This window comes from Urocitellus parryii, chromosome 6 (genome assembly GCF_045843805.1).
Source record: "Urocitellus parryii isolate mUroPar1 chromosome 6, mUroPar1.hap1, whole genome shotgun sequence".
Taxonomy (NCBI): domain Eukaryota; kingdom Metazoa; phylum Chordata; class Mammalia; order Rodentia; family Sciuridae; genus Urocitellus; species Urocitellus parryii.
The window spans coordinates 113,811,099-113,881,662 of NC_135536.1; the positions used below are offsets into that span (position 1 = coordinate 113,811,099).

A 70,564-nucleotide genomic window follows, 5' to 3' on the forward strand; every position below is an offset into this window, starting at 1 on the left:
ATTCATCTTTTTACGTCTTGATATGTATATACATGCTCAATCAAATATAGACTCATCTTGTGGATTTATATTTCACTTAAACAGAATCCTATCATGTATTTCCTTTGCAATTTGCTCTTTTCACATAACATTGTTTTTGAGACTTATCCAAGTAGATACATGAAGATCTGGCTTATGCATTTTAATGCCTATGAGCAATTTCGTTATATTAGAAAATGCATAGATTTAAAATATCCATTCCCCCCATTAATGGACAAGTTGTTTCCATTCATTTTTGCTCAAACAAGAAAAAAAATGAAAGTTCTGTACACATGTCTTTCTGTACTTGCTGAAGAGCTTCTCCAGGGTACATTCCTGGAAGTAGAGTTGCCAGGTCATAAGGTTTTGTCACCTCCACTTTGCTGTTGCTAAGTTGTCCTACAAAGTAGTTGAACCAGTTCAAGTTCCCATAAAGTATCAGACAATACTAGTACTTGTCGTCCTCCCGGAAGTTTCCTGCTGTCAAACTCAAACACTTGCCAATCCAATTGGAATGGGTTGTTCCATCGTTGTTTTTGCGATTTGCATGTCCCTGATCCCTGCAGAGAAGGGACTTTTCACGTGTTCACTAGCCATTCCTGCTTCCTCCCCTGTGAACCAGCTGTCTCTATCTTCTTGGGTTGTTGGCATTCCTGTACTGATTGGGATGTTGCTGGTTGTACAGGTGCTTAAAATTTTAATATAATCAAATTGATCTTTCTTTCTCACTGTACTTTTTGCTTTCTGTGTCTTGTTCAATAATCCTTTTACTCCTCGGAGTTCTGAGGTTGTTCTCCAATATTTTATCCTAAAAGCTTAAGTATACTTTAATCCCTCTGGAATTTATTTTTAAAGTTAATTAGTTAATTTATTTATTTTGGTGCCAGGGACTAAACTTAGGGCCACTGCACCACTGAGCCACATCCCCAGCCCTATTTTAGAGACAGGGTCTCACTGAGTTGCTAAGCACCTCGCCGTAGGTGAGGATGGCTTTGAACTCTCCATCCTCCTGCCTCTGCCTCCTGAGCCACTGGGATTACAGGGGTGCACCACTGCACTCGGCTTGGAATTTATTTTTGTGTGTTGTGTGAGTTAGTGATCAATTTTCCCATTCTAAAGATGGCCTAGCTTCCAGGAATGACTGCGGAATCATGTTTTTCTCCAATGCATGACACCATCGCTATGATAGTCACGTTCTCCTCTGAGTTGGGGTCTCTTTGTGGGCTCTGTATTCTATTTCATTGGTCCACTTGTGTACATGGGCACCTAGATCACAATTCCTACTTACCATAGCTTTTTCATAAGTCCTAGTATCTGGCAGGCCAAGTCCTCTTTTCTATTTCTCTTCAAAATTTGCTAGGCTTGGTCACTTACTCTTCATATGTATTTTAGCATCAACTTACAAAGAACATATGCTATTTGGATTTTGTTTAATACTGCATTTATAATTACTGGGAGTGACAGCATTTAAGTGAAATTCAATTTTCTCGTCAATTACTATGGTAGAGCTTTGATCTACAGAGGTCTTTTTAAAAAAAATCTTCTTCAATAAAATTTTGTGTTTTTCTCCATAAAGATCGTATGCAGCTTTACTTAGATTATTCATAGTTTAGCTTTTATTGCTAGCATAAATGCATTTTGCCTTTACAATGCATTTCTAATTGGTTACTGCTTGTGAATAGGAATGCTATTAATAAATTTGGCCTTGAATCCAGCAACTTAACCAAACTCTCTTATTTGTTTATATATTGTCTGTGTAAACAGACATATCATCTGAAAATAATTACTTTGTTTCTCTCATTTCAATCATTTCATGTTTATTTATTTTTGTCTTATTGCATTGGCTAGAACCTCCAGTACAATATTGAATAAAGGCGCTAATAATGAATATTCTTTTTAAAAGTATTCTGACATATATTGTGAGGCAAGCTTTTATTTCCAAATGATGGATTAGTTACAGAGAAAACAAATGTAGTTTCTAAAACCTTGGAAAATGCATTATCCAGAGTAATATATATTGCCTGAGTTCAATTGAGTCATTAGTGCTCTTTTTTGTGGTGCTGGGGATGGAACCCAGGGCTTTGGGCATGCTAGGCAAGTGTTCTACCTCTGAGCTACATTCCCAGCCCCCTTTTTTTATTTTGAAATAGTGTCTACATTGTGATCCTCCTGCTTTAGCCTCCCAAGTTCCTGGGATTACAGGTGTGTGCCACCGTGCCTAGTTAAATTGTTTGTCCCCTGTTTTAGTATATTTTAGTTATACTGAATAATGGGGTTCACTGTGGCACATTTGTACTTGCAAAACCATACTTTGATCATATCCATCCCTAATACCTTCTCTTGCCCCCATCTCTTCTTCTCTAATAGTCTCCCTGATACTTTCATGTCTTTTTCCCACCTTAGATCCCACAAGGCAAAACGTGATACTTACCTTTGTGTCTAGTTTATTTCACTATATAATGAATAATCTTTTTTTTCTGATTAAATGATGCTTCCCAAACTTTACCATTATCTATTATTTGGCTGCAGGTCCAGTATAGCAATCTATTCTTTGGAGCCTCTTGATGTGGCTCAGTGGTAGAGCCCTTGCATAACATGCACAAGGCCCTGCCTGGGTTTGATCCCCAGTGCACTGCCCCCTTCAATTTTTTTTCTTTTATTCTTACTTTGATATTTTAAGAAAAGTCAGGAATGGTTGTTGACTTTTGTAAAATGCTTTCCCTGATGCCTTTGATTGGTAGAACTAAGTCTCCCAACTGTTCTAGAAAATAATTTCTTCTCTCCAAAAGTTGGTTGTAGGGTTCTATGTCTCTCGTTTGTTAATTATGTGGTTCATATCTGTTATAGCCCTAAGTTTTTCTCTCACAGATGATCTACTAGTTCCTCTTCTGGATATGTTAAACACACCACCTTGCCAGTCTGTCGGGTTGTGCTTTGTGTTGGTTTTAGGTACTGTACTGAGCTCAGGAATACCCAACTCTACCTTTAAAGACCTTATCGCATTAGAGGGTCCCCCCTCCTTCTTTCAGGTAGCCTAGTAAAATTGTTGAATTCTAATTCAAATCCAGCATGTCCGTGTTCACATAAAGGGAATCCTTCTTAGTTTGCTATTTTATTACCAGAATTGGAAATTCCAGACCTGGTCTTTTCAAGTCTCATAACCTATTGTCACCAAACACAAGAGGGACAAGGGTACAGTCCCATCCTCACTGTCATCGGGTTTCAGTAGACTCTGGATTCCAAAGGTTCCACTTCTAAGCCATCAGTCCTGCCTTGTCTGGATTGTCTGGGAGGCGAGTGGATTCCGTGAGCACGCTGGGGAGGTTCTGGGCGCTGACAGAAGTGTCCTGAGGACCTGGATAAGGCCTGATTTAGACAGGGGCTTTGTCTCTCCGGCTCTTACCTCAAGAACGTGGATGATCTCCTCCACCTATGGGGTCAGTTTTTTCTGAGCTTCTGAGCCAATCTTCCTGAGGCAGCCAGTCCTCCATCCATCCTCCCACCACCCACCTCACCGATCCTTTCATCCTTGTATCCATCCACACCATCAAACCAGCCAGCAGCAATGTCACCCAAGCCCTACAATGGATGTGACCTCAGGCAGTAGAAGCTCACTCCCTCATCTGTGAGTCTAGTAATGGCAAGGATCTCACAGGACAGTTGTGAGGGAGATGAGACAACATTTATGGAGCTCCGATACACACCAAGCTCTCTAGGATCATTGGCTCTTATCTTCATCACACACCCACTGATTCAGCTAGCATTTCTTGAGCATCTACTATGTGATGAGTCTTGGCAGGAGGGTCTAGAAAACAGAATATCATTAAACTAAGAGCTGTGACTAACCTGCTTGGTGTGTGCTACATACAGTTGGCACAGGATGCTCTGAGAGCACAAAGGGGCATGGAAGGGGAGAATCTGGGAAGCTTTCCTAGAGAGTGACATGGCAGCTGAGTCCTGAAAATGAGCAGCAGTTCAAACAAGGATGCAAGGTATTCCCAGCTGAAAGAGAAGCACATTCTAGACCTAAAATGAACATCAGAAGTGGCGTTGGACTGAGGTGTGAAGTAAAGCGAGAGCTGTGTCCAGGCCTGGTGATAAGCTTAGACATTGTGCTGTGCTGAGGACCAGTGAGGGGCTCCAATGGGGGAATGAGGAGGCACAGATTTAAAGTGTGTGTGCGTGTGTGGTGGAGAGGACAGGGGGCCACCCCTGCCTACTCATCCAGTGTAGAGAGCCCCAGGGCTTCTAATGCCAGTCGTGCTGGGATGTTGGAGCCCTGGGAACCGCGCAGGCATCCTCGGCCCCTGCACTGCAGAGCCCTCCATCTCCTGCCCCTGCTCTGCCTCTCTTGGCTCAGGCTGGAATCCTGGTCCCTGCCTGGGGTTTGGGTCCCTTCTCCTGTTTCACCAGCCTGCTCCGCCTGGGGCCTAGCCGGGCTTCTGGCCTGGAGGAGACTGTCAGGGGAGAGGCTCCAAGAACTTGAACCTGAGAAAGCTGGACTAGAACAAGAGCAGGGGAGAAGAGCTAGATGGGGTTGGGTCAGGCATGGTATGAAGATGGGGCTTCCCACCCCCGTTCTGGCATGTACTGCCCCTTCTCCCTGGAACGTTCCTCCCCACCTCCTTTAGCATTCCACCTGGATTCTGGAGGCCTGGGTTTAGCTATCTATCACTCCTTTCAGGAGCCCTTGCTCTGCCCTCCTATGCCCAGGTCTGCATCTTTGCAGCCCTCATGGAGTACTAATTGTCTGTTCCTGACTGTAACCCCCAGGCACCTGAGAGCTCTGAGTGCAGAGATTTTCTTATTGATCTTTGCATCTTAGAAAGTAGAATCATGCCTGGCACATGTTAGATTCTCACGACATAAACATTGATTGGATGGATGAGTGAACAGGCTCAGGATGGGTGGAAGGATGGGGGATGGGAGAATAGACAAGATGGGTGAATGGGAGTTCTGAGAGGTGCTTGAGGTAGAACGCTAGTTTCCATCACTGTTTGGGGCCATCTTTCTTCCATGAGGACGTTCCTTGCCAGTCCTGTTGGAGACTCTTCCCTGATATAAATCCTCCAGTCACTGTCCACTGGGCACCTCCCTCCTAGCTTCCTGTCCTTCCTGAGAAGTGTGTGAGGGGATTGGGAGGTGGAGTGCTGAGCCACAATCTTGGCTTGGGCTTTGTGATTCATGGTAAGTGACTTGTTCTTTCTGGGACTTGAATGCCACACTTAGAAAATCAGGAACTCTGTATAAGATGTCCCCTTGAATTCCAAAGATCCAATTTTGGTGTAATGTTTTAAAATGCTTCACAGATATAGAATGTATTTTATATTGTTATCATACTCACACACCCACAAAATCAAATGGTGTCTAATAAAGTTTAATTCTATTATACTTTGTATTTAAAAACTATGCTCATTTCACACACCGTGTCTTTGAAATAAATCATCTTGGAATATTCAGTTGCTGCTTTACAGCATGCAACAGTCTTGCTAGGGAGCTCCTACTCCAGCATCCAGATCTCCCGACCTCAGAAGTGGCCAGGAACGACCTGGATACTTGTACATAACTGGATGGGAATGAAAGCCATTAAGTCCTCTTGACAGCCCTGTCCCCATTCTATTTTTTTAAAATTTTTTTCTGGTACTGAATCCAGGGGTACTCTAGCTCTGAGCTATATCCCAGTCCTTTTATTTATTTTATTTTTTTTTTGAGACCAGGGTCTGGCTAAGTTGTGCAGGCTGGCCTTGAACTTGTGATCCTCCTGCTTCTACCTGCCTCATTTGCTCACAGTGTGCGGCTTTTTTTTTTTTTTTTTTTTTTTTAACATATCTTGCTTTGGGAAAAGCCACACAATAGAACTGACAGAACTGCAGACGTTAATCACTGACGGCACTCCCAGGCTGTTACTCAGAAGGCTAATTCTGGAGCTGGTAGAGCTAGCTTGTACGTTTGCTAGCACTGCCCTGGGCAGATGATGCCTGTGTGCTGCCCTCCAGGGAACTAGTGGAGCTGGGAAGACAAGACAAGCAAACAGGTGCAGGGAAATGCTGCAGATGCTGACTGATGCAAGTCTGGATTTTTTTCAGAGAGCAAATGCAGTTAGAGGTGATTATGAAAAGACTGGAAGGATGGTATCAGGCCTCCTCCACCTGATAAATGTGGTGGTGGTGGTGGTGGGGAGACCTGAGTGGATTAAGCTGCCTTCCTTAGGGGTGGGTCCCTCCTCACAGATTAGACAAGCACTTAGCAGACTTCCACGTGCACAGGGATCAACTGCAAGGTGTGCCAGAGGGCATGGCACAGCCATGGTGGGGGAGAAAGCAGAGGGAGGGAGCCCTCACAGTGTGAGCATCAGTTCAGGTGAGGCTGGGTGCTTGCATTATGGCTGACACAGATGACACTTGGAATGTCTGCTGGAGGCTCTGTGCCCTGCATGGCCCCGCCCCCCACAAACTGCGCTTCTATGGCAACAATCAAGTCTCTTTCCATCCTTGACCAGACCCAGGAAATCTTGATAGAGCAGCCTTTCAGAGGCTGTCTCCTCTTCCTAGGAAATGGGAGTAATCCTGGCCTTCTCTCCTGGGACCAACCTGGAGGTTGTGCATTTACTAAGATATTTCCTCTTCCACCCACCTGGGCCTGTAAGTCCTATCTCCAATCTTATCCTGACTGCAGCAAAGTGGAACTGGACATAGAAGGGGGCGGTGCAGAGGGACCAGGTTTCCTCAAGATGGGGCAACCGTCAGGACTGAGGTGAAGGGGAGACTGCAACCCCTCCGTGGGGTAGGACTGAACCCTCTCCGACTACCTTCTGTAAGCCCAGAGGGCAGCTGTCCTTTCTAGTTGTTGCATAAAGACTATGCTTCATTCTGAGATCACTTCTTTTTTTAAAAAAAATTATTTCCTTTCTTCCATGAAACAGCCAGCAATTGTTTGTGCTGATTTATAAGGAGAAATTAAGGAGCTGGAGTCCCCAGTTCTACCAGATGCTGCCTGAAGTCCAAGCACCCAGGAACTGATCCTAGGACTTCTATGGGCTCCAGTGTGCTTGGCCCTACCATCTGGCCCTATCTCCCTGGGGACACTGACCTGCCTTTCTTGGCCTGCCCCTTCTGAAGATCCTTCCTTCACCACTCAAGACACACCTGTGATCAGACTGAGTGTCTCCCTGTGAACGTTTAAACATGTTAAGCTTTAAAAAGAACAGTTCAGGTTTTCAGGTCTGAATGTTCACAGACACTAAGGTTTCATTTGAAGTTCACTAATCTTTGTTTAATCTCCCCCAAAGTCTTGCACGGACAGTCAGTTCTTTAATGTCACCCTCTGGCCTGCCTTCCCTACAGGGCACTGTCCCACCTATCTGGGGCAGATGCAATCCCAGCTCCCACCCTGCTGCTGCCTTAGATGGGGAGGTGACATAGGCTGGGACCCCCACCTTGGGGGTGGGGGAGAAAAAGTCCCTTAAAATGAGAAAAGCTCATGTTTACGGATGTGTGGCTTGACCAGGGAAGCTGCCCCTGGTCAAGGGGTTTGAGGCCGACGGTGGCCCAGCTCTCCTTGGGAATGACTGGCACGCTGGGGGAAAGGCAATTAAAACGCAACAATCAAACCAACCTTTAAATAGTAACTTTTAAAAATATAAAAACAGCTCATTACAATGACTTTTCATTTTCTTTTTTTTTTCTTCAGGAATAACTTTCTTCTACCCTCACCCTCCCTCCGGGCTAGAGCCTTAACAAGAGGTGGCAGATGAACATCTGAGACTCAGGGAGAGAGACACAGACTCCAGACGCCCCACGTCCCCATCTCAGACAGATACAGGGTGCTGTGCCGGCTCCAAGCCACGACCTCCACGTCACGTCCGGAAGCTGCTCAGCCGCAGGAGCACCTGAAGACGGGCGGTTTTCACAGAAGCCCCTCCTCCTCCTCCTCACCAGACCAACTCACACATTATAAAATAATCCATAAAAATGCAGTATAAAAATTATCTTCCATATGCTACATCCATGGAGAGCCCACCCCCAGGACTCACACTGCCTTTAGCTTCTTCTTTTTTTTTAAAGGAAAAAAAAAAAAAAAAAAAGACCAAAACCCAACATCCTAATACCTCAGAACATTTGGTACCAAAGCTTGGTAACCAACCGCAGGAGACCATATTCTACCTGGAACCTGTGTGGGCCACAAGAGGCTGAGAGCTGTTAGGAATCACCACAGTGCACCAGGACGTCTCCCTGCCCCCGGCCCTCTCTGCCCTGCCCAGGAAGGGAAGAGGGCAAGTCACCGGCTCAGACTTTATAACCCTGTAGGTTAATTTGCTTGTCCCCTCTAGGGAGAGAGGAAGGGGCTGAAGGCAGGAAGGGGGAGAAGCCATTTTATAAAAGGACATCACTTCTAATTCTTTTTATTCAAATTTAAAAAAAAAAAAAAAAAAGCACCCACATCCATTGCTGTTTTTCTCTGGTAGCTCCCTGAGCTGAGTTGCTATGCTTCCCTCGACCGTGGTGTCATTTCCAGGCTGTGTCCATCCATCCATCCAGAAGATTAAGAAAGGCTGGAGAGGGAGTTCCTCTGAACCTCCATTTCTCATCACAATGACCCAGTGTGCACCAAAGAGAAAGAGGAGAAGGAGAGAAAGATGGAGACAGAGGCCTGAGAGAGAGGGAGACTCGAGACAGGGCAAGAGGCAGACAGAGCGGAGGAAACCCAGCTGTCCCCTATGGACATCAACCCAGGTGGGCCAGGTCTCAGCACTGTCCTTCAGTCCGTCTGTCCATCTGGCACTCCCTCAAGGCTTGCCTAGGGTGCCAAACCTGCATGAGGCGTGTTCACCTGGTGTTGGGTGCCCCGTGGCCAGTCTGCTTGGCCGCTGCAGGTCCTTCCCCGATCCCAGGACTCTCCTCCCTATTCCAACCCCTTCTTCCTGTTACTCCCTCCCTGTCCCTTTCCCTGATGGGAACTTCTGTTTAAAAAACAAACAAAAACAAAAACAAAAAGCCACCACCACGAGTGGATCACAAATACAGCAGGCGAAATACACGGCGAGCTCCACTGGGCAGGGGCTTCCTCCCCCACTGACCAGTCCACCACAGGAGTCTGTTATTTACAGTTTTCACAAATCTTGTGCACTGCACAATCAGGAACGAGATCCCCCTCCCCAGCACAACAATGTGGTCCACTCCATTGTCCCCCACCCAAGCAGAGAGGGGACAGGTCAAAAGAATGGGGAGGAAGAGACAGAGATTCATGAGGGTGTCTGTGGGGAACTGGAGCCACAAGCCTCCAAATAAATCTATTTGTAGCATCTGCCAGCATTGTTAAGGGGGAGGAGGAGAAGAGAATCCATCCGAGTCTGTGAGACACATCAATCCATGCCCAGGAGTCCGGGCCATGGCGGGCACGTGCCCTCTCAGCCCGCTGGAGCACAGCCCGGAGCGCGGCTGCTCACGGCCCCTCCTCCGCCATCCTCAGGGGCCTCGACTGGGGTCTCCCTGTCAGAGCCGAGATGGTTTCTCCCAGAGTTGGACAGCCCTGTTAGAGTCCTTGTTTAGTAGATGACCTCATAAACTGTGGCCTTCTTGTCACCAGAGCCTGTTACAATATATTTGTCATCCGCTGAAATGTCACAACTCAAGACAGACGAGGATTCTTTAGACTGGAGGAGGGAGAAGCAGGAAGGCGTGGGGTGTGGGGAGAAAAAAAGACAGGAATTCATTTGGAGCCCTTCAGACCATTTCAACGCTCTCTGCATGAAATCGCCCCGCTGCACTGTCTCAGCTCCCACCCCGAGCCCAGCAGAGGGTGGGTCTGGAGGCGTGTGCAGCTAGGGGGCCTCCCACCCGCCTTGCCACTAGGAAAAGCTCATTAACAGCTCCCACTGGACTTTCAGAATATGTTCTAAGGACGGAAACAGGACAGAGGTGAGCGCCTCTTCAGAGTTCAGACGGGACGCTCCCTCTGAGACTTTCTGAGCTGGAGCAGACGTCAGCCTGCCAGACCCTCAGCCCCACAGGCCAAGAGAAGGACTGGTACCCAGACTTTGAAGCACTCAATTTAACTAGAGACTCCGAAAGGGACATGTGTGACACATGGGATACCAGACATTTCAGCCAAGGGTCAGGAAGTGAGTGGCTTGGTGAGGAAGCTCTAGATCCCAAAGAGCCCTCTGCTTAGAAGCCCTCATCTTCAGGAGTCAGAAGCCATTAGCAACAAAATATGTGTCCCTGTGGTCCCTAAGCCTTTTCCTCTGCAAAACCCAACCTGGGTGCCTATCAGGTAGGAGCAGGAAAAGGGCCAGGAAGGTCTGCTCCTAGCTCCATGCTCTTCCTGTTCTGCCTCCTGCCATTCTCGCCTCCCGCACAGTGGGCACAGTGGTAGTGGATCCTGACTCAGGTCAGATGGAGAGGACGTGTAGGTGGGCATACCTGGAAGATGCTGGCTCCGTAAGGTGTCCTCCAGGCATTGAGAAGGTTATCTTTCCCCGTGCTCACGAACCACTTGCCTGCAGGGAGGAGCCAAAGGAATAGTTAGGATATGGCTTGTTGCCCTCTAAAGCAAGAGCTGCCCCAACATGGCTGGCTACCATGGAAACACCCCAAGGACCGCTAACCAGAGCTTAGTGTGACTCTCCACTCAGGAGTAGCATTTTGCAAATGAACACATGGCAACCCAAAGAACATCTCTCTCTGCCACCTGCAGGAATAGGGGGCTGGGATGGACAGGAAAAGGTAGGATTTGAGGGTAACTGTAATTTTTACACTTCTCCATTGAAAGCACTAAGGCCAACTGGCCCTCCTAAATTTACTACTGGAAGGTGGCAGAAAGTATTGGAAGGAGCAAAGCCCCAACAAACTGGAGACCCAGACGACCTCCTCCAGGTGGGCACATGACCACGGATCCACACTAATACACTAATGCTCCCCCCAAAGCTATGTGGCAGGCACCATGCTCTCTTCTGCCTCAGAGAACCTCATTGAGGTTTACAGCAGGTGAGGTGTGCCCTTGGTCTGTTGGCTTGTGGGGGGGCGGGGGTGGGGGTGGTGTGTGGGGGGGCTACCAGATGGCAAGCCTATGGACGTAGCCACCGGCCACGGGGAGGAGCTACCTGGACTGCTTCATGTCTATTCCTTTGTCCCAGGCTGCTGAGGACAAGTTATATGGCCTTGTCCTGAGAGCTCAGTGCCTCTGAGGAACAGGATGGAGGACAAGATCCCCAAAGGGTGTTGAAGGGACACCAACCCAGGCTGAGCTCTTTCTGTAAGTTCTGGACCACTCAGCACACATGGCTGGGCCAGGATGCCAGCCCTCCCTCAAGCCCCGTCAGGCCGGGACACAGGCTCACCACAGTAGGCAAACTTGAGGGACAGCACGCAGCTCTCGTGCAGGTGCAGCTGGTACTTGTCGGGCTTGGTGTGGTGCAACACCTCCACGTTGCTGCTCTCCATGCCCACAGCCAGCCACTCCCCAGTGGGGCAGTAACCTAGTGAGAAGATCTGCAGGGGCATACACAGGTCAGCACCCTCTCCCTCCAAGGAGGGGGCACTTCCCCAAGGCCCTGCTCAGGTACCCAGGGCCAGGCTCCCCACCCACCCCCGGCCATTCACAGACCAAGCCAAATGACCACCTGCCCACTGACCCAAGGGGATGGGATGTCATTTTATCTAAAGATAAAAAAGCCAGGTTTAGAGAGGAGGCAGTGGAACCCGGGTTCAAACTCAGAGGGGCACAGACACTTCATGTCCAAGGACATCCTCTGCCCCTGAGACTTTGGTCTCTCCTTAAGATAAACATGAATAAATAAAAGACTAAAGTACTAAATATTCAGGGTCAAAATATTAAAACAAGTAATAAAATAACAACAAACAGCAATGCCTAGCACTTACTGATGCTGTCTATGAGCCAGGCTGGTGGTCCTGGCTTTAAGGAGCATGCCAGGAGTCACACTAGGCCTTGCAGGGAACAACTATTATTTGTACCCCATGAATTCCTCGAGGAAACCGGGGTCAGAGTGCTTAACAGGAGTGGAGCTGGGAGCCAAATCCCCAGGCGGGTCAAGTGTGTCTAGGTCCAGGGTCTTGTCCACTCTGTTTCATTGCTGTTTCCTTCAGAAAGCCTTCCCACATGGCCCAGGGTGGTCCCAAGTCCCTTGGCAATGGTGACCCTATGAGGGTCCTTTGTCCCCTGAGCCAGGCACTGGGGCCCTGGAGGGGAAGGGAGCTCACCTGGGAGGTGAAGTCATGCTGCTGCAGCTGCCGGCCCTCCCGCAGATCCCAGGAGCGTACGGTGTTGTCCAGGCCCCCAGTCCACAGCTTGGTGCCATCGTGGGAGATGTCTATGCAGCTGGCCCCATCTGTATGGCCCTGGAACTGCCTATGAAAGCCAAGCAGGGAGGAAGCATGAGCCCCAGGCAATCCCCGACTGGTGGCCATCCAGGGAGTCAGCCAGTTCTTCCTGTGAGCCAGCAGAGGAGGAAACTGAGGCTCAAAGGGGCTGCAACACGTGGCGTGATCCCTTGGTGAGCCAGAAGCCGAGCTGGCCAGGGCCCCCATCTCACTCAGAGGCCTTGCCCAGGGCCAGGTCCTCTGTAAAAGAGAGGCAGCCAGAGGACCTGGCACAGGATCCTGAGATTGGTTCCCTCCAGGTGGGTCCTTCAGTGAGCCCACCCTACTCTGGAGGTGGTGGGACTGGAGGTCCAAAGTCCAAGAAGGCAGAAAGGCCCTGGAGAATTCTGTGAGGCCCTTCACAGAGAGAAGGTAAGCCCCCTGTCTAGGACACAGCTCCTGGGCTTGCACTCTGCATGTCTTGGGCTGTCTTGACCCACTCTCCTTGACCTTTGTGGAATACAGGCTGAGGCCACAAACGTGCCAAACAACCATGAGGAATACAGGCAGCTGGTGGGTACTGAGAGCCAACTCCAGGCCAGGCAGCGCTGTCTGCCATTGCACTGAAGTGCAATCTACACTGTGCCCAGTTAACACAGGGTAAGGTGACCTGCACAGGTCATCACTGCAGAGCTGAGCAGCAGTGCTCCTGAGACCCACGTCACACCACCAAGTGAGGCTGTTTCTCTGCTCTGACCTCTTCCGTCCTCTTGGCTGTGTCCCTCCCAAGTCGATTCCAGCTTCACCAATTCTGCATAGCCTCCTCCAATCTCCCAGGCCCAAGCAGCCCTTTCTCCCCTGTCCCTCGCAGGCCAGTCTGTCTCTCTGCCAGGGTACTCTCATCCAAACTGCCCTGGCTACCCCACTCCGCAGACAGGGCAAAGGCCACAACAGGACGCCGCACCAGGCTGGGTGGGTATAAAACCCGCAGGACGAGGCAGATGCTCCCTCCTGTGACCTCACCTGACTAGGGTCTGGTTGTGCAGGTCCCAGACGGCAATGTTCCCATCGCTGCAGCAGGAAAAGCAGACTTTTGCATCAGGGCTAATGGCCAGAGCGTAACAGGCAGGAGCGGAGGACGTCAGCTCGGCCTTGATGCGGGGTGTGGGTGAGGCCAGATCCCAGATGGTGAGTGTGCTGGCCTCTCCACCCACAATGAGTGTGCGCCCATCAGGGAGTAGCTTGCAGGAGCGAATGTAGTTGTCCCTGTTCTAGAGGGAGAAGGGGCAGGGCTAAGCATTGTCCACACTTCCTTTCCTGGGCACCTTGAAAGTCACAGCTAGTGACCCCTCGCCCCCTTGCCACCTAAGCTCCCAGCACCCCCTAAAAAATAGCAGCTACTAGGCTGCCCCTGGGTTTTCAAATTTACATTCCATTATTCCCTCCCACTCCTTCAAATACTCCAAGAGGTCAGGATCATTTCCACTTGCAAATGGCAAAACGAGGGCCCAGAGCTGCTCAGCCAATCCAGGGCTGAGCCAGGCCAGGACTGGGGCTCTCGCCTCTAGCCCAGGCTGCTCCGCTCTCCCACTCCTGCTGGAGACATCTGCAGCCCCGGAGTGCTCACCAGGCAGTCCAGCTGGGAGATGGGGCTCTTACTGCCCGGCTGGCTGATATCCCAGATCTTCACGCAGCCCTTGCCACCCGTGTAGACGTGCCGCGTGGGGTTGCTGATGGTCACGGCACACACCACCTCCCCGTGGCTGAGTGTGTTGATCTGGCGGGCATGCCTTGGGATTCCAGGGCCTGCCAGAGCATCATGGGGGAAGGGCACGGGCTGCATCTGCCCATCAGCGCTCACGTGGAAAGAGTAGGCTCTGAAAAAGCAAGAAACTTCACTCTAGCCATCCATCTCTGCCTCCCAGGTCCCATCCCAGTCAGTGTGAACCACCCCTGACTGGGTGTCCTGCCCTATCTCCTGAAATCCTTAAATCCAGGAACCCTATGTGACTGGAAGGTGGGTCCACCAGGGTGGGTCTTCTTCACCTTCCAACCTTGAACTTTATTCTCACTTATATTCTCATTCCAAATTGGATCGCAAGCCCCACAGGCACCCTTTCCCAACAATTATAAAGTCCCCTGACATTCTGGTCCTAGTGGGATCCAGCTAAATGCCGCCTATTTTAGGAGTCAGTGGTGGCAGGGAGGGGAATCTGCCTGCCCCTCCAAAACCAAACTGCAGGGATTCATCAGAGCCACAAGCCACAGCTGGATGACCTGCTGTTCTGGGATTCTGAGGGAGCCTTCTCAGTGGGCTGCAAGATCCTCCTTGATGAGGTGAGCTCTGGGAAAGCCTAAGGCAGTATCTCTAATGTCTACTCAGCCTTTTATTTCCCAACAGCCCATGGAGGTGAGGGGCAAAGGGGAAGTGTGCCCTGTGGGGGGGTGGAACACTGGAGACAGGGGAGGGATAAGTCTAGCAAGGCTGGTGGCCTTTCCCTTCCAGCAGGTAGATCCCAAAGGGGTCCCCAAGACCCACAGAAGCCCCATGGCTTTGGTTAGAGGTGCGCCTTCCCTCTCAGAGCCAGATACTGTACTCAGCACCTCTTGGTTTCCTGTTGGAGGAAGCCTCTGGGGCTGGTCACACTTGGTGGTTTCCCAGGGTCACGGGCCTAAATGCCTCTAGAGGGATCCAAACCTTTCCAAGGGGAGACAAAGCCCGGCAAGCTGGTGTGCTCAGGGGACGGGAGGATGGGGTTGTGTACTCTCCCCTGTCAGCCTTGTGAGGCATGCAAGAAACATAGCCATAGCTTACGGTTTCCCTCCGGGAATGGAGGCGAGGCTTGAGGGCAGGCCTGTGGCCCGCATGGGAGGGTGAGGGTCAAAACCAACCTGCAAGAAAAGGCAAGGCAGCCGTTAGTGATGCCACCGTACAGCCCCTCCCTTCTGCCCCCTACCACCCACTGGGTCCTGCCCACTCAGCTCAGCCTCTTCAGGATCAGGGCATCAGCACAGCGCAGGAGGCCAGCTAGAAAGGCCAAGTGCCTTGCCCACGACAGTGCAGTCCAGACCTCTGACTCTGAACCAGTGCCACAAGGCACAGCCAGCTGACCCTGTCCCTCCTGCTGCCCCAGTAAGCCTGTTACTAGGATGGAAAGGAGACCACCCTAGGTATACGAAGTAAGGACAGAATTGTCCCGAAAAGGGGCCTTTCTCCACCAACCCAGATCCTAACTGATCCTCTATTATGACAGCTGTTAACAACCAGCTCCACCTCCCAAACCTGCCCGGTGGACGTCATTTCCCATCCCGCCCTGAGCCCAGGAAGCAGCTGTCAGCCCATGTCCCAGAGTGGCCAGGAGCAATGCCTGCAGGAAGGCTGTCCTGTGGGAGGTTACACAACGGGCAATGGGGATGGAACCAAACCCAGGCCAACCCCACAGTGGATCCTCACAGCTCTTTCCCATAAATGTTCTCCTTAGGGCAGCTGTATGATTTCCAGACCCCTGTTTCCCTTTAGCATGCAGGGAGCACCACTGCAACCTCCACCAGCTCTCTACTCCCTGCCCAGTCCCCAAAAAAGGAGCCAAAAGGTCTACGTACAGCTCCAAAGCTCACCATTGGCGATCGGCCATAGGCAGCAGCTGCAGCGGCGGCGGCGGCGCTCATCTGGGGCGGGATGTTGTGGAGGCCAGCGTAGGCGCTTGGGCTGGTGAGGGAGCCGTTCATCTCGTGGTGGCTCATCATGGCAAAGGGTGTGGCATAGGAGCTGGTGATGGAGATGGGCGTGCGCAGGGCTGAGGCTACGAGAAGGTGGGTGTCAGTGGGGAGGTGGGCATCAAGGGGAGTGAGCCCCACCCTCTTGCCCAACCACACTGCAGCCACCTCCTTGCGCAGCAGCAATCCTTCCTGCATACTGAAGCTGCCTGCTCTTGGGAGTCCTCCAGCACTGAACCCACCCACAGGGGACCCTTGACTTCAGAGCCTGAGCAAGCTATAGCTGGGACACATCTACCTCTTTCTACACAACAGGACATGGAGGCCCAGAGAAGGCTCGTTGAGAGCCTTACAAAACTAATGGCAGGGGCAGAAACAGGTCTGGGGTGCCCTGACCTACTTGATGCTCCTTCCACACATGCAGCCTAGTAGTGGCCCAGGAATCCCTGACCTGAGTGTTGAAGGCGCACCCAAGTCCTCCTCAAACCTAACTGTGAAGCCAAGGGCAGATCCTAGGAGAACCCCAGCTTGGACACTCTTTGTGCTCTGGCCCAGACACGCGGCTCCAACCCTGGCCTGAGGCCAACCCTCCCCCCACACCATCAGATCAACCGAGCCCCATGGTGCCTACCCATTATACCTATCGGGTCCATGCCTGGAGGTTTGCCTGGCATTGAGCGGAGCCCTGGGGTTGTGCTGGTGCCTGGGGTCGGGGCATCATTCCTTGGAGTTGGTGTGTTGGACTTGAGGCCAGGCGTTGAGGATTTGTCATTCTGGGAAGGGAAGAGGTAGAGACCAAGGGAAGTCCTGAGGACCCCTCTCTCCAGAGAGCTAGCACAGCACCTAATACCATCCCCACAAGAAGCTCGGCCCCAACCCCAGTTCTGGACCCTCTGCTGAACAGAAAGACATGGTTCCATTTTACAGATGCAGCAAACAAGGCTCAAAAAGGTTCCTTGACTAGTGCAGGACCAGCCAGCAGGTGGTAGGGTCAGGCGTGGACCTGAACAAGCCCATAGCTGGGTCCTTTCCACTCTCTCCCCTCCCCAGTCAACACCACTCCAGCTGTAGCCTCTGTGCACCCCCATTCCCCATCCCTTTCTGCCCCACCTCCTTGGAGGCACCAAGCAGACCCTACATACATGACCAAGGTCTTTGGTCTTGGAAGAAGGTGTACTGCTGGAGGAGGCCACCGAGGCGGGGCTGGTGGGGGCGTCCTTTTTCAGGCCCCGGGCCTTGTCCAGTCCATTTTCAGGAGGGGAGTGTGCAGGGCTGACCCGGGGCGTTGCTGGGTCCTAAAAACACAAGATACACAGAAATGCTCTGAAAGCCATGCCTAGGCTAGAGTCTTCTCTCCCTAAGAATGGGCTCAGAAAGGGCATGAGTGATGGGGAGAGTCTGGCTAAGAGTCTGGGGGCCCCAAGGAGGGGCGACTAGCTATTAATTTAGTCTGACCCTTCTATGTCACAAGCAAGCAGACTGAGGCCTAGGATAGGGTGGGGAGAGTGAGCTGTCCACGATCAAACACAAGTTCAGGACTCAAATTGGTGAGGCTGGGCTTGGCATCGGGTAGCTTCTCTTCAGCAGCTGCTGTTCTGCAGAGGACTCACAACTCTCCCTCAACATGAGGATGGAGCAGAGCCGACCTGAGAGACTACAAGGAACAAGGTGGCCCCTCTCTGGGCTCTTTCAGGGTCTCTCTGGAGATCCATCACAGGAAGTTCTCAGGGTCTACGAACACCCCGCCACCATGCAGGAAAGCCCTGCCCCGCTCCTCCTGACCCACCGGATGTGCCAAGACTAGAGGCCTCACTGCTCTGCTCAGGCAACAAAACAGATGCCACTCTAAGAAGAAACAATCCTAAACCACCCCAAACCCTACAATGGGGGCCTGCCCTTACCTCGTTAGAAACATCCACCACCAGATCATCACTCTTGTCCCCATCACTGTCCTGCAACCAAGAGAAGCCAGCAGACCAGTAAGAGACCACACCCTCTCCTCTCCAACCCAGCCTGAGCCAGCCCCTGCTCTCCACCCCTGCCAAATGCCAAAGTCCTCACTGTATCTACTGTGCCTGTGCCCGGTGCCAGCAGCATTCCAGGTCAAAGTCGGCCTTCCTCCTGGGCTCCGGGGCCTCTCTGCTGCTGTGCCCACTGGGTAGATTCCTGCCCCCTGACCATACTTCCCATCCCCTCCCTACAGCCTGCCCTTTCACTCAGCTCTCGGAAGCTGGAGCCTCCTTCCCAGCTGGCTTTACAGTGGCTATCACGAAGCCGTGTGTCACTCTCATCTTGGTGTCCTCACCACTCTGGGGTGGGCCACTGGCCTCATTTCACAGAAATACAGCTGAGCTCCGAGTGCACAACACATCCAAAGCCGCAGAGCGGCCAAGCACTGAGGTGGGTTGCTGCGGGTCCTCCGAGGCTCAGCACGGCACTGTTCCCATGCCCAGCCCAGCCCAGTCCTGCTCAGCCTGGCAATGGAAGCTACGATGGCCACATTTCCACAGGGTCTCACATTATAAAGCTACTAGAAGTCACGGCTGAGAGGCTGAATGCCTGGGACAGACTATGAGGACTGCAGGGCCAACCTTTGGGGACCATCTCTAGCAGCGACTGGGATTCCGTGAGTACCATTAATGGCAGCACGGGAATAATGGCCCACTGACGGAGGAGCCCACCACCTCCCCAGACCCCAGGAAGGCCAGGATGACAGTCCTGTCCACTCCACTCAGTGACTCGCATGCCAGGGTGTATGACTTTCCCCCGAAGGCCTCCTGTCCCACCTGTAACTCTGACTCACTAACCGACCTCCAGGGGGCTCAGGCCACAGCTCAGTCACAGCCTGGGACCTGTCCTGCCCAACCAGTCCAGTGGTACCCGCTGCTCTCAGACGTACGTATCGGCTCAGGCTGTCCTTCTCCTCGGCCTTGCGCTTCTTGGCTTCCATGCTGTAGTCTGCAGAGCCTCGGTGCTTCTCGCTGGCCCTGAGGCTTTCTGAGGGTGACACTGAGTTATTCTAGAAGCAAGAAGATGATTCGGGGTCAAAGCCTTGTACCCAAGCCTAACCTCTCACACAGCCTCCAACACAGCTAAACACAAGCTACACAGGAGGCCCGAGGAGGGAAAGAGCCTCTTCCACCCTGTGTCTGTGTCTCTGCTCACTCGGAGCCTAGACAGGGAGCTGAGCCCTTCCCTAACCCCTAGGTCGATTCCCTGGGAGCTACTCTGGCCCATCCTTATTTTTTTGTTTTTGGTGGTACCCAAGATCCAACCCCAGGGCCTCCTGCATGCCATGCCAGGTAAGCGCTCTAAGTCTGAGCCACACCCCCAGCACATCTGGGTCAGGGTCTGACTATGTTGCCTAGGCTGGCCTCAACTTTTGATCTTCCCTTCTACCTCCAGAGTAGCTGGGTAACAGATGTGCACCGCCAGGCCCAGCTCCCCGTTGACTTTTGTAGCAAGACACTACTATTAAATACTTAGTCTTTCAATATTGAGTTCTTCGCATTCTAGCCTGAGAGCCCCCTCCCTATAGGGTGAGAGTCACCTGTGTGGCTCACTACCCACCCCTCTCATGTCCGCCACATTTATTTGCCCCAAGGAAGGATGAGGGACAGCTGCCCTGAGTCTTGAAAGATGGATCTGAGGCGACAGACAGGAATGTGACAGTACTTCATCATCATCCCATAGGAATGGGGAAATAGGTAGGGAAAGAGTGTCAGCCTATCAACAGTGTTCTTAATTGTGGACAAGCAACTGGGACCATCTTACTCCTCTCCACAGCCAGGCTGCCAGCAACCTAGAGAGACATCAGGGTCACAGACAAATAAAAACCCCAATGTTACAAAGCATCTCCCTCTGCAAGGCAGGAAACACAAAGGCAGGGAGAAATGTCCCCCTCTGTCAGAAAGCAAGGGCCCTGTGAGGTTGCCAGCCTGGAAATAGCTGGAGATCTCTCTCAACTACAGAAAGAGGGAGCATGGGGACCCTTGAGCATCAAAGACTTGGGAATAGGGTAGACTGGCAGGCCGGTCTGGAAATGGAGCTGTCCTGGAAGGGGACAGGAACAACTTCTGTCCATGGCTGTCAGCTATTGGCAAGGGCACCCGACAGCAACCTTTTGAGGATCAATGCCCCTCCAGGATGCTGCTGAGGCTCACCCCTCTCCAAGAAGAGCACTATACTGTTACTCCCTTCGCCTACCCAGCCAGCATTTTCAAAGCACCTGCCGTGGGTCGGGCTTGGCACTGGGTGGCAGAATGAGCAAGACCAGTCCCTGCCCTCCACGAGTTCAAGTCTAGCCAGAGGAGAGAAAAAGACTAGCTGATCCACAGCTTGAGGCAGTGAGAAATGTGTGATGGGGTCATGGCAGGACAGAGAGACATCTGTTCAGAAGAGAAGGGGCATCCGGGACAAGTAGGAGAAGCCTCACTTCTCATCCCCTCATCGTCCTGGAGGCCAATGCTGGTGCAAGGGCAAAGGTTGCTGAGAGGGGATGGGCCGGTGTTTGGGGGCCGGTGCGGGAGCCAGCCGCAGAACTTAATTTCCGTTCCTAAGCCGGTTTCTGAGCAGCCCGTCCCTGCCAAGTTTCTGCCTGAAGCAAATTAAAATGGCAGAGTTATCAAGCCTTGAAGAAAAAATGGAGGCTATAATGGAACTGCAGCTCAACCTTCCCACAGCCGTGCAGAGCGGCGGCGATGCGCGCACAGCCGCAATTCAATTAGCTGCTGCAAGCGCCGGCAGAAAAATCACCGTCATTTCGTTTCATTTCCTCCGACGGTGGCGGCCACCCCGTGCTAAGCAGAAATGCTTCCAGCCCCTCGGGCTGGCTGCCCCTCGCAGGCGGGAGGGCGGGTGGAGAGGAGGGGGGCGCGCGGCTGCTTGTGTTTCTCCCTGCGACCCGGTGCGCGGCTCGGGAGAACAGCGAGCTCTTTCTTCTCATGCAGTCAGGCTGAAAACCCTCGCCGCTACCGGAGAGTCATGTCAGGCATTTAGCGGCATCGATCCAGCCCGCCTCTGGCTGGCAGGCGGCCAAAAAACTAAGTATTTTTTATTGCTTCGGCTAGGCAAGGAAATATGAATGAAGCTACCTCTAATTGGACTCCAGACTAACCCCTCTGGGACAGTTTCCAGCCCGTCCACCCGTCCCCCTCCCGCTCTGACACAGCCCTGTCCTTCCTGCCGTAGGCCTCATCTGTTGACAACCTGGCTTCCAAAGGCTCATTACTTCAGTCTACACCCTCTGACACCATCGCCACATGCCCACAGCCCCAGTGCCCTGACTCTGAGCTGCCAGGCCTAGCCTTCCCTCCCACCTCAGCCCGGGGATGGCATCTGATTCACTCCCACTCCATTCTCCTGCAGCCTAGGTGTGCCCCCTCTGCTCTGAGAGTCTGGCCCGAGCGGAAGTTGGCAAATGCTGTGGAGTGAAGAGCTCGGGCTCCTGAGAGGTGCCTGTGGGCTTCTTCTAGCAGAAACTTTCATCAACAGGGCACAAAGCCAAAAGCAAATAGAAATGAGGGTGAGGAGGCAGATGAGGTGAGGACCCAAGGGTGCTAGGCTCAAACACTGTTTCCCTGCAAGAGATTACTGTTCCCCGGGAAATCTGGACTTGTTATAAGCAGTCCTTTCGATGGTACCGAGGAGCTGGCTGGAAGGCTGGCTTATTATTCCTGTGTTACGCAAAAGGAAACTGAGGCTCTGAGAGGCCATGAGTGCTATCCTATGTCTCATAAAGCTGGGACCAGAGCCAAGCCTGAATGTGTCCACTGCAGCCTTCCTTCTATCTAGGCAAACAGCTTCTTCAAAAATGCCACTGTTCGAGGATCAACAGTGAAGCAATCAAAATGGATTTTCAGCTTCAATTATTCCTTTCTTCTGTACCTAGCCATTCCCTGGCCCAAAATGGGACCTGGATTTCTGAGCACGTGGGCATGGGGAGAGAAGACAGCAGCACCCTATCTGGGTAAAGGGAGGGCTAGGGAGGGAAGATGGGTCTGGACAGAGGGAGGTGCCCGCCGAGGCTGCTGTCTAGATGGTTAGTTAACTGCCTGACCTTCCAAGTCCTACTTAACACGAGGTAATAACCAAAGCCATCCTAACAGATTAGATGGCCCCAGATACAAGGATGGCGATGAGGAATAAAATAGCTCCACTAATCGCTGGAGGATTTTTTTTATCCAGACTCCACTGTGCTTATTCAGAAGGCTTATTCACTTGAAACAGAACCTCGGAGCCTCAGTGTGATCAGAAAGATTTACAACAAATCTCAGAGCTGGCAGACACGCAGGCGGCCTGGCCTTAATGCTTGCTTGCTAGCACTTTCTTAAACCAAGTGAAAGCTCAGAACAGGGAGAAGCCTCAGGCATTTGAAGCAGTGGAGGATTCAGGATGTGCAGGAGGCATCCAGCCTGCAGGGCGGGTAAGAACCTTGGCCGGCAAAGGGGACAACTAGGTCCTTAGCCCTGGGCTGAGCTCCAGTGGCTCTACAAAGCCCCTTGGAAGACCCAGGTTGTCAGCTGACCTGGTTTCACATGAGAGACAGAGCTGATTTAGCCAAAGCTCTCCATTTGATAAATGATGTACCAAAAGCCTGGAGAGATAAAGGACTTCCGTAACTGAATGCCACTCAACAGGTGACAGCAACTCCTACTTTAGGACAGTAACCATCCCCCCTCCACCAGGGGATGAAGGCACTGTCACCAGAACATCAGCTGAAGCCAGCTCTCCCAGTCCTGGGCATGCATAAATCACAAACCCTCAGCTTCAACCCACAGAGCAACAGAGAATCCTGAGCCCAGGGTGGGCAATAGGTGGGTCTCAGGTGCACAGTTCTTGGACAAACCCCCAGGCCAGGAGCCCAGCAATCCCTCCTCCTCCCAGCACCCAAACACAACCTTGCAGGGTATAGAGCACTGATACTTACCGCACTGGATTCTCTCTCTTTGGGGAAGGAAGGCCAAGGCAGAAGAGTCAGGACCCCCAAGAAAAAGAACAAAAAAGAAAGTAAAAAGGTCAGTTTCCTCAGTCCTGCTGGCTGATATAAGCCCATTTCACTGGTCTTCCAAAGGGAAAAGGGCCTGGCACTCTCTAAGGGTCAGCCAAAGAAGGGTCAGTGGGCGATATATCTCAGTTTGGAGATTATCCAACCCAATTCCAGCGCCCCTCCTTAGTTCCCAGGGTGGGCCAGGGGAGGCTTTTGGCCCAGCTCTTCCTAGCATGCCATAAGGACATCAGTTTACTCTTCAACAGTCTAGGGTTCTTAAAGTCACAAGCCTGGGAAGGATCACTCTATGCAAAATACCCATGAGATCTGGGAATTGAGAACATTATGAAAAAAAGAAAAGAAAGGAATACAGGAGTGGCTTTTGTCTTGTTTTTTTAATTAACACTGTCCTCTGTTTCTTTGCCAAGACGACCCTGGAAGCTGAAGCCTGATTATTTGCCTAGCTAAGCAGTAGCTCCCATTCTCCTGCCTGCTGTGGAGGCCCCTTTCCGTGGGCCAAAAGGACCATTTTACTATAGGGGACAAAAAACTTGGCTTCTAGTTCCCAGGACATGGCCTGGGCCATGGCAAGATGGTGACACTGCAATTCCCTGGGCCCAGGAGACTCAGAAGGCATTGGCTACGTGGCTCTGTAAATATCCAAGGGCAAAGCACACAAGCTGGCCAGCTTTGTGAAGGGTCTGCCTCGGAGCCAGGCCCTTGCCTTTCCTGATCCAAGAATCCCTTCAAGCCCCAACTCAGTGTAGGTTCCTGGGTCCTCATGGTCAGGGCCTAGATGCAGGTTAGGAGAATAAGTTCTGATTCCAGTTTCCCAATCACCTCCCCGCTGGAATGTGCTTGCTTCCTCTACTTGAGCACTGACTCTGTACCTTCCCTGAGGCTTCTGCATTGGTGAGAAGATGCTCAGAAAAATATCTAGAAAGTTGGTCCCTGTTCTCAAGAAACTGGATGGTCTTGGTAAGGACGAAATATTTTCCAGGGAGAGAACATAAAAGGACAGCAACAAATGACGGTATTGGGGCCACAATTCTTAAACTTTCATGGGAATTTGGAAAAGGTCCCCAATCTGACCAGGAAGACATCTTAAGGGAACAGGGGCTGGACGAGCTCTCCAAGGACAGGGCACAGCTGCAAGCTGAATGATGAAGGGCGGGCTGCTCCAGAGGAATGGACAGACGCCTGCCAGGGCACAAGATGGACTGGGGCATGGTGCGTAGGAATGGGGTGCTGGTTTCCACACACCAGGGAGTCAACAGATGACTCCAAATCTTTGTCTGACTCCTAGTCCTAGAGTGACAGCACCTGCCATGTCCACACACCATGGGGTTTGCAGGCATAGGAACCCAGCCCATCCCCACCCAGTTCCCAGCCCCGGCTCAAGCCGCACCTCGGTGATCAAGTTCATGGTGGTTCTTCTCATCCTTCACCGACAGGTGGGCCTGGCTGCCCAGGGCGCCAAGTGCCAGCAGTCCAGAGCTGCTTCCCGTCACTGGGGGGATCCCAGGAGGCTGGAGGCCTGATGGGTGGGGCGGCAGTTGTACAGGGGGGCCATGCGTGGCATGGGAGAGGTGCTGCGCCTGGAGCTGCTGCTGCTGCAATGAAGTCAGTGGTGAGCATAGCTGAGTGGACGGGCAGGGGAGCTCGGACTACCTCTTCCCATCTCCCTCGCTCCGCCATCAGGAGGTAGCAGAGGGAAAACCACCCCCAAACCTTTGCCCCCCAGTTCAGTCCACATGCTCGTATCACTAAAGGAAGTCTGTAAATGGCCGGCAATTTAGATAAAAGATTTTATGTCTTCAGGCACCCCACCCAGCCCCACACTGCAGTTGCAGGACAGAATTTCGCAGTCTTTGTTTCCAAGCCAGAGATAAGTAATACATGCATTTATAAACCACACAGCCACCAGGGCTCCCTCTCAGTGGAGGGGAATCTGCTGTTAAGCTCACAATTCATGCGTACATGCCTTCAACATCAGCAGCCAGAGCCTCCCACCCAACAGCTGTATCCTAGGGGAGACTCCCTAATTCTGAAGCACTCCAAGCCTGGTCTGGAGCCAAGAGAGGGAAGGTCATAGCAGACAGCACCATGAGTAAGATGAACTTGGAACCAGTGGAATGAGAGCTGATGTCCGGGGACATTGGCAACTAACTGTGTGGCCTTGGGCAGGTGACTTCAACTCCCTGAACCTCAAAGTTCCTCATCTGTTGTATGGGGAAAGAACCACCTACTGAAGCAGAGGATCACTGTAAGACAATGTGTACAGACAGGGCTTGGGCCACAGCCTCTGACTCACTAGGCACTGGGACAGCCCCTAGCAATGGCAGAGCTCTGAATGGGCCCCCATGGCTCCAATTTAGTAATCTCGTCATCAACAGCAGCAATTCTCCCCACTCCCAACCCAGGACTCTGCTCCCCAGGGCACTCAGGGCTCCCTGTTCCCTTCCTCCCCCACAGCCAAGTAGACAGACAGATATGCCACATATCATTCCTAAACTGTGCCAGGAACCAAGCTACACCATGCCAATATTTCTTAGGGATGGGTGCGGTAGGGCCAGGGCATGCTGGTCTCCAGCAACACACACACCTTTCTCCTCCATTAGCACAAGAAAAGGAACCCAACACTTACTGAATGCCCAGGCACTTTCCAGACCCTACCCCCAATCATTCCAACTACCTGGCAAGGGAGGGGCTGTGCCTATTTTACAGATGACAGATGGATGCTTAGGGGGATAGAGTGGGCAGTCAGTAACTGACAAGTCCTGCCACTGCTAAGTGGGATTTGGACTCAAATCAACCTCATCCTAAGAGTATTGTAAGAAGGTCCTTCAAATAAGAGGAGGTGGAGAGGGGGGTCGGGGAGTGACAGAGAGCAAAGATCTCACATCAAGACTTCACTCCAGACAGGGAGCTTGCCTGTCAACATGAAATGGCTCTCTGAAAATGGCTCACACACAACAGGATATGAAGAAGGCCTACATGTGTTTGGTAGAAAGTTAACGGCCCTTGTTCTCCCTCAACTAAGCTGCAAATTGTCATCCTGGGCTCCACCCCAAAGTTAAGGCAGCCATGGAGGTCACCATGCTCCTGGCCTCAGAGGCCACTGGTCCTAAAATGGTCTGACCCCAGGTCTACCTGAGATTTACTATAACAGATACAGGGTTAAGGCAGCCCTTGCAGCCAGACTCACAGGGCCTATGCAGACATCAACCCTCCCAGCTAAAGAGCTCAGACTGCTCTCAAATGGGAGCCATGCCATCTTTCAGAGAAAATATGATTTTTTCATCTTATTCTAAAAATTATACATGCTCATAGAAGAAAAAAACTGAGTAAAAACTTGGAAGTTTTTTTTTTTTTTGGATTATCTTTCAATCACACCCCTAGAAGACTCTGTTACTTGTCTAGATTTTCCTTTATGATAATCTACAAATTTTAAATGTATTTCTACACAAAAATGGGCTCGTCAACCAGAATGCTAGATATTCTGATTTTAATTTAAGTGTTCCACAGAAATCAACTTGTCCTTTTGCATGACTACTTAGTAGTCCCTGGTGTGGCAGGACCATACAATCTCATCTAGATATCAAGTTACAATGAGCCCTCAGTGGGGACCCTATGGTTTTAAACTTGCTGCTGTGAGGCCCTTTAATCTGCTAGTGATGACTATTTAGTAAAATCCCAGGAAGCAAGGGTGAAGGCATTTCATCCGCTTTTCACAGTGCAGAGCCAGTAAGATCCTTTAAAGAAGAAACAGAAAGAGGAGGGGGAAGATGGCTTCAAAGTGTCTTTGCTGGCTACAGCCACTGCCAACTCCTTCCACATACTCAGTGAACACAGCCAAACTTACTGAAGGTGGGTATCCAGAGAAAGACGTAGATTAATAGTTCCAAACACCCTTTCACCTACCAGGTTAAGGCCTCCTCTCCTACTCAAACATCCAGGCTCAACTGTGCCCAGTTAAGTGTCACCTCCTCTGGATGCCCTTTCTACCCTCCCAGTGGGAACAGATCTCTCCCTTCTGAGGGTTCTCAGAGCCCAGACTTGGGAGCCAGACACCCGAGGTGGACTTGCATCTCTATTCTTTATCAGCGATGAGTTCTAGGACAAATCAGTGGACCTTTCTGGGCCTCAGCTTCCTCATCTGCCAAAGGGACCCCAAAGTGGAGCTCCCCTCTTCAGGCTGGACGAGAATCACACACATTGCTACGTAGAAACCAAGGACGTGTTCAACCAGCCGTCAGCAAACTTGATGAAAGGATCAGATGCCACCGCTTTCTGTCATCTTTACATGTGCTTAGTACCTTTTGAGCTCCAGGACAACAGGCCCTTGTCTCATCTATCTCAGAAACTCCAACAGTGCAGGGCACATTTTCTGAGTGAATAAGTGAAACATTGGAAAAGATATAAAAGAAGAGATTGAGAAGTCAGTCAGCTCTGTCCAAAGGGGACCAATTGCCTCCCAGATCCGTGTCTCTGAGGTCCAGTGCGAGGCAGCTAGAACAGTTAGTTGGCACAGACAGCATCAGCAGGGTGTTGGGCATCCTGCTTCCTCAAATCATGACCGAGTGAACCATCACCAGAAACCTGGGACAAAAGCCGCTGAGCTTCCAAGATGGAGATAATGCCACTCTGTTTTTGCATCTCAGGGAGGAGCATTCTCTTTGCGGTGGAGGAAAGGAATCTTCTGTACAAAACTCAAAAATTTCTTATCTTTAAAGACAAGAAAAACCTGCTCTGCAGAGCCAGAAACCACCCTGTAGTCTCCTGGGGGTGGTCTGAAGGCATGGTCAGGACTGGCCCAGCAGATTCTGGGATACAGGGACAGAAGAGCCACACCACAAGGATTCTTGCTTAGGGAGAGAGCAGTTGCCATGGCTTGTCAGGCAGAGGGTCTGCCAACAATAATAATCTTGGTTGCAATACACAATAAAATAAGTTTTCTCCCTGATGGGGTAGGCAGTGTCCAGCTGGCAGTGACCCGCCTGACTCAACATCTCTGTTACAGCCTTAGCCCTGCAGCAGGCAGCCACCCTCAGGCTGTAGTTCTGTCCCCTACAACACATCCTCCAGCTTCAGAGCACAACATGCTCAAACACGGTGATGTCTGAGTGAGAGGGTGACACTGTTTTTCAACTAGAAGCCTACTCCATGGTAGAGAAATGGCATCAACTCCACAGTCTGAGCCCACCTTACCATTACTTCAATTCTGGCACTTCTCCATCCATAACACGAAGAATGTCGAGGACTCCTCTTTCCACCCGCAGCCCCAAAAGAGGGGCCAGGAGCCTGGAACCAAGCTGGCTCCTAGTGCTTCTGTCTCTCTCCTCAAATATTGCATGTCAGAACACAAACATGTCCAAATCCACATCTCTTGGGGTGTACATGGGTCCTCCGTCCTCCGCATCTGTGCCAGGCACTGTGGCCTGGGCTCAGAAGGTGTGGTACCCACAGGAGAGACGACAGGAAGACCTTGCTGCCGAGTGTGCGTAGCTTGGCAAATGCTCCTCCTGCCGTGCACCTTTGCTAGCTGGTGCATTGCTTCGCTTCTGAGGTTCCCCATGTCAGTGAAACTTGGCGACGTTGTCTAACCACTTCATTTCCAGAGCCAAACTGGGCAAAGGCTCCCGCCAGAGGAAGCAAAGACAGGGTCCTAATGCAAAAAAAGAACACCCCTGATCTCCAGGGGCAGGAGAACATCCTCAGGCCTCTGATTGTTCTTTCACAAAGCTCGGCGGCACACAGTGCAGTTCCACACGGAATCCTACTTTCCAGTTTGGGAACAGCTTTACGAGCTCACGACAATCCTTGTTATCCCCACTTCAGAAATAGGCAACGATGGCTCCTGGAGCTGAGCAAGTCCAGAAAGCCAGCAGCGACCAGAGCCAGGACACAAACCAGCAGGACCTCCCCTAGCACAGCTGCCTGGCTGAACAAAACCGACGGTTGAGGGCACAGACGCTGTGCAGGATCTCACCAACCAAATCCAGCTCATCAGCATCCTTGCCACAGACGCCAGAACCTCAGGTGGGGCTTCATAGTCCTTGTGTGGTTTGTGACAAGCTACCTCCTCCCTTCCCCTCCTCCCCCCAATTAAAAGGAAACAAAAATAAACAAAAAAACAAGTCAACACTTTACAGCGTATCTCTTCTCCTGATAACTCCCCAGAGAATGCAGGTCAATCCACGTGTGGGCAACCGGGCAAAAGCCCCTCCCAGTGCAAAGGCCTTGGCCCATCACAGAATACTAAAAAGTGGGTTCTGGAAATGGTTGATAAATCAGCTCATGGGGTCATGGATCACAGCGCCCCCACAAGCTGCTGACCAAGTATCACACTTCCCACCTCATGTTGAGGATCTTATCCTTCTAAGGATCCCCTAATAATGTGGATCCCAGGAGTAGAGCATACAGGTCTTGTCAACTCCAAATGGAAGAGAGACAACCTTTGGGCCTGCCTTCCCAGGGGGACTTGAGCTCCCTGTGGTCCAGCAGGGCAGTGGGTGGGTTTGGCCAGCAAGCCTGGCTCCCTCCATCTGTCCTTCCTTCTCCTCTCCACACACACCACCCTGACCTGGACTCCAGCCTTTCTCAATCAGAAAGAAGATCCCAGAAAGACTCTAATCCTCCTGGTAAACATGCCACTGGCTACAGCCATGCCCATGCTAGACATATTTAACTGATTTCTCTTTGAGTTGAACTGACTCACAACCTCAGATTCCTTGGACTCCCTGCCCAAGAGGGCCTTGGACAACTGAAGCAGATGTGCCACGTGACACCTGCCAATCCTCCTCCTCCTCACGTGGGGAAACTGAGGCCCGGAGGAACAATATGGCTAACTCCCAGACCAGGCTGCTGGCCAGAGGGTGCTTTTCCTTCCAGACTGACAAACCCTGCAGCGCCTGCCCTTCTGGCAGTCCTTGGCCCTACACCCCCAGCATGTCATGCGTCTCCTCCTCACTTTCTAGGGGCAGCTCAGCTGCAGGCTTGCTCTCCTGGCTCCTCCAGGAGGAGATAAAAGACTCCCCGACTAGATTAGCCACCTCCTTGGCTGGAGTGCAGCGAAGCGCGGCTCCCGCGCGGGCATGCCTCAGCTGTCCGTAATTCCTGCCTGGTGAGGCTCTGTCAGGCACGGCGATTAGACGGCTGCCTGCTTAATGACAGGGCGACGGCTGCATTCACTCAGAGCCTGAGAAGCAATTACCTTGAAAATGGGGGTCACAGGCCCCACTCGTCCGCTTTAATTGAATTCCAATATCTGCCTCGAGCTGCCTTGACCTAACTTGTAGCTTCCTAAATACTACTTACAGGAAGTGGAGCTAATCCAAGCAGTGCTTCTTCCCCAATTTTATTCCTTTCTTCAAATGTAAATATATATACATATATATGTATTTTTTTAAATAAGAGGTTTTTAATTCCCCAAAGAGAGGCGGGGGGAGTGGGAACCCCACTGTAACCACTTTAGGGGGTGAAAGCACTCAGCCTGGAAACCTAAGACGATGCCTGGGGTGGGGGGGATTTGAGCAGGGAACTCAAAGTGCACGCCTCACCCTTGCACCACCACCACCACTGCAGAGCCACTGAGACAGTCCCTGGCCGCTGAGGAGGACACCATGCTAGAGCTGCACCTGGCAAGTGGGAGAGCCCTGGGTCTTGGGCCTGTCTTAGCTGCTAAAGATTTCTTAAAACAAGGGCATTGGGCTAAGTCAGTGATCCTCAATCACTTTTGTCCACAGACATTAGCAAGGTCCAGGGACATTTTTGGATGTCACAGATGCATGTGGGGGGCTACTGACATCTAACACGTGCAGGTCCAGGATGCTGCTGAGCATCCTACAATGCCCAGGACCACAGAAAAAATTACCTGCTCCTGAATTTCAATAGTGTTGAAGTAGAACAATCCTGTGCTAGATGACCACTGAAGACGCTGCTGCAAAACTTTTAAAATATCCTGCTTTCTCCTCAGGGGGTGCTGCCCAACCCTTTGCTCACCTTCCTATTTCCTCCCAGAGTCCCCCCCCCAACACTGCAGGGGTCAAAGCAGCCTAATACCTCCCTCCCCCTCCAGCAGCAGCAGCAGCTTGAATAGGTGCTCACACCAGGAGGAGAGGCCCACCGGGGTGCCTCCACCAACCATTTCAGATGGGTAGCAATGGCAGGATGGAAGAAGGGTCAGTGTCCACCCACCATCACTCCGCCAAGCTGACTCTGATCTCCCAGAAGTCCTGTAGGAGCCAGGAAAGCCCAGAGAGAAGACATGTCCACCCCCTTTCTTTTATAGATGCAGAACTGAAGCCCAGGAAGAGAAGAGCCTGCCCAAGGTCATGCAGGGAAGCTCCATGAGTAAAACACAGGCCTCCAGTTTTCTGCCCCAGACTGAAAAGCCAGGAAGTGCCACTTATCCCACCATGCAGAAGAAAATCCCAGGGCCTCAATTCTACCTTGAAATAATGACCTCACGTAAGAACAAAAAGAGAAATAACAAAGACCAATCACTAACTCAGAAAATGCTAGGGCTAAAGGGACCTCAGCTAACCAGTCCACTGCTTCCCAAATCTGACTATGCGCCCACAAAATGGCAGGAGCACAGATTCCCAGCCCCACCCACAAATCTGTGGGACAAGTTACCCGGAATCGGTGTTTCCTATAAGATCCTTGGGAAACACCAACTGAGTGGTTTGTGGGTGGGAAAGCAGTGACCCCATTACTCCCTTCATTTTAGGGACAAGTGGTTGGACAGGGACACCCCAAAGTCACTGAAAAAAACTTACTTCTCAGGTGCTTATTTTAAATATCCTTAGCCTCACACCAAAGAAACAAATAGAAGGCGGCTCCTATCTGAATCCAAGAAATGCACAAAAAAAAATGGGAGCCAAGTACGGTTACTGAAGAGGAGCACCTGGCTTCCCCTTTCCATGGAGTGGTCAGACTAGCAGGGGCCTCACGGGGCATTTTTTTGTTCCATTTGTTTTCCCCATGTCTGGGTGAATGGAACTTGAGGTCAGGAACACCTGTCTAGGTGCCCCTGATGGAATTCACGAGGGCACATGATACTCAGCCATGCAGCTCAGCACATGGGACAGCAAGACCCAAACCAGGTTCCATAGCATAATGCACATCAATAGTACAGCAGAGACAGTTCTGACCCCAGGCGGCCAAAGAAGGGCAGACCTCTGCAGGAGGAGGCAGAAGGCCCCGGGAGAGGCATGAGGCAATGGCCAGGTACTGGTCAGTCAACTTGGCCTCAGAGATGATCCCAGGCCACTGCCCTCCTCAATGACAGGGATACCGAAGTCAAGGGACAAGGAGGCTGGTGAGTTCAGAAGTGGACCTGAGGCCTGCCTGGCATTCCTGTAGTTTGGGGCCTGGAGGGAATTGAGAGTCACAAGCAAGAGAGTCCCAAATGGATCCCACTGGGATGCTTGGGGAAGCCGGAGCCCTAGGGCCGCCATTCTTTGAGGCCAGCTAAGGTCAGGGTCCATCTCTGGTTATGGTAAATGAGAGGAATAAAAGGGCTATACACACGGTGAGAGGCAGATTGGGGAGTCCACGTACCCCGATGATGGCGTTCAGCTCTGTCATGGTGACCTGCTTGGCACGCTCCACTGCCTGAGCCACCTGCTGCTGGTGCTGGAGGGAACATAGGTGGTTAGACATGGCTGTCCTGACCAGCAAGGAGGAGGCTGTGGGCGGAAGAGCACCAGAGGAGCCTCCTGGGACACAGCCCCGCCCCGAGACAACAGGAGACCCACTAACCAGGCCCAGGACACAGGGAAAGGGGGTGATGGGTGATTTTACTTTCTTCTCTAAAACCTTTCAAATGAGCGTGTATTAACTTCTGAGCCCGTGTTAACTTCCCTTTAATGGCTTTCTGTCTTAAAATAGAGATAAGTGCCAAAAATGACTCGGTAAGCCATGTCCCTCCACCACATACACGAAAAATTAATAAATAAAAACAAAACAAAAGCCTTTCTTTAATGCAATGTGAATATAAATTGGATATTATACAATATTACAGAATAATTATAAATTTTCTAACTATAGTGCCTACAGGAGGAGGTCCCCATTTTTAGCATAGCTACAATAGTTAGTGGAGAAATGTGGGAATGTCTACGATTTACATTCGAGGATTCAGCAGAAAAGTTTATGTATGTTTACAAAAGAGAGAAAACAAAGTATGCCCAGCTAGAGAGAGAAAGTCATGAAATGAACCCTAATGAACACCATGGACTTTTCTGAGTGGTGGTGATGTGTTGGTACAGATTCATGAATTCTAATAAATAAACCACTCTGTTATTGGAGACGCTATGGGAAATCTCTACTTTCCACTCAACTAAAACTGCTTTTAAAAAATGAAGTCTATTATTAAAAACAACAACCACAAACAAAACCTGTTTCTTTCATTGCCTTTGGCCTTAAGGTAGTACCAGCCACACACGCAGCCGTCTCCTCTACCAGGCTGCAAGCTCCCAGGACACTGTCATGTCTGATTCCAATCATTTCTTGTTCACCACTTTGCCTCAGAAACCCATGTGTCCAAGAGGGAGCTGACGTGGACACGGCCACTGAGGGGGTTGGAGGATAGGGCCTACCCTTGCTGGACAGAAAGGGGCCCACCAAGGTCAGCCCATTTATCTGCCTGGCACAGCAAGGTGGTTCCTTGAAGATGTTTCCCTCGAGTAAGCCCTGTAGCCTGGCTGCTGCCTAGGGGAGTCCCTTGGAAGGTGTGCTTAGAAGGTGATGTGACTACTGGTCATGCCTCTGGTGAGGGCACTCTGTACCTAGGGGCTGCAGTCCCCTTTGAGTGCTGGTTCCCCACACAGAGTCTGCCCTTGGCACTGACTGGCCTCTCTTGCTTGCTCCTAGATGTGAGGATGGAGCACAAGAAAGCAGAGGGTGAGGATGATCTCCGAATGGGACAGAGGACCTGCTGTCCATCACAGCTGCAGCTGCAGCTCAGGACCCACCTCCCTGGCTTCAGGCAATGACAGAAGGAGTAGAGAGTCCCTCGGCTGTGGCCCCCACCCCTGGATCAGCTGAAGAAGGCTCCATAAATCCCCTGGGTGTCAGCGGGGTCCACAGGACTGAACAGGTGGAAGTCTGGACCACAGCGAGACCAGAGGGCCACTGAGCTGACTCAAGAGAACAGGAGGAAACAATAAAAGAAGGTCTCACCTCTTGTGACAGGAAGGGCATGATCTGGGCTAAAATTGTGTTCAGTCTCTTCGCAATCTCTGTCTGCAAAGGAAAAGAGACCATGTGAAGCCTCAGCAAACCAATCACATCAGCAAAATATCAGAGACAAGTGGAACTGAAAACCCCCAAACTGCGGCCCCTCTCCACAGGTTCCATCCTTTCCACCCTCCACCTCTACGGCAGGGAGCCGTCTCTCCCAACTCTCCAGCAGCCAGGCTGCCTACATCTTGGGGAGCTCCCATTTCCTGTCAGAGGTAGTCTACACAGCCGGTACCCTCTGAGTGGAATCCCTAATTAAACCAAAGCCGAGCAGCACCCTGCCCCCAGGAAAGCCCAGCTGGATGAGGAAGGAAGTGCTCTGTCCAGTGTGCCAACGAACTGTAATGGGCCAGGCACATGGGAGCCCCTGGTAAGCAGGGAGCAAAGGGCTCCCTGGGGCCAGTATCACAGGCCATGGTATAGGGCATTCTGGGGCTCCCCTTGCTCCCCACTGGTCACTGCTGCCTCTCCCCCACACAGACCAATCCCCTCCCATAAATGTGCAACTCAGCCTGGAACCCCAACATGAGTTTCCATAGGGCATATCTAAGAAGCTGATTTAATTAGGGATTTCACCCAGAGGGTTCCAGCTGTGCTCTGCATCAAACTTGTAGACCACCTCATCTAAGAAGCTGCTCAGAGAGGTGACCCTCTCATTCCAGCCCCTCACACCGGCTGATCAAGAGAAGCAGATCAGCTGTCTCATCCCCAACACCCACGACAGACCACATTTAGGAAACCATCAAGCATTCCCACCGGTGTCCTGTGTGACCCCCAGATATCAGATCACAAGTGGTGCTAAATGGTTAACTGCTTCCAGACAGGAAGGCCTAGAATCTCCACCGACAGACAACTCTCTGAATTGCTTTCCTCATCTCATTGGGAATCCAGAGCAGCCAGGGCTGAGGTCCCGGGGCCAGCTTCAAAGCTTTCATCAGCACATAGCAATCTTTCAGAGACAAAACCATGACAACAGCCTTTAAAAATCTGTGATCATCTGCATGTCAAATGATTCTGGATGAGAAATCTATGAGCACTTAAAATAAAAACAATGCCGTCTGAAGCCTAACCAACAGACCCTGGGCCTCGGTAGAGTTCCTGGGGCCAATGGCCCCCACCAACCTCTAGCACACACCCACACCCACACGCTCACACACTCTAAGGAGGAGGCCTACAGGGGTTTGCAGTTTGTGGTGAGAACACGCCTTGGACTGAAGAAGCTGATGAGTTTTTGCAGGCCTGTGTCCTGGGCTGCCAGCCAGGGTGGCAGGACTCTCCAACCCAGAATGCTGCCCACAACAGCAGGGACTCCTGGGTGGGGACAGGCATTGTTGCTGGCAGCTCTCTGCCTGGAACACTCAGATCCTCAGGAGCAGAGCCAGTGTTCCCAGCAGGCACCACTCTGGCATTTGGAGTAGAACAATTCTTTGTTATGAAGGACTGTCCCTCCAACCCCAGACCAACTGTGACACTAATGATCCTCACTTCCAGACTCCCTGGGGTGGGAGGCAGGAGTATCATCCCAGCTCAGAATCCGTGAATTTGCCCACAGGTATTACACACTCACAAGGATACCTACCTTCTCAACCTCAGTAATGTTGATATTTGGGACCTGATAATTTTTTTGATGTGTGCACCTGTTCTGTGCATTACATGATTTTTTGGGTGGGGATACTGGGGATTAAACTCAGGGGCACTTGACCACTGAGCCTTACCCCAAGACCTATTTTTGTATTTTATTTAGAGACAGGGTCTCACTGAGTTGCTTAGTGCCCCGCTGTTGCTGAGGCTGGCTGTGAACTCTTGATCCTCCTGCCTCAGCCTCCAAGCCACTGGATTACAGGCATGCGCCACCCGTGCTCAGCTGTATTGTAGGATTTTTAATAGCACCCCTGTCCTCTCTACCCAGGAGTGTCTATCACTTACTCCATCATAAAGAACCTGAGAAGTTTTCTAATCATTGTATAAATTAATCTAGAAAAAAAGAAAAACAATGCACTCCAAAACAGGGTCCTTTCTCACCTCTACTTACTTTTTCCTACCTCAAATCCACTGAGTGGGGGAAAAAGGATGAGCATAATAGTCAGGATTGTATATGGTAGGAATTCTAGAAACAATCATCCAGCCTCCACCACAATCTAAACCTGCATAGAGCAACAAGTTCACTCACCTGTCACGTTTATGTGCCAAATAAAAACAGAAAAATACAAAAAACAAAAACAAACCAGTCTTGTTGCTTAGGAATTTCATTGGTCCAAGCCCTCTTGCCTCAAATGAATAGGATATTAATGACTGAAATATAGTATGAGTTTAATAAACGTTTGGCCAAAAAATAATATTGACAGCCTGTCTGCATTTCTTTTATGTTTATTTATTTGGTACTGGGGAGTAAACCCAGGGGTGCTTAACCACTAAGCCACATTGCCAGCCGTTTTTTAGTATTTTATTGAGAGACAGGGTCTCACTGAGTTACTTAGGGCCTTGCTAAATTGCTGAGGCTGGCTTTGAACTCACAATCCTCCTGAGGCTCACCTCAGCCTCCTGAGCCATTGAGATTACAGGCGTGCACCACTGCGCCTGTGCATTTATTTTTTGAGCCTTCAATTTGCAGAGTGATCCTCATCTTGATCTGGGTCTACCCCACTGTGGGAGCATCTGTGGAGGAGCCCAGGTAGAAGGAACACTGACAAACCACAGGGAGGTGGGGAAGCCCAGGCCCTGCACAATGGAGTGAGGTAGTGCAGTAAAGCCAGACCAAGGCAAGCCACCCACAAGGGTCTCTGGCTGCTGCCCCCTCCTCAAAGCCAGGAAGATGGGCAGGCTCGGAACTTTGCCAGTCACTTTGGCCTACTTAATAACTCCAACTCACAATGTCTGGGGAATCATAAAAGGGTTCCTTGATGTTGCTTACTTCCTCTGGCAAATGGGTCAAGGGTCAGGGTCTTGTGGGGGGTGTGGAGGGAGCAGCCATCTTCCCCCTTCCCCACACCTTTAACAAACATGTGGCCACACACATACTTCCCACAGGTGGGATCTTCCTGCAGGGCCTGGTCCAGAGCCCAGCCTCCTCTGGTTATGAGTAAAAGGGATCCATTGGGATTTCACACAGACATGCCCCGTTCAAGGTCTGGCACACAGGCCACCAGGTGCCCACAGAGGGATTGCTCAGAAGCCCTGTGGGCGGCCCAAGGCAAGTTCCCACTTAGCAGCACCCTTTCACCTCAGCACTCACACTGTCTTTCCTGGGGCCCAAACCCAATAGAGAGGCCTTGGTGTGGCAGCAAGGCTCCAGGACAGGGGTGGGGCGTGTGAAAAGGCAAAGGTGGTTTTATATTTGGAGAACTTTAATACTCTATCAGAGCTTCTCTGACCCTGTCCTGAGATTTTTTGTGGGATGAAGGATGGAAGGATGTGGAGAAAGCAAGCAAAGCTCATTCCTCCCCGTGGTAACTCTGCCATATTTGCTGCTGAATATCATCCTTTGCTCCCCCTAAAACTAGCAGTACACAAAAACCCATCTGTACACAGGCTGCCCAATCTGAGAATGGCCTCCACACACTCCACAAACTTTGATGAGTCAAAGGATGAACTGGAAAACTTTACTTAACAGTATTTTTTTTTTTTTTTTTTTTTGGTGTTTGAGGGAGGGGAAGCAATTGCCCAGACAGAAACACTCTAACAAAAATGACAATCACATAACGAATGATGTCCACTGAGCCAACTGTGAGAAGCTTGGGAGCTCTGATAACCCTGGAAGGAAGGCACTTATTAAAATCTCCAATCTTCAGATGGGGAAACTGATGCTCAGTGATTAAGCAACTTCACTGAAGGACTTTCTGCCAAGAAGCCAAATTTCAGAATTTGGGGAGGGCTCAGAGAGAGATTTTTGTAAGAAAAAAATGACCATCAGTGTTAATGATTGACAGCATTTCCCATTAGAACAGCTGTCCAAACAGCCTTTGATCCAACTCAAAAAACCTCTAAGATTCAGCTCCAAAAAAGAGGGGAAAAAAAGAATCAAGACACAGGACTTGAACAATGGGGACAAGTCACAAATCACAGACTGGAACCAGGTCATATGTTGGACAACTCCTTCTGGCAACTGGGCGCAGCCTGTTATCAACAGGCAGCTGAGGTCCAGGAGGCTCACCTTGGTCCTTCAGTCCGTCGTGATGCCACAAGGCCACTGGCTGCGAGCCAGGTCTTCAGAAGCACCTGCAAGGTGGTGGGAGGGGAGAGGGCTTCTCTGGAACACTCTGGGAAAAGGTATTTGGGGAGGCTGATGCAGCCTTTGAAAGTTGCTTTTCAAGTGTGGTTCAAAGAGGGAGGCTTTGCTGGTGGAAAAACATAGCTCCTCAGAAGTAACTAATCTACTAGATGCAGACGCAGCAGCTGAGACAAACGGGCACAGAGGTCCCGCTACATTCAGAATCTGTGCTACCAACTGGGCGCTGGGAATAACATCTGTCCTGCGTCTCTGTCGAGATTGTTAGACAAATAAATGACAGAAAACGAGATAGTGGGGGGCAAGTGTAATTTCCCAAAGAGCAATCTGTTCCCCGCGCCGTAGTAGCTCCCATTCGCACGCTCGTCTCCTCATTAATGCAGGACCTCTGAACATCTCGGTGGAAGCCGAGGAGTCTAAAAGTACATCTCCCTAACCACGGCCTACCAGCCACATTTGCTGTGACTTGAGACCATGGTGCTCCTTGACCATCAGCACTGAGGTAGAGGGACAGAGCCTGCTCTTGGCTCTCACCCCTCAGCAACCGCCTGCTGCTGGGCCCATCAGCACCCAGAGTTCATCCTTGGTCATTTTGCTTCCTGAGCTGACTGTGCTCAACACAGTCAACAGCCACCCTGACAACCACTGTACCAAGAGAGCCTCTTTTTTTTTTTTTTCTCCTTTGTGTGTTTGCACATGTGTGTGTGAGCATGTGTGTGTGTGCTGGGGCTTGAACCCAGGGCCTTGTGCATGCAAGGCAGGCACTCTACCAACTGAGCTGTAACCCCAGCCCTCCCCTAGTTAGTTTTAAACTGCCCAGTCATCTGCACCTGTGGACCCTGAGCGCACACTTCCTTTCAACCTCAGCCACACAAAAGCAAGGCCAGGGAGAAAACTGCCTCTTTAAAGAGCAGGTCTTGCTCCAGTGCCACACAGAAGTGACCTGAATTCTCCCCCAAGCCCTTCCTCTATCTTGCCCTGTGGCTTTCTGGCAAATTACTTCCCTCCTCCCAGCTTTAATGCCTCCAAAATGGAAGGATGGAAGGTCCGACTGGATAATGTATTAAGTCCAGGAGCCCCGATTTAGAATGCCACACCCTTTTGACCTGCTCTCATCACACCCCTTCTTCCAGACAGCTCTGTGAAACAGAGCATCACAGGCATTTAAAAGACAAGCAGGGAGGAGCCAAGCCCATGGAGAGGTGGGCAGATGTTGGGCAGGAGGCTGGGGGCTGGTTGGGGCCAGGTCCCCAGGTCCTGTCTTCATAGCATAGATCATTTCAGTTTGTTCACAGCAGAACTGTGCAGGGTGGTCAGAGGCCACAGGCAAGGGTCAGGATGGCCATTTTTAAGTGTTAAGCATCTCCTGTCCAGATTCTCTGATTCACAAGAAAAGCTGGTTGGTGAGCCTAAGACAGCCAGGCAAGGGTTCTTCCAGAAGTTTCCTTTAATGGGAAATCTGTCCCATGTCTGTTAGGCAAGGAAATGGCTGTCCCATGCTATTAGACTCCCAGTGACATCTCTGAAATGAGGATTCCTTCCTCAAAGAATCAGGGCAGTGCCTTGGAAAGAGCACAGTCGCATGGGTGTGGACATGTGTCAGAAAGATGAGATGAGGAACAGATACCTGCCTATTCTGAAGCTTCAATTCTACTTGAGCCACGTAGAAACCATGACCTTTGGAAAGACTGGCCCTGGTCTTTGGGTCTCAGGTCACTCCTCTAGAAGCCTGTGTGTCTGGGGTGAGGTCTCCGTCAGCTCCTGAGGTTCTTGAATGTGAATGAAGTTTTACCTGTTTCTCTCATGACCGCCTGTCCTGTCCTGTCCTGAGGTGACAGAGTGAACCTGCTTGATCCTGAACTCAAGTCAAGAGGCACGGGGAGGGACCGAGGTGAGGACCGCGCAGGAGGTGGCTCCTGCCCTAATGTTCCCAGCAGCTGGGTGCCACCATCACCCAGCCGTCAAAGACTGGAAGATTCCAGAATAAAGCGTCTGGGCAATCTTAACTTAAAATATCCCATTGCATTTACCAGGCAATTCTAAATTGATAGCCCCTCAATTATTAACTAAAAAGATGGCATTCCTTGTCAGGCAGTTTCTCCCTGGGCTAAGCAGTGAATGTTTATCAACATCGGAAGGAAAATCCAGGGAGGGGGAAGGTGGAGACCTCCAATCAAAGCTGGGGTGGCCCCTTTCCATCAGTGCCCTGGCCCTCTGTGGTGGAAGAAAGGGGTAAATAAATGATCCATTCAGCAGCCTCAGGAGATAACGCCCTGTCCTAGAGAGGCTGGCTTACACCACAGATCACTCGGTGATAGGCAAGCCTCCTTTTTAAAGACTCTCTTAGCACTGACATATTGATCAAATTATATATAACTACAACGTCATTAAATATTTATACCTTCCGAGGAAGGCTACGGAATAAAGAATTCTTTATTCGGGGAGGACTTGGGACAAGCAAGGCCTAGCCCTCAGCATGACTCTGAGGATTGGCTTCCTGGGGGAGGGAAGAGGACACTGGCCAGACAGCCAGGGATGGCCACCCTGGCCACCCTGTGCACCAGCCCTGTGAGATGACAGGAGGGAGGAAACACCCACCCTTCCCCCGCAAGGGTCAGTGAACCGAGGGGGGGCTGGGATTTCCGGATTGTGACACAGCCCTTGGGTACACTTCCCTGAAAGGAATTCACCTTCCCTTTTCCTCCAAGAAGTCTGGGGTGCGAGGGAATTGGGAATGGTGAGGACGCAGGCAGCCCACTGCCCCCAGCGGGAGGCCCGGGCAGCACAACCTGGAGGGTGGCGCTCCCTGCCCGGGATGCCAGCGTTAGAGCCTCAGTTTCTGTGGCATGAAGGAAACCGATTTGGGTGCAGAATTATCACGGGTGCTCTCAAAATATGAATCAGACACCATGTGCACGTGGCTCTGCCCTGGGGAGTGTTCGCTGAGATGTGGAGGCAGGCCCCGCTCCACAGGAGGGAACTGGGCCTAATGACAGCCCGAGTCCCTCCCAGCTCTAAGAGTCTCTAAGACTTTCATTTCTGACTCTCAGTTTCCATCCACCAGGCTTCCTGTTAACAAGATCCAATAATCTTTAAATATTTGTTCACTTTAATTTCTTGGTTCCCAAACACATTAAACTCTGCTTGCCTCCCACCCCCACTTAGGAGGGATGGCTCTCAAAGAGCTTGCTTGTATAGACAGAACAGGCAAAGCCTTTTCAGATTACACCTTCCCCCAACACTGCCCATTCATCCCAGGAACCCCCTCCCCCTCCCCCAGCCCTCCCCTCAGATAACCCCTGCCCCTCCCCCACCTCCTCCAACTCCATTGGCCCACACCCGCCAGGAGGAAAAATTCTCAATTCATCCCTGTGGGGTTACCATGGCAACCCCCAGCCACCTAATCCCCCTTGGAACATTATGCAAATCTCCCTTTGCCCCTCAACAGGCTGTAAAAGTCACATTACCCTTGCGGAGGCAGCTCATTAAATTTTGGGGGTCTCCCCATCAGGTCAGGGCTACAAATGAAATTAGGACTATGACGTTTTGAGGACAGGGGCTCTTTGGGTGGCATGAAGGGGAAATAAAGTGGTGGCGGGGGCAGACTTGAGGGTGCTCAGAGACAGAGCCCCATTCAACCCACCCAGCCTAAGTTCACAACCAAAGGGCCCATCCCCTCCTTCCATTAAAAGGGTCAGAGAGTCCTTTTTCCCCAAATAAGGATTGGCAAGCGCAGTAGCATTTCAGAGGCTTTGAAAAAATCCAGATCAGTTATTTAGAAACTCATCTTCTACCATCCTTTCTATCTCAAATTGACTTCCACATTCAACCTCTCATTTCACACACGAAGCAAGAGGCCCAGAGAGGGCAAGGAAATGCCCTCACTCACAACAGCAGCACAGAGGTAATCAAGTCCCCTGGCTCTAGAGCCCGCATTCTTCCCTGTACCTTAAGAGTCCCCCCGCATTCTTCCCTGTACCTTAAGAGTCCTCAACGAGTGGTGATTCTGCCACATCCCCTGGGGATCCGTGGCACTTTTTGGGTGTCAGAGAGGCAGTGCTACTGACAACTCGTGGGTAGAGGCCAGGGACCCTGCTGTATATCCTGTAATACACAGAGCAGCCCCACCACAGAGTCAGCCAGCCCCAGAAGGCAGTGGGGAGCAGGCTGAGAAGCCCCCTCTGCACGCTGCAGAGGCCCAGGCTTGACTGAATCCTTGAAGATTTTGCTGGGGCCTTGCCAGTGTTGGAATCAAGGCCCCCACGGGTGGTGGCCTGAGGTGGCATGTGTGAAGACCACACCTTGACATGCCTGTGGATGAGGAGCACTGGTCCCCAAATAAAACAGTTCTGACCCTCCTGCTGGTCCACCGTGGGCTCAGGAGCAAGTCGCCTGACCTCTGTGACTGGCAGTGTTCACAGTGCTCGAGATGGGCAGGGGAGGCTGCAGGACTGGCACGGGGAGTGACCAGGTAACATTATGGGTTGGGTTCTGGGAAGTCTTACAAAATAACAAGGACCCTGTCCTCTGTCTTTGAGGCCCCAGCAATTGGGACTCTGTCCCACTATTGAAGATACCTTGTTGAAACCCATCTGTGTGCAAGGTACTGTGCTGAGTAGTCATACACACTGTCTGGTGGCATCTTCCCAGCACTCTCCATAGCTGCACTGTCCAGTGTGAAAGCCACCAGTCACATGCGGCTAGACACATTTCAATTAAATTCAAAACAGTTTCTCAGCCACAAGGGCCACATTTCAAGTGCTCAAGAGCCATACACAGTTGATGGTGATCAGGCTAAACTGCACAGAGATATGACATTTCTATCACTGCACAGAGTTCTACTGGACAGCTCTGCTCTAGCAGGTAGGTATTATTATTGTCCCCCTCACAAACTGAAGCTCAGAGAGGTCAAGTAGTTGCCCAAAGTCACACAGCAGTAAGTCTGGACCTAGGATAGTCTGACTGCAGACCAACCACCTCCCAGTTACTGGTGCTCTGCACCTACCATCTCAGGATCATCCTGCAAGCACCAGCTGACTCCTGAGGGCGAAACTGGATCCACCAGCACAGATACCAGTAAAAACTGTCTCATCAGGGACCCACTACCACCACCTAGCAGGCCTGGGAAATGCCCAGCGGGCATTCGCCGTCACAGGAGGTTACAGAGTCCGGTTAAGTAAAGTGAGGAAGAGCCATGAGGGGTCCCCTGAGAAGCAGGGTAAGAAACAGGTGAAAGAACAAAGGAAACCCCAAAAGGCTGAGAAAGGAGTCCACAGCCCCCACTGTGAGCTCCTTGCAGGCTAGGCTGCTGGGGCCACACCAAGTACAGGTGACACGGAGGACCCTGGAAGTGGCAGGGCATTTCTCTGGGACTCTAAACACTGCAGCTTCTCCATTTCAAGTCGGCTTCACGGAGCGCCACCATTCTCCAAGGTGAAGCATGAGAGCCCAAAGTTGAGGGGTACAGACTGGGGCGGTACTGACACCCCAGTTGTTCCCGCCTTTCCCTAGGCCTTCTCCCTGGAGAAGGAGATGAGAGGAAGGACTCGCTTCTGCAGAAGCCGCAGTGAGGGTCTAGGGATGAACCCAAGCACCCGCTGACCAGGCTGTCCTGCAGGGCCCGCCTTCTCCATTTCATGCTCTCATCTTTACTCTACAGACCCAGGTCACTGAGCCATCCCAGACCACTTGATATCATCTGCCATACCTCCGGAGCCCCCTGTGGTCCTAGATCTGCCCAGGGAGAGGGCAGAACGGTGGACAGTTCTGCACTCGATTCCCACCCACGTTACGACTCACTCCTTCCCTTTGTCCACACAGAACTGCCTTCCTCTCCATTTGACCAGCAGGAATCACTGCTGTTCCCAAGCACCTCTGCTCCCACAGGAGTGCCCCTGCTAGTACAATGACAGGAGTGCCCCTGCTGGTACAATGGACGCGCTCAGCCTCAGACCCAAGGTCAGGCAAGATCATTAAGGGCTGTCCCTAGGGAGGCACCAGGGGAGTGGGTGGAAGGCCTCCTCTGACCTCTCAGTCACACAGCTGGCAGGGTGGGGTAGACTCCAAACCCAAAGCCTTCAGAGTGGGCTAGGAGGGGGGTCCCGAGTTGCCCTGGGTATTCCCGTGCTCCACGACCAGCAAGAAGAACGCTCGCTGCATCTGAGTCTGCATTCGAGGGGCAAAACTGCATTCCAGAGCAAACTGAAAGGGATTGTCTCCCACTGGGTTAGTGTAGTTTTCACTCAGAATTAAAAAATGAGAAAACAGTCGAAGAGCTATGAACAATAGCTATCAAGGATTTAAAAGGCAAATGAGATAAGGCCACAACACTTGGAACTCCATGCCCAAACAAACAGCCGCGGCGGGACAAGCCTAGTTTACAAATTCACGGCTCAGTTCCTCCTCATAATCCAAATTGGGCATGTTTCACCTGTCTCTTCCTCATTTCTTGCGCCCCCATCTCTGCTGTATCATCTCTCCCCCTCCCCCTCGTCTTCCCCTTTTGCATTTACACTGTTCATGGAGTGAGATGAGAAGTTAAAAACCAAAAAAAAAAAAAAAAAAAAAAAAACCTTTGGATTCATTAAAGACATTTAAAAATAAAGGGGCATGACACTTTAAGGACCCTTTCCACAAACACAATTTTGGCAGCCTGCAGGCCTCTCAAAAACCTTAGGAAGCCTGAGTCCTTCCCAGAAAATGTATAATGCTCCACAGGCTCAGGGAGAGAACCCTAAACTGCGACAGTGCCCTCCTCCCGGAATACCCACAAAATGCACACACTCACTCTATGGGCTAAGGGTCATGAAGGGCTCAGGGGCCAGTCAATACAAAGGGTCTGTCCCTCAGGGAATGCACAGCCCTGTTTCCACACCTGTGCCTGCCAGTGACCTGCCAGTGACCGGAGTGCCTACAGGTCATCTCCACACCCCAGGCCTTCTAAGGGGTTGGGATGCTTTTGTACTGATGGCTGGTTGTCTTCAACACAACTGCTCATTATTTTTGATGCAAATGTCTAATCTGCTTTGCTACAGAAAAGTGAAGGTGCTATATTGCTACAATCTTCAGTATTTGGAAGGTCAATTTCTCCACCACTCTGTCCTCAATAAAGGCCTTTCCTGGGATTATCTGGCGGCGGCAGCAGCTGCTCCAGAACGCTGGACCCTGCCTGTCACTCGCATAGTCGGTGAACAGAAGGAAGGGTCTTCCACAGACACTCAAGCCAAGTCCACCCATGTTGCCCCTTCTGCAGGAGCAGCTGGCGTCGGGAGGGAATAGGGCACCAGCCACAGGCCCAACCCCAGATCTGGACACATCTCCCTGGCCTCTCAGGCCCCACCTGGGGCCTTCCCACAGCTGAGCCCTTGACTATCTCCTTACTCTTCACAGAAAGCAAGTGAACAAGGGCTGCCAACAATAAAGGGGGCCAAAGAGAAGGGGTAAATGCTTTGGGGTTGACTAGATGAGAACTCTGGCAACCCCCAACCCTGGTGTGAACCCCCACTTAAGCACACACCCACCTGTGCTACCCTCACTCAGGCTTTCCAAGCAGGACTCTTGGGCCCAGGAGCTCTGTACACTGAATAGCACCCTGGAACCTGATTAGGAAGGGGTTTAGCATCCGGGCACAGCTCTTACACAGGCTGACTGTCCCCAGGTGTCTGCCTGGATACTCAGTGATAGCTCGGCAGCCCCAATTCCCCACCCTCCAGCTGAATGTGCAACTTTCTTAATCAAATGAAAAAATCTGAAACCAGTGCCATGAGAATTGAGACAACCCGCCCCCCCATTTTCCTCCTGGAGAAATCCAAGGTCCCAGAGTCCCTCAGTGGGGAGAGGCCGAAGGGAGGTTTGCGGTCTGAGTCAGACCCTAGAGCAACAATCTCACCAAACACTCAAAGGACATTCACCCTTCCCTAAGTTTCTTTTCGCCCCAACTTGAGGGGAACATTTACTCTGAAAGGCAAGAGAAAGAAAAGAAAAAGGCAGGAGAGGAGAGGAAAGGGAGAAAGCAAGCAAGCATCTTGGATGTGTCTCAGAGAGCATTTGTTGAAAACAAGATATTGTCCCTTTAAGCATATAAAAACAAGGCCCTTGAGCACGCGGTTCTCACTCTGGTACACAATTATGGGTGCTTTCAGCTGTCTAGCACTACTTCAAGTGCGCTCTTAAACCAGACTGTCAATGGCATGTTGAAAGCTATTTTGCTGGCTGCTATCATTAATAGCAAAGTGGAGAGCTAGGCTGATGAGAATTAAATATGGGGGAGGGGGCGGGTCATAACCAGTCATTACGGAATTACCAATATGAGAAAGGAGGCAAGGCCACTTTGGGGAATAAAGTTCAAACCGGCACATTATGGTGGAGGCACAGGCAGGCGGGGGCTATGATGGCCCAGGGTGTCTTCCCCACCCCCACCCTGCGGCAGATGGACTCAGGCCAGCTCTGGAGAGCCATATGGGGACAGAGGGAGTCACTGAGTCGTAAGTGGCGAATGTGAGGGCAGAGAGGCCTTGGAGATCACTTTGCTGCAAAATGTCACCACCTCGCCTCACTTCCCAAGTGCAGTCCCCGCCCCACACCATTCCAGAGGCTTGCGGCTTCCTGACTATCTCAAAGCCTTCCCAGGAGCCGTTGCCACCCTGGGGGAGCCCCGTTGCCACCCTGGGGGAGCCCAGGCTGCTGGCTGCTGCCCCATAAACCCCTGCCCTCCCTTTAAGGCTCTCAAGTAGCAATACTTCAGAGCAGTCCCCTCTGACCCAAGTCCCCTTTCCCAGGAACAGTGAGAGCTAGCGGAGCCTGTCACTGTGGGCCACATTGGCACTTACCTCACTGCACTGCAATTACTTATTTAGATGCCTGACTCCCCAGCGGAGGGAACGGTGTCTTATTCGTCAGTGTCACCAACCCCAGCCCACACCCAGCACATCCCAGGCCCCTAATAACTGTTTTGGGAATGAATCCAACCCCCTCATTTCACTGATGAAGAAACTGGATGCAGAGCCACAGAAAGAAGCCTGCACAGGCAGCAGCCAGCCCACAATGAAAACCCCCACTTCCGACTCCCGGGGCTCAAACAATACAACCCCACCCTCAGCCTGTCCAACGTGTTCACTGAGCAACTATTACATATTAAGTGCCACAGTGACCTCAGCAGAGGGGCTTCTTCCACAGCTCTGACAATGAGATAACGAGATGTGAGAAAGACACATGTGTGCCAGAGCACAGGGACAGGCCAGCTGGGAGTAGGCCTTTATCACCTTTTGGTCCCTGGCATCCCCGGGATTCTGTACAAACAATGAGAGAAAAGCATTCTCCTATGCAGAAAGGAAAAGCGAATTTATTCCTTGACTGACTTACTCCTTCAACAAAACAAAATGGAAATGAATGGGCCTCTGTAAACCAGACCCTTCTTTTGAGAACCTTCCTTCAGGCACCCAGGGAGGGAGGAGTCCAAAGAGTGGAGGGGAAAGCTCCGGGCCATCCAAGGCTCCTGGTAGTGGAACAAGTAGAATCAGAAGCCTGGTTCCCACCCAGGCTCAGTTTCTTCGACGGGTACAGTAAGGATAAGGAACCACTTGTCCATCTCCCAGGCTCATTTCCATTGTCAAATACAGAAGCAGAAAAAGACCCAGAGAAGCACAGAAACTCCCATTCTGTACTGCTCTATTGTCAGCCAGAGAAAGGAAGCGTGGGGTGGCCGGCAGTCCTGAAGGTGGGGGCTCAGCAGACCTGTAGCTCCCTGTAGCTCCCTGGACAGAGTGAAGGATACTCTGGGCTCAGCAGACCCTGCTAAGCCAGGCAGCAACCCAGTTAGTAAGATGACATAACCTGCGTGTGATGAGAGGGGAATCCATTCCAGGGAAGAGAGAAGTGGCAGGAAAGGCCAGATGGAATCCAGGGTGTGGAGGGGCTCCCTGGTTGCCAGCACTCGGGCAAAAAAAATAAAATAAAAAATTTGCAGCTCAACCCAAATGCCACACAAATAGGCACGACCCTAGTATAAGCACACACCCTTTCATTCCTGAGGGTGGTCTCAAAGTAGACTACCAAGGTAGACCCAACTCCTTGGCAGGTTCTTTGCACTCTTGCACTTTGTACCCAGTGACTACACCTTGACTATGGTCACAGAACTTCAAGCCGGTTTGCCTGGAAATCTTCCAGCCCAAGCACCATACTGCTTAAGTGAGAAGGTTCAGAGAGGAAGGGGGTGACAGGCAGAGAGAGATTTTCTATGGACCACGTTGGCCTTGCATTTATGGCCGCTATTTATGGCCACTCCTGTCAGCTAAAAAGTTCATAGGTTTTTAGCACCTCTGAACCTTCCCTCTGGGATTGCTCCTTATGCACTCTGTGTTGTTACTGTACACATCAAATCAGGAGTTGTGCAAATAGCTGGCAACTTGGAACAAGGCTGCAGACAAAGAGGGCTCAGCTAACACAGTTATACAACCAGAAATGAGGTAATTTGAACTTTGGTGGAGCTGGGTTTATGGCCTTAGCCTTTTTGAATGATGATGCAGAGAAGCAATAGTTAATTGAAGACACCTAGTGCTAGGAGCTAGTAAAGGAGCACGCCACCTTTCTTGAGTCTTACAAAAAGAGACCTGAGGTTAGAAAGGAAGCCTACAGTGGCAGCCTTGTCATGAACACGGGGCTGTAGGAGTCTGGATACACCAGTTCTTCTCTCTGGGCCTCAGTTTCCTTAGTGGAACTTGAAAGGGTTTGGATGAAAATCTAAAGGGCTCTTTCAGTTCCAGGACTCCAAAAGAAAACTTAAAAGGCAGGGTTATTTGGCTTACAGAAAGGGTGACCACACAGAATTGGCAATGACACTGTCCCCAAATAAAAAATAACTGAAGTTCACTTTCAAAACATTCATGCTCACCAACAGAGGGTAAAAGGCCAGACTGACCTAGCTTCCCACAGCTTCAGTGCCTCAAAGTCAATGCATGACAATTGCTATGGAGCCCCTGCTTGTCAGCTGGCTTTGTCATCTGGGGCTGATATTGGAAAGCCTCTGCAGGAACAAGATGGAAACTGATGAGCTGGTCAGTCATCCTCGCCTCCCTAGTCTTGCTGAATCACCCTTGACATTCTGCCTGGAAGCAGGAGTTCGGAGGAGGTGGGTGACCTCTTGAAGCCCCAGGCCAGGCCTGTGATTCTGTAATCTTTGCTTTACCATAATTAGGGAGGGAAGCAGAAGAGTAGGAGGAGAAACCATTTATTACTTCTCTGGGATTTGACAGCTTGGAGAGGGAGAAAGAGAAACAGCCAGGGAAGGAGCCAGCCACAGTGAGTTTAACCTCTCAGTAAAATAAAAATGGGCTGGACGCACCTCATCAGCTGCCCTCTGTCAATACTTGGGCCCATCTGGCAGAACTCGAGGTTCCCAGCTAATTGGCATTTCCCATAGAGCCAGCAAAGAAGAGCTTAAAAAAAAAAAAAATACATGGTGTAGTGTGTGTGAGTGTACGCATGTGTGTGTGTGTGTGTGTGTGTGTAAGCAGACCGTGGAGCACCACACTTCCCCAAGGTGTGAGCTCCCTAGATCATCTATTATATAAAAAAGTACAGACAGTCCCCACCCCCACCCTGGAGCTTAAAGATGAAGAATCCAGCCTGTTTGTTCCAGGCAGATGTAATCACACGAACAGTCAAGTCTAGAGGGCAGGACACTGCATGAATAATTCAAGCACTCCAGTCACTTGATTGTGTGTGCAGATAAAACACCAGTCAACCGCTAAACAGGTCAGCTGATAAACTTGTTTGCTCAGGCCTAACCACCATCCGCCAAATGCACCCAAGACCCACACTACAATTAGTGGCAGGGTTTTCTTCTGCAGAGCCCTCGCAAACCTAGGGAGTGGCCAGCGCCATTAGGTCAGGGTTGCATTTCTAAGCCCAGAGTTTCCTCACCTCCTTGCCTCTTTGTTTCTATACCGCCACAGGGTGATTTCACCCAACTCAAGAGACTGCCACAGCCGGCAGAGACAGCACATTCAGGGCACATGCATTCATGCTGGGAATGGGCTAGAAGGCAAAGGTGAGAGGCCAGTGGGATAAAGCACCCAGCTGAGAATCCAGAGTCTCTGATGTGAGTCCTAGCTCTGCCCTCTGGCCTCCCTGAGGCCTTGGTTTCCCCACCTATAAAAAGGGCAAAGAATCCCTTTAGCCACCACTGGCAGCTGAGAGGATTAAAGGAGACAATGTAGCCAAACCTCAGGCATTCTCCCCCTAAGAACCCTGTTTGGGGAATGGCCAGAAATCCCAGATGCACACAGCTGCTCTTTATACAAACCCCACCACCAAATGCGTTAAGATGTTTAACTCTTCTGGGTTCACAGGGTCCCCAGGACTCGGAGAATAGCTTTGCTCTGCCAGCCAAGGTGGTTCCTTTGTGCCAAAGAAGCATCCACTCATAGATATGGGGACACCACCCATGCAGACCTCAACATGCAACGACATATTACACCTTAATTACGAAGCTCTTAGAATAACTGCTGCTATAAATTTAAACCTGGTTGCAATTACCCTCTTTAAACCTCTTTAAACATACCCAAGATACTAAGCAGAGAGAGAGAGAATGAATGTGTGTGTGTGTGTGTGTGTGTGTGTATGTGTGTGTGTTGAAAGGTGGAGAAAGGGAGGAAGTGACACCCTGCATAACACACCAAGGTCCTTGAAACACCTGGGAGACCCCAGTTTCGCCACATGCATTTTTTTCTGGACCAGTCAGACCTGGTCAGTTCCACCTCCAATGGGGCAGAATCTATCTCTAGTCTCCCAAGGGAAACCTTATTTACATATAAATCAGGATCTGTTTATTATTTTTGTGGACCAAGAAGTGAAAACGTGGTAGCCTTCATGTGCCTTCCTAGAGAACTAACCCCTCAGAAAGCCACAAACTGGCTTCCCACACTGCTCTGTAAACTCGGGCCCCTGGCTCTTCACCCAACACTGGGGCTCCCTCCAGGACAGGGAAAGAAACTACAGAATCCAGAAAGACTCTACAGGAAGCCACTGGAGCAGGGAGGGGGTCACTTACCCTTCTCACCTGCTCTAGGTCCTGCCTGCTCTAAAGAGCAAAATTTAAACCTTGTAAACGACTGTTAATTTAGAGCAGAAAATCCATTCAAGTCACGGTCACCAAAGGCTAGAATGAGTCAACAGCCTTCTGAGATTTCAAGAACACCAATTGTTAAAAAGAACAACCGGGCCTGCGCCATTTATTCTTGCCAAGTCAACGCTAATCGGTCCGCCAAGCCAAATTATGGGCAGCCTCTCCTCTCCTCGGAACACAAATACACAAACAAGCCTCTCCCACGGCCAGCCCAGCACTGGGACTAGTTACTGATATGCACCAAGATAAAGGGTGTTTGTATTTGCCAGGTTTGAGGTATACTGTTATTAGAAGAGTGACAATAGGGGGTAGTTTACATATCCATCAAATGACACCACACTAGCTAAACTGGTTTGACTTGAGGATTTCAAAGCTGAGCTCAACCCCCAACCATCTCAAAAGGCCTGGCCAGGCTGCCCGGGGCCAGTTACTTCATCCTCAGCTTCAGCTTCCTTCTCTGTAAAATGGGAACACAGCTGCCTTCAAATTAAGATCCAGATGAAAAAGTCGCCTTCTAAATGTGAGGCATTAGAGCTCTATTTCATTTTGGTTTTATGTTTTTAAGCCGTTAGTGGCTTCATTCCCTTAAATTTCGACAGCTCAGTCTGGCTTTTAAGGCTCTTGAAGTTTAATCTTATCAAGGCAGAACATCACATTTTTTGCAAGAAAAAAAAAAACACAGAAAAAGAGAAAAAAAAAAAAACCTACTGCATTTCCTCTGGAGGGTTTTACATTAAAACAGATAAAAGCAGTCAGCCAGCTCTAGGTTCTCAGGAGTCTGTAAAGCAAATCCTGTAGGTATGACTTTCCCTTTGGTCCTTTATCCTCCACCAAGATCCAAGACCAGGACTAATTTCACAAGCTCCAATGCTAAAAGCTCAACATGTCCAAGAAATCTGCCAAGACTCAACACCTGCATTTCAAGGACTAGATCCACTTACTCTGGGAGAAGTGAGAGGAACAGAAGAACCAGCTCATTTTCAAACAAGGGGAGTCACAGAAGTCCACACATATGTTTTTAAAAACCAAATTCATTTCTTAAAGAGAAAAGCACTTACCTGTTTGTGCATTTCAATGTTCAAGCCATAGGACATCTCATAGTACTAAAAGTAAAGAGAACTGCCATTAAAAGACAACACAGAAATTTGTTCATGTTTCAACATCATTTTTTTTTTCCTGAGAAGGTTTTGGCAAAACCATACTTTATGATCCATGAGTTATGGAAGTTTAAAACAAACACCAAAGCCAGCCCATGTTGAGGTTTAAGCGCTGGCATCAGGCGAGTGGGCGAGTGTTCTTCTCATCTCAACAGAACATTACATACACAGTAGTAAGAAAAGCCAGGCCCTCCCTCCCACAAGCACCACATGTGCCATATATCCTGTTTATACAAGGTGCGGGCTCAACAGGGAATGGTGTGTACACCGGGCCCCCCTTGTCCTCTGAGAGTTATTTAGCACTGTGTAGAAAGCCTCTTATGTGGAAAGAGGCACAGGGAGCATGCTTTAGGGCCTCCCATACCCTCTGACAAACAGAAGATGTAAACTTGCTGGAACAGACACTGAGTAAAGGGGGAGATGTCTATCTATGATCCCACAGCAGACAAGACTCTTTACTGAGGAGGGACGTGAAGGCAGAGAGATTTAAAAGGCTCTTCTACTTCTCAGAAAACCCTGAGGAGGGAGGGTGCTTCTGTCCCACTCTGGCTGGATCCCAAGGCTGCAAAGTAGAAAAGTTTCCAAACATCCCCAGGAGGTCTCCAAGAGGGATTTTTACCCAATCCTGAAGCGGAATGATCCAATCCTACCTCACTAGCCAAGACAGGGCCACCGGCCCTCTGAGAAACCTTTAAAACACAAATCAAAGGCACACAAAGGTAGTGCAGAGGTCTCCAGTCTGGAATCTGGGTTTCCTCTCTCTGCCTCTCCTTTCACTACCCTCCTCCAAGTGGCCTGGCTAAGGGAAGCTGGTGAAGGGGTGGAGGGCACATTCAGATTACACGGCTACCCTGCGGCTGGGCCTCGGTGGGGACTAGGTTCCTGCCTCCACAGATCCCAGCTGCGACCCGACAGGGTCTGCGCCCTGCCCTCTGCTCCCCTCCCCGGGCCGCCTCTCACCATCACATAATGGCGCTGCATCTCCGTCTTCTCGTTCGCCAGCTTGTCGTACTCCACTTTGAGGCTGCGGAGGGCAGGAGGAACCGCTCAGGCCTGGCACCTGCACGACCTCCTCCCGGACCCAACCCAAGGGCCTCCGAGAGCCACTTCTCCACTTCCCTGATACCCAGGGGGTACCCCATGACCCCGCCAGCCTGGGGCGGAGCGGGGGCCGGGTCCCTGCCACCGGGAACCGGGACCGAAACTACTCGAAACTTCCCACGGCCGGGCGAGCGGACTTATCCTGGCCGCCGGGGTGCGGCCCCTGACGCAGGCTTGCGACCCCAGAAAGCCGAGCAAACCGGCAGGTGACCCCGACCCTCATGCGGGGGCGGCACCCAGAGCCGGGCAGCTGCGGGCAGCGAAGGGTTAAGGCGGCGCGCTGGGAAAGGGGAAACAAAAGGCGGAGGCCTGTCGCCCCGGGGTCGGCAGCCCTTCGGTCCCCGCTGGGGGTGGCAGGAGCCGCCCCCTCCCCGCCAGCCCCGGGGCCGCCCCCACCAGCCTTACCTGTGATATTGAGCTTGCAGGAACTGGAATTCGTCTTTGATCCTGTCACAAGACTCAGCCACCGTGAATTTAAATCCCGGCTGCCCGGGCTGATGGGGAGCCTGGAGCCCGCAAGGACAAGACAGGGGAGGGACGCCGGCTTCAGAGGGGCTCCAAGCCGCCTGGCCCTCCGCGGCGTCCCGGCCCCTCCCCGCCGAGACCCACGGGAGAGGCCACCCTCACCGCCCAGAACCTTCCCAGCAAGTTTCTCAGCTCCCCGACGGGGCAGGGGCGGGGGGTGCCCCGATCGCTCCCTATCCGTCGCGGGCTCCCATCCTTTCTACTAAAGGCCCCCATTCCCAAGTCGGCGGGGGCGGGGAGCCACTCCGGGCGAGTTGGGAGACTTAGGAGAGGGGGCGGGGGCAGCGTTAACAGCTCCCCCTCGAAGGTCCACGGCCCCCACTCCACTCCGGCGGAATTACCCTTCTCTCAACAGCGTACCCCCACCTCAGCCCCTTTGTGTGAGCACACACACACATCATAGGTAGCAACATGCAAAATGGAGGTGCCAGATAAACTGCCTCGTTTACCCTGCCATGATAGATGCTTAAATAAACCGAGTTGCAATTACTCACCGGATGTCTGCCTTGCGGATACATGGCAGGGAGGGGTCGTGATTCCGAGAGCGTGGAAGCGCCGAGAGCCCGGGCCGGAGAGGTGCGGGGGAGGGGGGAGCCGAGCCCGAGCGGGGGGCGGCCGGGGAACCGAGAACTCGCCCCCGGCCCCCCCAGCCCGCTATCACAGCGAAATCCCAGAGTCGGGCGCCCGCCCCAAGTGGAGACAAAGAGCTGCGGAGCAGGCGGCAAAGTCGTCGGCGGGCGCCGAGGCCGGGCGGCGGGAGCGGGCTTTGTGCTCCTAGGGCTCGGCGGGCTGCAGCCGGCCGCCTTCCCCTGGCTGCGTGGACAGTGTCAACGCCTGGGGCTGCGTGGACATCGTCGGCTCCCCGGCGGGTCCAGAGCTGGGTCCCAGGGCCGGGGGCTCCTCCCGGGGCGAGCGCGGGTCCCCTTTGGATTACTCAGCGCGTAGAACCTGGAGCGGGGTGCGCGGGGCAACCCCAAGCATCCGGGGCGAGCGGGTCTGATCCTAGAGGCAGCCGGGTCGGGGACTCGCGACGAGAAGAGGAAGAAGGCAGGCACTGAAGGTGGCTGCTCGGGGCCGCAGGAGCGCGGGAGGGTGAGGGCTGGAGCCCGGCGCGGGCGCTTCGACGCCCCCCCTCGGAGAGGAGAGCCTGCTGTTCCGTCTGCTACTGCCGCCGCCGCCGCCGCCGCCGCCGCCAACCCTTCCCAGGGCCGGGGAGGAACTCCGGGTTCAGTAGGAGCAAATCAACCGCCCTGGCATCTTATCCCAGCGGGCACGGAAAACCTCAGCCAAGGGGTCCTCGCTGCTCCCAACTTGAGCTGTGCGAACCCAGCGAGGAGCGCTCGGCGCCACCGCCGCTGCCGCCTCACAGCGCGCAGGCAGGAGAGCGCTGGAGGAGAGACGCAGCCTGAGACAGGGAGCTCTGCGGCTTCCTTCCTTCCCTTCGGCCCGGCTCTCTCCGAGCCCCGAGAAACCCCCGAACACAAACACTCAACACACACACATACACACACACCAAAAAAAGTGCCTTGGACCTGCGGATACCACACACAGACAGGCGAGGGGGACGCGCACGAGGTCTGAACTGCCGCGAGAGCAGTTCCAAATAGGGACTGAAAAGTAACAAAATAATGTGGCAGCTTCGCCCGGCACTGGCCAATGGGAGCGCGGAGTCCCCACGTGGGGCTGCTGGGCTCGGCCTGCGACTGGGCGCCGCCGGGCGCGACGTCACAATGCCCTCTTGTGTCTAAAACTATGCATGAAAAGTAGCAATCAGGCCCTACCCGCTGGTGACTTTCGAATGGGAGTGAAAAACAGCGCTCCTCAGATCAGGAATTAACCAAAAGACATATAATAAATAGATATATATTATAGTCCTGGGCTGCTAGTTTTTTTCCTCCTCTTTTTTTCCCACGATCTACTAGCAAATAATTATTTAGCAGGAGGGGGAAAGAGAAGACAAGAATAACAACAAAAGAAAAAAAAAGACAAGCTGTACGATCTTCAAAACCTGTGGCTAGTAGTAATGTATCGGTTTATTCTGCAGTGGTGAGAACGATTCCTCCCTCTAATCTCATTAGGTCTGCAAAGCAGCCCAATTAGATACTATAAAACAAACAGAATCACTTTGTCACTTTAATGTTTTCACTTCACAAGATTTAGGACGGATAAAATGGTGGCTCCCAAAGTTGCCTTCGATCTTTAAAATTTTGCTCGGAACTGAGGCTGTCCCTATCTTTCTCCCTTCCTACCGCTGCCCATTAGCCCCCAGCTTCCCTTCTTTGTTCCTTCGCCCTTCTTTTCAGAAAGCCAAATAAACAGCGCCTCTGATGAGCGTCGGCTGCCTGAGAGAAGTCTGAGGAACTCTGGCTTGGCGGGTAGCGCAGATGGAAGGGCCCAGCAGCCCGCGGACAACAGGCTCTGTTCGCGGCTGACCCCACTCGGGGTTCCTTCCCAGTGGGGACAGCTACGTCCTGGCCGCAGGCTTCCCGGGAGGGGTCCCCGCTTCGCTCCAGGTCCAAAGGAGTGGAGCTGAGAATAGGGTCAGGGCTCTCCCGGCCGCAACCCGAGAGTTCCCACCCGGTTGACTCGGCCTAGTCGCCGTATTATCCCAGCGTTGGCAGCAGCTTGTGGAGGACAGTCTATGTGAGAGCCTGCGGTGTCTGGGGCGCGAGCCTCGACGCCCCTGGGGGCACAGCCGCTCCCCAGCCTCCAGCGCACGCCTGGAGCACCCCTGCACGGCTCCTCGCAGACTCCCTGAGCAGTCCCAAAGGCCACTCGACTCTTGGGCCAGTTTGTCCGCAAACAGATAGCCTCGTCTCCTGTGCTCGGGGTTACGTCAGGGTAGACCGGCCTCAGGCTAGCGGAGACAGCACTGCCGGGTGGGAAGCCCAGGCAGGTCCCTCGGCCTCTCCCCCGGCCTCTCCGCAAGCTAGAACGCACCCTGGGGCGGCGGCGGCCGCGCGCAAACCGGCCGCGCGCTCCCGTATCTATATTTTCCCCTCATTAAGAGCCGAAGGTTCGCTTTTGCATCTTAATGAGGAGCTGAGAGCAAGCCGGCCCTCTGAGGCCGGTGCGCAGGGAGTTACACGTGAGCGCCGGCCTCAGAATTGAGTCTCCCCGTGCCCGCTTCGGCCGCCTGCCCCGAACCGCGATTCTCTCTTCATTTATTTATTCTCCTAAATAAAAACATAAATCGTGTGCAGCGCGCACCGAAAAGGGGGGGGGGTTAGAAGAAACCCGGCTCGACAGATGCGAGCATCTGGCCACAGCATTCATTAGACACAAAATGGCTCCTCTTTGGAGCTTCCTTTTCCCCTCCCCCGTCTCTGCCCTCCCCCTTACGTCACGGGTGGGCGCACCCGCTCCCTCCTCGCCCCGCCCATCTTTTCTCTGGCCCCCACGTGGGGAACGCCAACCACGCCCCGAGCAAGCCTTAACAACCAATCACAGATAGCGAAAGGAGCTTCAGGTTACTGATTGGTGGAGCTTCCAGGAGCTGTCAATCCGTGACCAGAGCTGTCAGTCAAAACCACGCGGGGTGGGGGAGCGCTGACAAATGCCGAGGCTTCTGAGCCTCCCGCTTGCAAATAGTGCTTGGAATGGCTGCTTAATTAGCTTTGAATGGCTTTTCCTTCCAGCTCAAACAATCTGTCACTACCATGTGGTATAAAGGAGCCATGCATAAAAAAGTAAGCAGAGGCTAAATATCAATTTGATTTTGTGTATCAAAGGAATATTTTATTTTTCTCCCTAGTAATGAAACGTATCAATTTAAATAATAAAAGGTAAAAACACACACACAAACCCGAAAAAAAAGAAAGAAAAAGAAGAACCAAAAATAATAATAATAAGAGAGGGAGAGAAAGAAAGAAAAAGAAATCCCAAACTCCATGGTGTTCTAACTCTTGCGCACGACTGAAATAGGTAATTTCTAAGGCCACGTTCCGAACGAAGCCTGACGACTCACCCCACCCCCACTCCCGCCCCTTTAAACTTGCATTTAGTGTTTTGCTGTTGTCCTCCTCTTTCTGTCTAGGAGTGATGGGGGAAGGGTGTCCTGTAAAGTAGGAGGAAAGGTGGGGGCGGGGAGAAGGGCAACTTTAAAGAGAGCTCTTTGAAGCTGCTAATCAAAGTGGAGGGGGTTTTAAGACCCTGTAAACTGAGGGTCCTACAGCAGGTCTCGATTTGGGAGCCGAGAAGAGGGGGGGGGGGAGAGCGAGTGTACGTCTTGCCCAGATTTATTAAACACAATGCCTTCAAGATGCCCGGGAAGCGGCGCCTCGCCTGGTCTCCTTCTCTGGGTCTCCCTCCGGACTGGCTCCGACGGCGCCTGCCCGCTGGGAGCCACTGGCCCCCCAGGTCGGGTCTATGCGGACTCTGTACAGAAAAGCACAGCAGCTCAGTGTCAGGTCCGTGTGTTTCTCTGGCGGCTCTCCGGGAAACCCCGCGAGCTAGAGAGCTCCTGCAAGGCAGACAAACCCAGGTCGAGTTCACCTGTAAGTCTCGGGGCCGGTCATGGCACACTAGAGGAGTCAGTCACCCGGCCTGATAGACGAGGTTTTGCAGAGCTCCGTCTCTACCGCAGAGCCGGACCGCCAAAGCGTGCCAGGCAGTAAGGAAGAATAATTCTTGATCGCTTAATAGTTACAAGGCAAGCCACTGCTTCCCAGACACCACCGTGTGCATCCTCACCCCACTTCCTAAGAGGCCTGGCTGGTGGCCCACTTTACAGAGTAGAAAACAGAGGCGAGAAATCTTAGTAATTTGTTCTAGACTGGGCAGAGGGTCAGAATTAGAATCCAGGGCAGCTGGCCCTTGTGTGAGCATTTGCAGAAGGAAATTCATTCCTCCTTCCTTATGTCCTTCTTCCTTCATTCATTCCCAGCCCTTTCTGAGGGTCTGAGGGTGGGGGCAGCGCTCCCGCCTGTGGATCTCCCTTGCTCTGCACTAGCCTTGCTCCTTATTCTGCCCCATAGCCTGAACCCAGAGCAGGAAGGGGGCAGAGAGCTAATTATCCAGGCCAACACCCCTTTAAGGTCGCCACTGCTCTGCCCCCCACTCTCATGCCACCCCACAAATTAGGAAAAACAAGGAGAAAAATATACTTCTTTTTTTGCTTGAGAAAGAGAAAAGAAAATAAAAAACATGTATACAACACCCTGTCCAAAGTGCTTGACAATTATTTTAAAGAAAGGGGGGAGTGGAGAGAAAGAGTTCAAACGTCTCTGTCTCCAGTTCTAATTGGAAACGTTTCAACTGTTTATGTTACAAGAAGTGTCAGGGTCATTTGCTACCGGAGAGCTGACTTTTCATTGGCTGCTTAATTGAGTACCTCGGAGTCCACCCCACGTGGGAGAGGAATTCCTGGCACATTAAAAAAAAAAAAAAAAAAGTCACCGAGTGAGAAAGAAAGCCCGGCCTGGATCTACAGTGGAGGTTCCCTAGACCCTCATTTGGGGTGCAGGATGATTGATGGGCAGTTTCTTCCAGCCCCAGAGCTGCTCCTCTGGTCCTTTAAAAATAAGTGTCAAATACTTCAGATAAGTGTTAATATATGTTTCCACCCTTTTCTCAGGAATTAGAGGACCTGGTTCTGGCCAGCCACCAGGCTGTGGCCTCCTATTTGAGGAACTGATCACAGTGCTTTGGGTGGGGTTATAACCCTCTCTCTGTCATCCCTTCTCCTAGAGTCTCCACAGGCTTTGATTTTTTGGAGGGCTCTTCCTGGAACTGCCCAAAGGGGAAAGAAATCTTCCTCACCACTCCCCTCAAGTTAATTCTTTTAGGTTCCTCTGATTCTTAGACTTTATCTTCCTCACGAGGGTAATTCTCCACCCCTCCATCCACCAATCCTCTCAGACCTTTCTCCATAAGCCAGCACCTCACCAGAGAGCAAGAGGAAGGGGAATTGGTATTTATTTGACAAACTTACGTAGTGCTTACTCTGTACCAGATGCTATTCTAAGCCCTTGGCAAATATTAACATATTTAATCCTCACACAAAGAATGAAGTGGTTGCCATTAATATCACTCCCATTTTACAGATGAGAAATTGATACAGTGGTACAATAACTTGCCCAAGGTTACTTCAGTGACTGAAGTACTTGAGCCAAACAATTCAGCTTCAGAGTCCTTAACTAAGCATGCCTTGCTGCCTCTACAAGGTTGGCTTTCCAGGACTGTGACCGGAGCTACAGGATGGGCCATAAGAATCTGAAGGGTCCCCAGAAGTCCCTAAGGCAGCTTCTAGAGAATGCATCCTGCAGTCATCTCATTTCAGGGAAAGGAGCCTCATGAAGTTGGAGGGACTTCCCAGAGCCTCCCAACTCCTCTTCTGTGTGACCTTGGGGGACCTATTTAATCTTGCTAAGCCTCCATTTCCTCATCTGTAAAGTGGAGATAACAATCCTGTCGACCTCAGAGGATTGTTGAGGATCGATGGAGATAATGCATGTGATGTACTTAGTACAGAGCTGGCACATTAAGTGATCAATAACAGTTAGCTACGGTGGCCATGATGATGATGTAGTACCAGCTCAGGGATTCAACTTCTTGAAGGTTTTCTGCCGGTAGAGGCGAGGAAGGCTCAGAATGCCAGTCCTAGTGGAGGGTAAGTCAGGCAGTTGCTCCCACCATATTCTATATCCATATAGCCAAGCCCTGGTAGGGATTCCCAGCTCCCTTGGAGTTCTCAGGAAGGCCCTCTGGGCATCCTAGAGCCTTCCTTCCTTCTCCAGATTTTCCATTCTATACCATGGTCCTCAAATGACCTTGGTTATCCCTATTGCCCATGGACCCCTGGGGTGTGGGGAGAAGGGAAGGAAAGAATGAGGGGGGCAATTCAAAGTTAACCCCGGAGGGATGTAGGGATAGACAGAGGTAGGGAGAGACATGACTGCCACCACAGTGGAGCTCACAGGATTTCGAGATGAGCCACACAAGTGTACAAAAGTATAATCTTGGGCTGAGAGTGTAGCTCAGGTGGTAGAGCACTTGCCTAGCATGTGCAGGGCCCTGGGTTCAATCCCCAATAAAAAGAAAGAAAGAAAGAAAGAAAGAAAGAAAGAAAGAAAGAAAGAAAGAAAGAAAGAGGGGGGAGTTTAATTTTGTTCAGAGGGGGAACAGTGTATAAGAAGGGGTTCTCAAAGGACTTTCCTGAGAGGGTGAAGCTTGAGCTCAGACCAGCAGGATGGACAGACATCTCATGCTATTCTAAGCCCTTGGCAAATATTAACATATCCCAGTGGGTAAAGAGAGAGAAGCAGAGTGAGCAAAGGCTTCTAACAAAATTCTTCCTTTGCCTCTCAGCCTCCCAGGGTCGTCTCCCTTCCTGGGTCCTTTCTTTGTTTCATTTCCTGACAAGGTGTTATTTGCTCCCTGAGAAAGGAAGCTAAGAACTTGCTTCTCTGTGACCCTTGTCCTCATCCCCTCTCTCATCTCAGGCTCCAATGAAGGATGTCCCTGAAGGATAATAAAGTCAGGAGAGAATGCATCTACTCACCAGTAGAATGAATCTCCTGTGTGGCAGCACTTGCTCAGAACCAGGAAACCTGAAGATCTGTCAGATCTTGGGCAAACTTCCTGTACAGTGGAGACCTCAAAACTCTTGGGGGGTCTCAGTTTCCACACCCATAAAATGAAAATAATGGCACCTGATTGCTTACCTGGCAAAAGTTTACCGAAAGCCTACTCTCGACAAGATTTCTTTGGAAGTACCAAAATCTAGGGAAGGCCTTGCCTTTGGGACATACATAAGCCTAGACTGCTTCAATTCTAGGCTGTTTGTAGCCTCTCAGTATTAAATGAGAGTCCAGGTAGGGAAGTAAGACTCAGTAGAAGGGAGGGTGATAGTCAGGGAAGCAGCCTGTGGAGTGTGACCCCTGATACATCAGAGAGAAGGGGAAAGAGGAGAGTTCCAGATAAGAGCAAAGGTGCCCTGCTAGGTACTTCAGAGAACACTGGGGAAGTCCGATTCGCTTGGTGGCCCAACAGGCAAAGGACACCACTGCCTTCTCTCCAGAAACCTAAGGCAGCCAGACTGCCAGGTGGCGATTTACAATGAGGCACTCATGTCCACCTGGGACTTTGTGGGGGGGCAGGTGTGCAGAGTGGGCAGGGAATGTGTTTGTTCACCTGTCTTTAGCAGAGGCAAAGACTGGAAACATCCTCCCCACACCTCCTCCAAAAGCCAAGCGAATTGCAAGCCGCTGTCCCCAAGGTGCACTTTGCTGACCTCTATTGACTAATGGCGCAGGGTTTCCATGCCTCACGCTGGAACCGGGTAAATATTTATCGAAGTGATTGGGCGTCCTAATTAAGAGATTTGTGCTGTTTCTTTCTTTCCTTTTTAAGGATTCAAAGCCGAGGCTTAGGAGATTAAGAAATAGTTTGCTGGTATTAATGCATCCAACTTCACAAGGGTGGAGCCCAAACAGCAAGTATTATCCAGGCAGTGGAGGGGAGTGCTGGGGGTGGGCCTAGATGATTAGGGCAGGACTCTAGCTCAGCATATCTGGTCTCTGATGGGGGTTCTGAGTCGGGGTCAGAGAGAGAGGAGAGAGTATTTGCCTGATAGTTTTGATTTTCATTTCCAAATCTGCTCACAGCTTTCTATCTTTCCATTAAACGAATTTATAAACGAGTTTGTCATATATATTCTGTAATAGTGATGAGTCTGTTTATCAGGTATGCTAATAATATACCAGTGCTTCTCAGTTGGGGTGACTTGCCCCCTTGGGACATTGGGCAATATGTGGAGACATTTTTCTAATAGTCATGACTCAGGCTGGGGGTGCCACAAGCATTCAGAATAGGCATAACTCTAAATATCCTACAATGCCTACAGCATCCCCCACAAGAAAGAATTATCTGGATCCAATGCCAATAATGTTAAGGCTGAGGAACTGACACATACTCCCTTATCTAATTTTAACAACTAGGGTAGTTCTTTGTGCCCCTGTTTTGCAGAGGAGTCAACTGAAATACAATGTGTCACATGTGCAGGAAGGGAAGGAGCTGATGGTTGAACCCCAAATCCTCTGCCTCCAAAGCTCATTCTCTTTTCTCTATTCTTAGTGTCCTCTCTACTAGAAAGTGATCCAAGCCAACCAGCTGCGAGTTCCTACCAACGTATAGAGTTTCTCTATTTTACAGTTGCCCGAAAAACTAACAGTTTTGTAGTTATTCCAAATAAACCCCTCTGTGGAGGGCTGGGTGAATCTAGACAAGATCTGGTTTCCACTGGAAGCTCCTGCAGCAGGAACATAGGCCTGAACCCTGTGAGCGTCTAGGTTCCATGGAAGCAGTCGCAGCCGTTGCTGTTGGCCCAGCTCTAAAAGGGTGTCAGGGTGGGAGGTCAAAGAGAACGAGGTTGTATCAAGTTTGGTGGGGAGGGATGGCCCAGTAAGGGGGTATTCTTTGCTTCCTTTAAGGGTGTCTTTCCTGAGGTTGAGGTTCTGCAGGAGGGAGATTGAGGCAACAAAGAAAGGTGGGAGGGAACAGGGATGGGGTGCAAAACAGAGGGAATGAAGGGACTCTGAAGGTTTAGGCTTCAGGTCGACCGTGGAAGTTAGGGAACATGGAGAGATGGTAGTCAGAAAAAGAGCAAGTGGACTTCACTTGGAAAAACGGAGGAAATAAGGCAAATAAATGACTCCAGATTTTAATACTGGAATAGAATTGCAAAAATGTCTCATTTGGGGAGCCTGGAGATCCAACTATCTGACAATGAAGTCACCACAAAACATCTATAGGATGAAGCAAGGCACAGAAAACAAAAGCTTTTTGTCCCCTTTCCTTTTGTCCTCTCTTTTCGGCTTAGACACCATGTCTATATACTCTAGATAAGATACCACTTATGGGGCAGGGGAGGTGTCCTTGTCTGTAGAAGAAGAGACAGAGGACCAGAGATTTGAGGGATTTGTCTCCCAGAATAAATGGTCATGGCAGGTTCTGAGCAGCCCTTCCTCCCACCATTGGAGGCAAGGGAGACCCAGAGAGGTGGAGTGGTTTGTCCACATCACACAGCTCATGAGTGGCGGGCCTGGGCTTCCATGCCAACCTGGTCCAGCTGCAGAGTCTGTGCCCACACCCATTGTCCTACCCTACACTACCATCTGGCCTCACCAACCTTCCAGTGAAGGTCCTGTTGGAACAGTGCTCTGCTCTCTAGAAAACAGGGTGCTGGCGCTTTCTGAGATGTCATCTAACTTATGGTGTTGACCTCCTGACACTCATCATGCATTCCAGCCCCCTTATGGGGCAACTTCCTGTACTATGGAAACTTAACAGCTAAGTATCACGCTTTCCTCCCTGTCAGCATTCCGGATGAAAAAACATGGTTGCAAGATCAGATTCTCTCAGGCGAGATGAGAAAGCAGCAGTCACCGTCTCTGGCTGCAGTCATTCAGGTTAGCAAAGTCTTTGTGGAGTTGATGGGTTCTTCTGCACACACATTCCAGTGTTAGCCATGCCTTCCTACCTGCCAAGGTGAAGGCCTATGTGTGTGGAGGGGACCACCTTCTGAGTTCTGAATTTGGGTGACAGCAAATCTTCTTGAAATCAGAGGGTCTAGAGGGGACCACCTGATTCCCATGTCCTCCTGACTGTATCAGAAGAGGCAGTCCCCCATCCCCTACAAACTAGAAGAAAACATTCTGGGAACGCTTGGTGATGATGGATTTGGCAGTGATGTTTTGGACATGACACCAAAAGTACAGGCAGCAAAAGCAAAAATAAACAAATGGGCATAAATCAAATTTTAAAACTTCTGAGCATCAAACCAAATGGTCAGCGGACTGAAAAGGCAGCCTACAGAATGAGAGAAAATATTATTAAATCATGTGTTTGATTAGGGATTAGTATCCAGAATACATCAAGAACTCCTACAACTCAACAACAACAAAAACAACTCAATTTAAAGATCAACCAAGGCCTGGAAAGATATTTCTCCAAAGAAGACATACAAATGGCCAATGAGTATTTGAAAAGATACTGAATGATACTAATTATTAGAGAAATACAAGTCAGAAACCACCAGGAGATATCATCTCACACCGTTAGGATAGCCACTACAAAACAAAACAAAAACAGCGCAGCATCGGTGAGGACATGGAGACGTTGGGACTCTTGGGCAGTGTTGGTGGGAATGTAAAATGACACAGCCACGGTGGGAAACAATAAGGTGTTTCCTCCAAATACAAAAATAGACCTGTCATGTGATACAGTGATCCCACAATCTGTTATCTATCCAAAAGAATCGAAAACAGAATCTCGAAGAGATTGGTTAAACATTCATCAACATTGTTCATTACAACATCATTTATAATAGCCAAGAGATGGAAGCAACCTGAATTTAGGCCACAGACAGATGGATAAAGAAAATGGAATAAGACATACAATGGGATATTCGTCAGCCTTCAAAAAGAAGAAAATCCTGCCACCTGGTACAACTTGGGTGAACCTGGAGAACATGATGTTAAGGAAAACAAGTCAGAAAAAAGACAGATATATGCACTTTTAGGAAGCATCTAAAGTAGTCACAGTCAGAGCAACAGAAATGGATGCTGGAGGCTCCACACTGAGGGGAGAGGATGAACAGGGATTGTTCAGTGGGCACAGAAGTTCAATTTTACAAGAAGGAAAGACCTAGGGATCTGTTGCACACAAATGTGCCTATAGATAACACTAAAAAAGGGGAAGATGATTAAAAAAAAAAAAAAAAAAAAAAAAAAAACAGGCTGCTCCTGCAGCAGAGGGCAAGTGAGTGATGTTGAGTTCTTCATGTGGCTAGCGTGGTTGCAGGAGACCAGTCCCTGACCCTCTCCTTCCTACTTGTTATGGTCTGGATCTGGAATGTTCCCTGAAGTCTCATGAGCCCAGAGAAGCGATTCTCAAAAGAATCACCTTGGGGAAGTGATTGGATCCGAGGTCCTTCACCTGGGCAGTGGGTTAACCCATTGATGGCCGAATGGACGGCCGGCAAGTGGGACCTGTTGGAGGAAGCAGGTCGCTGGAAGCGTGCCCCCGGAAGCTTTCGTCTCCTCCCCAGCCCGCTCCCCTCTCCCTGAGTCCCTGCTGCCTTGAGCCCAGCAGCTCTCCTTTGCCACTCCCCTGTATCTGTCTCATCTCAGGCCCAGAGCAAGGCAGCCAGCCGACCATAAGCTGAAACCATGAGCCCACATAAATCTCCCCTCCTCTAAGTTGTTCTTGTCAGGTTTTTTGGTCACAGGGATGAAGAGCTCAGTAACACACTTCTATTAAATGTTTTCTGTATCCAATAGCTAGAGGGACTGGTTCCTCTTTCCAGGACCTGAATCAGGACAGATACACACCAGCTTCTTCCATCAAATCCCTGCCATGTCCAGCTCGGCCTGAATGAGACTTCTGAGGCGTTTTGTTTTTCCTTGACGTTTACCTGGTTCACAAGAAGAGTGATATCGATGACTCATGGCCCTCAGTGGTGTGCACAGGGAGAAGAACCTGGCAGAGCTGAAGCTATTAATGGACAGGCACAGTTTGGAATCCTGACATGTCTACATATTTTTGCTGTGAGGCCTTGGTCAAGACACTTGGTTTTGCCAAACCTCTGTTTTCTCATCTGTGAAATGGAACGATGAGAGTGCCCTTCTCCAGAGCTGTTGTGAGAAGTACACAGGATCCCGTGGGCAGGCGGCAAACCTTCCCTGACTGTGAGTGATTCTGAATGAATGAGGACACATCAACCGCTCTGTCTCAATGCACAGGACTCCTCAGCCTCTATCTAACCCCAAGCATGGATGCTTTTCTCAACTAGGGCCAGATTCTCTGCTCCCAGATCTTAAATATGTCTCAGGTTAATTGGAGACCTGGAAAGAAGGGAAACTGGATACTCAGAGGCCCAAATGCAGGAAGTCAGGGCTGTTCAGAGGGTTCTTGGAGCCCTGGGAAAAGGGGGGTACAGGTAGATGGGTTTTCAGTGGGACACAAACGTGTAAGTATCGGGAGGGTGTGGGGCGGGGGGACTTGCTCATCCAGAGCCAGCAAGGGCCAAATGTGGAAGCAGCTGCTGTCCACCTGTCTGCAGCCTCCCTCACTATGGAGGCCACACCTCTCTCCCTCCGTTTGGGAACCAGAGTCGGGCTGCCCCCACAATTGGCAAGCATCGATCCCCCTTAGCTAATAGAAGACCCTCCCCAGCCTAATGAATTGTGGGCTCAGAACTGCAGACCCAGGCAGGAGTGAGTCTAGACACAGGAAGAATGCACTCCCCCATGGGGTCTGTGGATCTGAACTTCAGGCTGAGTCCTAGGAGAAGACACATGTGATGCTCTTGTTTGGGATCTGCAGAACTGAAGCCTGGGCAGAATCAACACAAGTGGTTATCAACACCCAGGGCACTGTGAACACAGACCGACTCCCAGATGATAAATCAATATGCCCCAATTTAGAAAGAGCTCCCCAAAAGGAGCTGAGGGAGAGCAGAAGAGCAGATGACTTGGCCCTGGGTGGCTGATGATTTTGAGGGCCAGGCTAAGTGACCTGGCCCATACTGGGGGGGGGCACTGAAATCAGTGACTACTAGTTGTTGGACTCCTGCTAAGCTGTTCACATAACTGAATCATCAAACTGTAGAGCAGCACGGTCTGCCCAGACCCTCTCAGGACCAGAGTGCCCTGGCTACAGAGAGTATTGGAAGCTGGAATACTGGGCCTCCTCCAAGAACTGCCCCAGGCCAAGGTCAGACATCTTGTCCAAGTTCATGCCCTTCCGGGGAAAGCCAGCATCCAGTGATGGGAGGGAAGTGGGGTACAGAGGCTCTGTATCTCAGTTTAGGGTAACTCTGAAATGCCAGCCCAGTTCCAGAGCTCCCCAAAGGGCCACTGAGGCCTTTCTGTGACTTCCCTGTGCCCCATCCCACTTCTCAACAGGGGTTAACGCAGAAGCATTTCTCACAAAACCCCCATAGGAGTGTTCTCGACTTTACAGTTGCCAGATTTAGCACATAAAAATACAGGACATTCAGTTAAATTTGAATTTCATTCAAACTTTTTTTTTTTTTAGTAATACTAAAAAAATTGCCTAGGACATACTAAAAAAACAAATCTCTCCTTGTTTATCTGGACAGATTTAACTGGGTGCCCTATATTTATCTGGCAAGGCTGCTTCATCATTTCTGAGTCTGTCCTCTGGGATATCAGACCTATAACAAACCACATGACCATGACGTGGGTACTACTGTTGCCCCCATTTTAGAAACAGAAAACTGAGTTCTGTCACATAAGTGACCCTGCCTCTCAAGGAGGAGTGAAACTAGAGCGATGGGTTTGGGAGCTGGCGCTAGGGACTGTTGGTGGGTGCTGAAACCTCTGGAACAGCTTCAAAGCACCACCTGTAACTCACGGGGCCTGCAGCTCCGGAGAAAAGGGCTCCAGCCCAGGTTTTCCAGACAGCCTTCCCAGGGCAGGGCTGAACAACCCCCTGGAAGAACATTTTAATCAGCCACCTTGTCTCAGCCTCTCTTGGCCTTTGCTTTCATTGTCAGAGTCTGTGTCAATAGCTGGAAATCCAGGCAGCAGCACAAGTAGACATTTCGCTCCTTCCCAAGCAGAGATCTCACAAAGGGCAGGGCTCCCCTCTTTACACAGAAAACAAACAGGTCTCCAGACTCCCAGGGGCTGGGGGCCAGCTGGGGCAGAGGAGGCTTGGGGAGGGGGAGGGCCAACCAGCTGGCTCTGCCTGGCCCAGGCGCCCACTCTCTCTGGCTGCCCATTTCCATCTGCCTTTCTCTGCAGAGGGAAGCGGACTCAAGCCCCCGCCCTGGTCACTGGGTGTGTGGCGATTCCACTCTTCCTCCCTTCTAGCTGGGCATGACCCCTAAGCAAGAGGGTTCCACTACTCCCCCGTTCAAGACCCCTCTGTAGCTCCCTAGAACCACAGACCATGCACCTCTCTGTGCTAATGAAATCCCAGCCATTCTTTAAGACCCTGCTCTTCTGTGAAGCCTTTGCCCACACCTCCTGGGTCAGACCAAGTCACTGCCCCTCCTAGCTACCAGGTACTCCGCCTCATGCCTGATGCCCTCGCCCCAGGGTGTCCTGCCCTCGTGTAGCTGGGCAGGCGTGGGTCTCTCCTGCAGGCTGTGAGATTCATCCGAGCTTCGCACAGCACTTTCCAGTGCGTACTATGACTTAGGCCCCCTCCGCGAAGCCCACCTGGCCCAGTGGACAGGGGTGGTGCTGAGAGGAACCCCTGGCTGGCTCCTTCCCCACCCTGCCCATGCCTGCCTGGCTCCTGCGGGCTCTGGGGAGGCTTGGGCAGGAGTTCCACTTCTGGTTTGGCTTGCTTCCTCTTTAACTGGAATGCTGGCTGGGTGACCGGGAGGTCAGCTTCTGGGGAGTGCAATGTGAAGCTCCCCCGCATTGTGCCATTGCCAGTAAGGTAAGCAGAACTGGGACTGGGGCCCATGTCGGCAGCCCTGGAGAAGGGGAGCCCAGCGGGTGCTTTCCGGCATCACCGGCCCACCAGAGAGAGAGACAGACCTGGACTCTCATGTTCTCTGGCCACCACAGGGCTGCCCTGAGGACAGCACCCAGACAGGGGCTTCCATCCTGAGCCTTTAGAGTGAGCAGTTTCCTCAAAGAATATGATGGGTCTCTAGTCCCAGCAGATCGCAAATCCTACTTCTCTCACTCCCTCCCCCACGGCAGCCCGCACATCCTGGGCACCAAGGTGTCTCTGCTGGGTGACTGCAGCATTCCCCCCATCAGGCCCCGGTTCCCAACATCCACCCCATTTCAGTGTTCTCTCCATAGAACGGTCAGGATGGTCATGTCACTCTGCCACTCCAAGCCTTGTCCTCGCTGCCCATTTCTGAGAAAAGCCCATGATCTGCCCCTGCATCCTCTGCCCTGCTCACCTGGCTCCCCCCACCTCACCACCAGCTCCTCTGTGCAAGACACACCCCCATCCTCTGCAGCTGAAAGGATCTTTCCCCAGAAATCTTGTGAACTAGCTTTCCCCTTCCTTCACACCTTGCCTTTCCAGTAAGGCTGAGCTGGCCGCCCTGTTTTATTCTGAAGTCAGCTCACTCCCAACCCCACCCTGCTCTGCTTTCTGCCTCTTCAGTAGCACAAATCATAAAACTCACTGATGCTGACTGCTTCCTGC

At 51.2% G+C, this 70,564-nt stretch overlaps 1 protein-coding gene across 8 annotated transcripts; it reads right to left on the reverse strand.

The window, feature by feature from the left end:
- Nucleotides 1-8,083: 8,083 nt before the first annotated feature.
- Tle3 (TLE family member 3, transcriptional corepressor) lies at nt 8,084-56,004 on the reverse strand. Of its 8 annotated transcripts, none has more exons than XM_026387753.2 (20): nt 54,913-56,004; nt 54,299-54,399; nt 53,753-53,816; nt 52,694-52,738; nt 34,228-34,290; nt 32,608-32,682; nt 24,449-24,653; nt 22,981-22,997; nt 18,952-19,071; nt 17,954-18,004; nt 17,195-17,347; nt 16,693-16,825; nt 15,954-16,138; nt 15,151-15,227; nt 13,963-14,212; nt 13,359-13,606; nt 12,237-12,384; nt 11,357-11,507; nt 10,440-10,516; nt 8,084-9,670 (listed from the first exon to the last, which is right to left on the reverse strand). In XM_026387753.2, exons 1-20 carry the CDS (start codon nt 54,934-54,936, stop codon nt 9,563-9,565), a joined length of 2,295 nt encoding a protein of 764 aa, XP_026243538.1. In that variant the 5' UTR covers nt 54,937-56,004; the 3' UTR covers nt 8,084-9,562. The 8 variants fall into 8 exon arrangements, with proteins under 8 accessions (XP_026243538.1, XP_026243536.1, XP_026243537.1 ...); XM_026387751.2 differs by having other exon boundaries at nt 15,939-16,138; XM_026387752.2 differs by having other exon boundaries at nt 16,684-16,825.
- Between the last annotated feature and the right edge of the window lie 14,560 nt (nt 56,005-70,564).

Bases quoted from the DNA above. Each gene is read 5' to 3' on its own strand.
- Tle3 (XM_026387749.2), bottom strand. From the start codon at position 54,936: ATGTATCCGCAAGGCAGACATCCG. The intron at 15,228-15,938 runs GTACGTAGACCT...CTTTTCTTGCAG, and splicing joins CAATGGTGAGCTTTGGAGCT to GTTGGTTTTGACCCTCACCC. The intron at 14,213-15,150 runs GTAAGCTATGGC...TTGCTTTTTCAG, and splicing joins TCCATTCCCGGAGGGAAACC to AGCCTACTCTTTCCACGTGA.